Raw genomic sequence first — 72,089 nt, forward strand, 5'->3', positions numbered from 1 at the left:
ATAACCTCTCACACACTCACTCAGACACCCATAGAATCAATCACACACCAACTTACAAATCCATACTACCACCAATAGGCTCACTCACACCACCACAACCACTCATACACCCACTCACACATCCATACAACCACTCACATACCCACTCACATAAGGGCCACACAGTCACATAGCCACTCACATAATATATGTTAGCAGTAGTATCACTCATTAGTAGTACACCTACTATACAAATGTAACTTTTGTAGTAGCTTTGTATATATGTTTAACACTCATAAACATTTAGAAAACACTTTCACTCTCATTTGAGATGTCATCTGTGATGTCATTTGAGATGTCATCAGTGATGTCACTGACAATTTCATGAGTGATGTAACACGTGAGGTCATAAGCAGTGCATCGCGGGGTATGAGTTATAGTTAGCTCAGCTAAGTATAACTTAGTAGTGTGGAGTAGTGTGGCTCACTGGTTAGAGGCGGCAGGCCTGAGAGCAGAAGTCAGCCTGGGACCAGGGTTCAATTCCCGACGCGGCAGGGTCGTGGACCTTGGTCAGCGGACTCGATAATTCTCGCTTCGGTGCTTACTCTAATCAGGGGTTCCACTCGGCAACTCTGGGCATTAGCTTGCCTAATCTCCACAACGGCCCCACCAATTCCGGGGATGCCTGGCTCCACCTTGGGGACTCCCAGCAAGGGACCATCCCACGGGGAAAGCCAGGACGGGTTCCCCAGAGTTATGAAATGAAATGAAAAAGGAACTTAATTAAGCGCACTGTGGCCAAGCGGCTTCCTGGCGCTGGGAGGGGAAAGGGGGAGGGGAGGGAGGAAAGAGGGTAGGGAGGGGGGGGAGAACGGATTCAGCACTGCAGACGATGGGAACTAGCCGGGGAAGGCCTGGAGAAAGAGAAAAGTTTTTAATGCTTTTCGGAAAGCCGGGTAAGTAGGGATTGATCGGATGGAAAATGGGAGACTATTCCAGTACTGAGGGGCCAGAACCGAGAAACGGGTGCCACCAATACGGGCTTTACGGTAGCGGGGAGCTTGGAGAAGAAGTTGAGAGGACGAGCGAAGAGTGCGAGAGGGAGTGTAGGGAGTGATCAAGGAAACAATAAACAGAGGAGCAGAGTGGGTGAAGGCTAAAAAGGCTAGGCAGGCCAATTTGAAGGAAGAACAAAAGCGTACAGGGAGCCAGTGAAGGGACTTGAGAACGGGCGTGATATGGGAAAATTTGGGGAGGTGAAAGATGAGTCGGGCGGACTGATTTTGGATGGCCTGGAGCTGGCACATTTCATAGGCGGGGAAGCCGGAATAAAGGGCATTCCCGTAATCGAGACGGGAGGTGATGAGGGCTGAAATGATGGATTTAAGGGCGTCAGTGGAAAAGAAGCGGGACATTTTTCGGATAAGGCGGAGGAATAAAAAACAAGATGAAATTACAGCGCTAACTTGGGAGTGAATGGAGAGGTCACTGCTGACTTTAAGGCCTAAAGTGCGAACAGTGGGAACTGGGATAGGGGGAGTGCCTAAAGAAAGGGGCCAGTGAGAGGGGGACCAGGGATTAGAGGTACCACCAGTGAGGACAAGCTCCGTCTTGTCGGGGTTTAATTTGAGGTGGTTCGTGATCATCCAGTCCGAAATGAAAACTAAAGTAGAACTAAAGAAGGAAGAAGAGTCAGGAGTGGAAAGATCAAAGATGAGCTAGAGGTCGTCAGCGTAATTATACACGGAGACCCCCAGGTCGCGGAGAGAATAAATTAGAGGATAGATATAAAGATTGAAGAGAAGAGGGGAAAGGGAAGAACCCTGGGGAACCCCACACACGAGAGGGCGGGGAGGGGCGGAGAAGCCGGCAAGCTGGACTGCCTGGGACCTACCCTGAAGGAAGGACTTCAACCAGGAAAGTGCTACCCCCTGATGCCGGCTGCGCTGACACGGTCGAGAAGGATGGCATGATCAACCGTGTCAAACGCAGCCGACAAGTCGAGGAGCACCAGCGCCTGGGGGAGGTTGGAATCGGCCCTTCCCTTGAGCTCGTCCAAGACAGCAGTGACGACCATCTCGGTAGAGTGACCTGGGCGGAAGCCCGCCTGGTGGGAAGCCAAGAGGCCATGCTTCTCAATATGTGAGGACAGGCAGGAGGTGACGTGGCTTTCCACAATCTTCCCCAAGTAGGGAAGAAGGGAAATGGGCCTGAAGTTAGAGGGTGAAGAAGGATCCAGGCCAGGTTTCTTTATTATAGGAAGAACAATAGCGGTTTTGAAAGAAGAGGGAACAGATCCAAGAGCCAGGGATGAGTTAAGAAGTGTTAGAGGGGGTCCAGGAGAGTGAGAGAAAAGGGTTTGAAGGATCCGAGCCGGCGCGCAGTCAACTGGCGATCCTGATTTGACCTTGACCAGCAGAGCAGAGAATTGTGAAGGAGTGATAGGGGGGAAGAGGTCTAACATAAAAGGCGGGGGGGGAGAGGGGGGATAACCAGGGTTTGAGAAACTGCGGGGATATTAGCTTTGATAGCAGAGATTTTGTCGATAAAGTAATTGTTGAGGGAAAGACAAAATGAGAGGGAAGGGGCGACGCTAACGTTAGTACGATCGGATGTGGCAAGTTGTTTTATGAGTGAAAAAATCTCTCGGGATTTGTTGGAAGAGCGGGCAACTTTTTCGGAAAAGTATTCCATTTTTGCCGAAATAATGGCCTTTTTGTAGCTGTTGATTAATGATTTATACTTAATGCGAAGAAGAGGACAGTAGTGATGCCTCCATTGGCGCTCTGATCGCCTAAGATTGAGTTTTAACTCTTTGAGTTCACTAGAGAACCATCTGTGTGCCTCATGGGGCCGGCCAGATTTGATGCTTTTAAGAGGGGCTACGAGGTCACAGGAGGAGGATAGCCAAGCACAGACAGCATCAGCTTGATCTTCCAGAGAGAGGTCGGTCAAGTCAGGAGTGGTGGAGGCCAGAGAGGAAGAAAGAAGGGAGAGATCTGTCTGATTCCAGCAGCGGGCTGTCAAGTTTTTGGGGAGAGGGGCTTTAGGATGATAAGAAACGGGAATATTAAAAGAAATTAGGAAGTGATCTGACCAGAGACAGGGAAGGGTGGAGAGAACAGAGAGGGGGCAACGCAGGGACCAAATTTGGTCCAAGGTATGACCCTTAACGTGAGTGGATGAAAAGACGTGAGGAGTGAAGTTGAAAGAGTGAAGAGTTGCAGAAAAGTCTTTAGAAGTTGGACTTTCTCGAGGATCGTCCGGCCAGTAATTGAAGTCGCCTAGTAGGACAACTGCCGAGTTGTTCACTGATAGGGTGGCCAAGATGTCTTGAAAAAGGGGAACAAATTGAGGCATGGGCAGAGGGGGCTGATAAACGAGGACAAAAGTGAGGGGGTCGATAAGATTGGTGGACCGAGCGACCAGGAAATCCACGTTGGGTATAGGAGAGTGGTCAAGAAGCTGAAACTTCAGCGTGGATCGAATAATCATTGCCACTCCACCGCCGGTTTTACTGGCCGGGCGGTCCGCGCGGAGGGCATAATATGTGTCAGGAAGAATAGCTAAAAGATCGGGGAGTGAATCAGAAGAAAACCATGTCTCCGTGAGAAAAAGATAATCGGGGGAATCTGAGGAGAGAAGGTTGAAGAGTTCAGTTTGATGCTTGACAGCTGACCGGGTGTTTAACAGAAGAGCCGAAGCTGCGGGGGGTGACAGTAGGAGAGAAGGAGTTACCTGATGAGCCGTTGGAGGGGGGATGGAGGGTAAGGAAGGGGGGGTAAAGTTGGACAGGAAGGCGCAGAGACGCCAAGTGAAGCAATACGTAAGGCTAACGAAGGAGGGACAGAGGTGGGAGCCATCAGTGCGGATAATTGAGCGGAGGTGTAGGACACAAAATGGGCAGGATCTGTGGCCCCTGGTCCCGGCCGGTCGCGGCCGGGCGCAGACGGGCTTGCCTTCGGCGCGCCTTTGGCGCGCAAACGGCGCGCCCGCTGCGCCCGTCCGCTGCGCGTACGGTGGAAGCACATGATTTGTAGGGCCAAAAAGGGGCATGGCCAGAGAGAGTGGGCGTGGCCTGGGGGGGCGGCCGCTGAAGGCGGCGAACAGGGAGTCCTGTGTCCGCTGCAGCGTCAAGCTCAGCTGCGCGGGGATGGGTGTGGTAGGGAAAAGTCCCTGAAAGCAAAAGGTGAGTTTTAAAAGTAAAGCGCTAAGCAAGCGCTATGCTAGCAGAGAGTTTAAAAAAATGCTGAGGGCGTAGCTGTTGCTCCCGCGGAAGGCAGGGGAGGAATCCGTGTGTAAAACGAGCTCGTAATCAGCTCTTAAAGGCCCCAGGTGGGCGTGGCCAGAGAGAGTGGGCGTGGCCTGGGGGGACGGCCGCTGAAGGCGGCGAACAGGGAGTCCTGTGTCCGCTGCAGCGTCAAGCTCAGCTGCGCGGGGATGGGTGTGGTAGGGAAAAGTCCCTGAAAGCAAAAGGTGAGTTTTAAAAGTAAAGCGCTAAGCAAGCGCTATGCTAGCAGAGAGTTTAAAAAAATGCTGAGGGCGTAGCTGTTGCTCCCGCGGAAGGCAGGGGAGGAATCCGAGTTATACAGCGCCGGGACGCCCCGTTGCTTGGGCAGCTGTGCGCTTTACAAGTATACTACATTTACATTTACATTTACATTTAACTGTTGAATTTCACTTTTTTTGTAGGAGTTATGTTATGTTATAAATTGTATTAAGTGTTCGATTACCCGCAAGGATGTCTTCGCAATGATTTCACATGGGCACTGTTATGCTAAGTTAGAGAAGCCTAGTGAGGAAAATCAAAAAAAGACAGGTCTTCAGGGATTTCCTGAATTCAAAAAGACTGGGGGAAGCTTTTATGAAAAAGGGAAGTTCATTCTACTTGATAGCAGCGGTTTGCACAAAACTATGTCTGCCCCAAGTAGTGCACTTGAGGCTGGGAACAATAACTGTTTTAGTATTGGAGGATCGTAAAAAGACCTGGTGGGCAGGGTCCAGCTAAAGCTGTTTAAAGGAATAAGGGACCTTGATCATTCAGGGCCTTAAAGACTAGGCACACGGCCTTAAAGGTTGCTCTCTGCCTAATTGGCAGGCCGTGGAGTTTTCTAAAATGTTATGCCACTGAGTGACACTTTGGTAAATTCGACAGGAGCTGAGCGGCCACATTTTGCAGTGTCTGCAGCCTGTTCAGCACATGCTTATGGCCAGCTAGGTACAGGCCATTGCAGTAATGCAGTCATGAGAGAGAAAAAGAAGTAACCAGAATCTTCTGAAGATGGAGAGGAATAAAAAGGAAGGATATTCTTATAGAGTTTTAGAGTGCAGAAAACCTGGAAAGAGTCTGTGCTCACTTGATCTGCTGGGGAGAGTTTGTTGTTGATTATGATACCAAGATTGTGAACTTTGTTAACAGAGAGTGGAAGGATGTCAATATTCTGTGATCACCAGGTGGGCGTCCAAAAGGATTGGCCAGCGCCAAAAAGGCAATTATCGGCCATCCAATAGTTAATGGCCTGCATACACTTGTTAAAGTTGAGCCTAGTTTCTGTCGAGTCATTGGCTGAGGGCACCATGATTTGGGTATCATCGGCGTAGGATGTAAGGCTAAAGCCAAACGATTTGATGGGATGCGCCAGAGGAGTAACATATATGTTAAAAAGTGTAAGGTTAAGTGAGGAGCTCTGCGAAAAACCACAAGTGACTGAGAATGATTGAGATACACATTTTTCCAATCTGGCCGTTTGTTCACAGTTCTGCAGGAACGAGCTAAGACGTTTCCAGGCCCTGTTTGTGACCCTGATTTGTTTCAGATGGTCCAATAATCTGCCATGATGTACAATATCAAAAGCCGCCAGCAGGTCCAGAAGTATCAAGGAGGTCTTGCCGCCATGATATAAAGATTTCCCTATTTCCTTGGTTGCTTAAATTAAAGCTGTCTCCGTGCTATGCCCTGAGCAAAAGCCAAAATGAGTTTCATCCAAAAGGTTATTAACCAGAAAAAATTGCCCTAGCTGACAGTTCATTTATTTCTCAATAAGCTTTGCCGGTAGAGGGAGACACAATATGGGGCAGTAGTTGCTTGGCTCTGTGGGATCGAGAGATGGCTCATTTAGCAGTGGAAGAATCAAAGCTTTCTTCTGGATGGATGGGAAACCAGCAGAATAGAACGTGTGACGGAAAAGTCTGGTCAGGATAGGGGCTAATAACTCAGTGATGGAAGTAGCTATCTTAGGTGCGCAGGGAGCCACTCGAGAACCTAAGCTAGCTGATGTAATCAATGTTTTGATAGTTTCAATGGAAGGAGGAGAAAAGGATTCAAAATTGGGTTCAATGGAAAAAGCTTTGAGACAATTCTCAGAAATACAAGAAATGTATGTAGGGAGGGAGAACGTATTGTAGATGTTGGGAATTTTTAGGAGGAAAAAGTTGGATAAAGAGTTGCAAAAAAGTTGGTCGGTAAGAAAAAGTTCCCTAGAGAAGTTAGCACCTGCTTCAATTTTTTCAAAAAGTATGATTTTTTTGCGGAAAAGATCATTGCCTTATAGGTGTTCCTCTGAGTTGTAGTGGTGGCACCACTCCTTTTCCTGCTTTTTGTATGTTTGTTTGTAAGTTCTCAGCTCTTTGGAGAACCATGGGGGAGGGGCCTTATTTCTTTTAAGTTTATTCAACTTAATGGGGGCTATCGTGTGAGCTTCGGAGTCAACCCAGGCAGTATATTGTGTTGCGGTCATTTCCAAGTCTTCTAAGAATGTAGATTGTGAAATATGTAGAAGATTAAAAAAACTTCTGCATCAATTTTGTGCCAAGCACGAGTGGTTATATTGTGCGGAGTTGATCTAACTGGCAGTGGAAATCCCCTTACTGTAAACAGTAATATGATGGCCAGCTGGTCCGTACAGGTTAACGGTAAAATGCTACTAATTCTAAGAGTGGGATGGTGGGAAAAGATTCCATCAAGGGTGCATCCCACTGAGTGTGTTAGGCCGGTGATTAATTGAGAAAGGCCCAGAGAGGTCATTAACTGAAGAAGAGCTGAAGTGGCCATGTCAGCTAATGCCTCTAAATGGAAGTTGAAATCCTCCAGCACAGTAAAGTTCCTGAGGAGGATATCAGCTTCCATTATTCTGCCAATGCCTTGTATAAAATTAGAGCGCAGGCCCGCTGGTTGATATATCAGTGTCCCCTTGTGGCTTGAGTATTAGGTGAAGAAATGCTGAATGAAAGCGCCTAACAAAAAGGGAATGAAGGCCATCACCGACTGGATGAGGAGAAACCGTCTGAAGCTGAACTCAGACAAGACGGAGGTACTCATCCTCGGACCCACCCCCTCAGCCTGGAACGACTCCTGGTGGACGACCACACTGGGAACAGCACCAACACCCACCGACCATGCACGCAACCTAGGATTCATCCTCGACTCCTCCCTCTCCATGGCTAAGCAGGTCAACGCCGTCTGCTCCTCCTGCTACAACACCCTCCGCACGCTCCGCAGGATCTACAAGCGGATCCCGACCGAAACAAGAAGAACAGTGACACAGGCCCTCGTCAGCAGCAGACTGGACTACGGCAACGTACTCTATGCAGGAATCCCAGCCAAAAACCTACGACGACTACAACGCATCCAAACCGCCTCCGCCGACTGATCGTCAACGTCTCCCGCCGCAGCCGGGAGACACCTCTTCCACTCTCCAGTGGAAGAGGTGTGGCGCCGCGGTCAGGGCGACTGACGCTGGAATCTGGGGATCAGGGTTCGATCCCCGGCTCCGGCGGCAGGTTAGCCCAGCACCATGTGACTCTGGGCAATAGCTTGCTTATTCTTCCCGACGGCCCACAGCGCCTAGAGACCCTTACGGGTGATTGTGCGCTTTACAAATGTGGATTATTATTATTATTATTAGCCACATCGCCCCCCCCCACCTGAGAGACCTACACTGGCTCCCCATCAACAAGAGCATCACCTTCAAGCTCCTCACCCATGCACACAAAGCACTCCACAACGCCGGACCAGCCTACCTTAACCGCAGACTCAGCTTCTACACCCCCACCCGCCAGCTACGCTCCACCAGCCTCGCCCTCGCCGCTGTCCCCCGCATCCAACGAACGACCTCCGGCGGCAGATCCTTCTCCTACCTCGCCGCCAAGACCTGGAACAGCCTCCCTACCCACATACGGCAGACCCAAGACCTGCTCACCTTCAGAAGACTCCTCAAGACCTGGCTCTTCGAGCAGTAGTGGCACACTCCGTCCTCCCCCTCAGTGCCTTGAGACCCCTCACGGGTAAGTAGTGCGCTCTACAAGTACTCTGATTGATTGATTGGCAGAGAAACAGCAATAGGAGATGGATAGAGAAGTTAGGTAAATAATAGCCATGCCACCCTCCCTTATTCATAGATCTGTCTTGGCGATAGATTGAGTGACCTGTGAAAATCCTTCCAGTGGGATCAGGGGCAGATGTAGAGTTGGCCCAGCTTTCCGTGATGAATACCAGAAAGGGTTTATGAGTTTCAATGAAAGAGTACATTTCTGTGTTGTGCTTGATCAGCAATCTAGCGTTGATCAATGCACATTGAAGATGATGGTCTGAGGGGAGAGAATAAATAGAGATTCATGGGTCTTTTTGTGGAACAGAAATAGGAGCAAGTGGGCCTAAGGAGAGATTACAGTGTGGACCAGTAACCAGGCCAGTCAGATATACGTTGGAGATCTCTACACTAATTGGAAATTGGCACCTACAGTTATGGCGTAGAGCTGGAGGTGCTTCACTGGTGTGTATCTGAGTTGGTACAGGACCTGGGAGTGGATTGGTGCAGACGGGCTTGCCTCTGGCACGCTGGCAGTGCACCCGCTGCCCATACACGCTTCTCTGCTGTAGAAATGGATGGGGGTGTATTAAGGGGTGCTGCTTGCTGCTCTCTGCAATGCCAAAATCCGATCAAGAAAGTGGGTCAAATTAAAATCAAACTGTGATCCAGCAACCCCTGGGATCGAGAGCAGGCACCCCTCACCGGCGTTTCCTACTGGTAAAGCAAATGAAGATAAATTATAATGAGAAAGGTTAAAACATACAAAGAAATAAAGGGCCTCAGCCCTTTCCAGTTTGGTGTTTGGTGCACCGAGAGGGGTTGCGGTTGCAAGTGAAATCTGAGTCCAACTCTAATGTCTCTGTAACCTTTGTTTTATTCCGTAAATATATATATATATATTTGAGGTGAGCAGATCTAGAGTGTCGCTGGTGTTGAGAGTGCTCTATACAGGAGCTGATTTAAACCTAAACTTGAGAAATACTCAGAGTTCTCTGCTTCTTTTTTGCATAATTTATGCATCACTCTATGCCTGAAAGGGTATTGTTTTGCTTTATATTTATAAATGTGTGTATATGAATCTATATCAATGGCATTCCTGCCCTCCTTCTCTTTTCTGAAAGCAGGCACCGGCACCATGGGACGATGAAGTATTATTTATTCACAGTAGAAAGTAACACAGGACTTACAGCGTGTTCATGTATATATACACATACACCCACATATATGTAGATAATGTGCTTTTTATAGTAGTAGAGTTTATCTCCAGAGGTGTCAACAGAGCAGAGAGATTACTTTAAGAGGAGGTGATAGAGCAGGGAGTTTATCTGACCTTTATCGGATTGCCTCCTTGATATTGTCAGATCCAGGACCTGTAATTTGACCTTGAGGTGTGTACCAAGCATGCCACCACAGTACAGAGAGCACTACTGTTTGTGTTCTGGCATTAAGTGAAGGTGGCAGCAAACCCGGTTGTTGAATAATAGCGTGACCAGACCTTTTAATCTGTGCTTGTTGTGCGGCCTGGAGACTCTCTTGGGCATACATTGTGCTGTTATGTGCATGCCAGGAACCTTGCACTGCCATGCCCCTGTGTAGTGCTTGTCGCACGTCTACAGGTTTGTGGCTAGATGTGTGAGTGACCCTGAACCCTGAAGCCAGTAGGATCCATTTTGAATGCCCCTGGTTTGACAGCACAAGATGGAGGCTGCAGACTGTTCACTCAGACAGCTGAAGTCAATCAATCATTCAAACATTCATAAAGCACAGCAAATCACCCATGAGGGTCTCAAGGCGCTGGAGATATGTAGTGCCTGCATTCCTGTGGCAGGAGGTAGAAGATCCAAATACTTAAGTGTGGACGATGGAGGCGGTGCAAAGTTTGAAATTCCATGAGGACTTTTGCTGGTGAGGGTGCTGCTGGTTATTTCTTCTTGAGCTCCATCAATTGCTGATGGAAGGGGAGACGGGTGGCATGCAGCTTCTGTTGTGCAAGATGAGGGTGTTTTTAGGTCGGGCCTTTTCTTTTGTTTGTCTCTGACCGCTACTTCAGGGATGCTACATGCATCCGTGTGCAGAAACCTAACACTTCATTTGTTTGTGTTTGGGATGCTCCACTTTGGAGAAAGTTCCATTTGTGCAGCTGTGAGAAGCAGCAGAGTACACAAATGCTGTTTGTGAAGCACAGCTGGAAAGAACACTTGAAGAGAGAGCAACCTAAGTCAAACGGAGACAGGAACTCACCACAGACTGGTTCCAAAACAGAGAATAAGGGCCAGTGCAATTCCCAAGGGTACAAGGGAGAAGAAGAGACAGAAGGGGATCCAAATACCTTCTCTAGAACCCAAACCACCCACCTACAAGACCAGAGAAGATAGTGCTCTGTAGAGTTCTTAAAGGGTTGTTGCATGCCCTCGTCTAGTGTCTGCCTGACAGACAGTCTTCTAAAGGTGAGGAAACATGACGTGAAGTCTGCACTTCCTGCTGCAGGAGCTAAGGGGCCTCCTCAAGGGACCAGAAGCCTGTCTGCTGCTGAGTTCCACCTGGGCCTGCAGGAGGAGAAATACGGCATGTTGCAGTGTCGTCTAGTTTCCGCTCTACGGTAGGAGCTGCGCTTTTGTGGACAGCACAAACGCTGGGATGGCGCCAGACTGATTCCAAGCAAACCCCTCGGGATATGTTGTCCTATAGGCCAGCTTCCTCACAGTGCCAACATAAGCACCCTGAACCTAGGCAGGTAGCAAATGGTTCTGGCAACCACTAAACATGACAACCTTCACCCCCCAGGAATTGTGGTAACAGATCTAGAACCCATTTGCTCAATCACTCGTGCTCTCTTTCTCTCAGAGAAATATACAAGGAATACACCGTGGGGCGTTTTCAATATTTATTGAATCAATACGATTCTTGTATAAAACATGTGTGCTGCAAGGATCAATAGCCATAATAAACAGTTCTACCATTGTGTAAAACAATGTATATAAGCAAGCATACAAGACAATATAGAAATCTGGCGTACTCCCACTATACGTCTCCACACCTAAGAGTCTAGGATGTGTGGGTTCTGCCAAAAATCCCCTTCCTAAGATCCGACTCCCGCTACCTGCAGGGAAAGAATGTAGGACACTGTCATGGTCACAAATCAGACATCCTTTGCCAGGGGATCAGCAAGCAGCTGGGCTGAGTGTGGTCAACGTGTGGTGACCTAGCAATATCAGCAGGCGCTCCTCTGCCTAAACCCAGAAATGTTTGTTTATTTATAACAGAAAGCATCCTTGTCCTGGGCCGAGTTTCTAGTCAGGCCGCCATCGTTTATGTGCTATAGATAGCCGTGTGGCCGCATGGATGAAAACAATCACATTTGCCCAATGTATGTAAAGACCTTGTACATGAAGTTCTAGCTATGGTGATAGTGTTCTTGTGAAGTAGGTTCTGTAAGCAAGTATAGTTTCTTGGAAACCAATCGACACTGTCACAGATGCAAATGTGTGCCAAAAGCCGGTATGTGAAAGAGAAGGCAACTTAGGAAAATCGTATGCGTGCATAAATGGCAGCATTGTTCTCTAGGTCTAACCAGGACACGTGACAGCGGGGCAGTGCGCAATCACGTGGAAGCAGGTGACCTAAGAGAGACCTCTGCTGTCAATGGTCTCCATGAGGCAATGGCTGCTACTGCCATGGGACAACTTTGGCCCCAAGAGGGCTGCAACTAGTTGTTTTGGCCCTGCTGGGGCGTGCACCTGCTGTGCAGTAACATCAGCATGACTTGGACTGCATGGTCATGGTTATGTCAGTCACTAGGAGATGCTCTTTGGGTCCATTTGCTTATGCAGCTGCACCGTTAAGACTGACTCAGGCAGCCATGCACTCAGAGGTAAGGCCATGCCTGGCTTATGCAGTCCCTGGGAATGTGTTTCCAATTGAGGAAAGCAAGTAGAATGAAGAACAGGAAGCTGCTTTCGGACCCAACGTGCTAAATTGTTGTAGATGTCACAAGGAGAGGCATTACAAGAAAAATTGTCAGGTGAAAGACCCTGTACCAGCTGTACGCATAATTCAAATGTATTGACTGTGCTGAAAGGACCAGAGTGGGCCCTCGTGTAAATGTAAATGTATGTAAATGTATTGCGACTTATATAGCGCACGTATCACCCGAAGGTATCAAGGCGCTTGCTTAGGGAACCCGTCCTGGTATTCCCCTGTGAGATACCCCGGCAGGGTATCCACAAGGTGAAAGCCAGGCATCCCGCCGCGAGGGGCCGTAGTAGAGATTAAGCAAGCTATTGCCCAGAGTCGCAGAGTGTGACCCCGTGAGTCGAGTAGGCACCGGAGCGAGAATTGTCGAGTACGTGGAATTCTTTAGCCCGAGACCCGCCGAGGCGGGGAATCGAACCCTGGTCCACGGCCGATCTCAGCATCCGGGTCTGCCGCCTCTAACCACTGAGCCACGCTTCTCGTGCACTCAACCTAGTAGCCATGACATTTGGGTAAAGGGCCAGAGGCCCTTAAGCACATCCATCCAAACACCATAGTGTTTGTGTAAGAAGCTAGTATCAATGGGAGGAAAGGTTCTGCCTCGAGAGATACAGGTGCTTGAAGGACCATGGTTGAAATGAAGTGTCTTAAATCTGAGGTGAGTCTCTCTGGTGGCAATGGGACAGGCTTGCTGGCAAGTCAGGAGGAAATGTTTGCCTGAGTTGAAGTGGAAATCAATGGCAAATGAGCCAAAGTGCATGCAAGGGTGACGGAGATCCCTTAGGCAATGACAATGAACTGCTCGCTGCAGGTCTAGTACCAGAAACAGAATCCTACATAGCTTGCACTATCTCAACTGTGTTCTATTCTATTCTAGTCAGATTTATGAAGCGCATGGGTGCCCCAATAGGGTTTCCTAGTGCTAGCAGATAAAAGAACTGAATGAATCAGAGGCTAGAAGAGCCAGGTCTATCTCATCTTCCTAAACTTTTCATAGGAGTTGCATAAGCAAAGATTTAGTGGGAGGAAATTCCATAATTTCAGACCTAGAAAAGCAAACAACCACCATCCCTGTCTAGCCAATCTTACTTTTGGAATGATTGGCAGATTGTAATTACTGAACTGAATGTTGTAATTTTATTGTTATATCTTAGCATGCCATTCCCCCCTTTTACCTTTCCTTATTAGGTCAACCCCCAGTTTGTAGACAGTTTAGAATCCTTAGGACGAAGGTGACTTAAAAAATGGCGCGGATTAACAATTCAACCAAGGAACTGTTTTGAGGCATCTATTTGATAGAAATAAATCTTCTTCAGATGTCCTAGAGTGGACACTTTACTACAGTTATTTGGCGACGAGGATGGGATGTTGTGTTAGGGGACAGCCTGGTGCCTCCACCCCTATCTCTGCTGGATCTAGTGCTCAGTTTTCTTTGTGACGCTTTTTTGGTTTACAGACCTGTGGAGGTGACTTCTCCTCAGGAAAAACCTTGATTAGGCTGTTTCACCATTTTATCTTCAGAGATTTAGGTGCATATTGACAATGGAAGTGACAGATCGTGGCGTTTGCAACCTTGACTTAACCCTGCGCTCTGCCACTTCTGAAACCCAGGGCTGCACCATATTTACAAATCACCCTGGGTTTGCCCTGCACTGATACCAATTGAGCCGCCTAGTGTCAGTGCAGACATCCGTGCACCATAGTGCAAGGGTGTCTATGCTGCAGGGGAAGATTGTTTATGTACAGGACGTGTCCCTTCATACACATAAACAATCTGAAATGACAGTTTGAAACTTCTATGTGTGCTGCTTAATGCAGCACACATAGAAGTTGCAAAACACAATTTTTTAATGATTGTTTATGTGCAAGAAGGGACACCTTGTTCGCAATGGCAGAAAAAAACACAATGTCACTGTGGTGGCGCTTGGGGCTTGTAAAGATGCCCCTTAGTTTCTATAGGAAACTATAGTGATATTCTGCTTTTGTTCGTGTTATCCTGCACAAGTGGAAGGAGGGGCTGTGTTTTTCTGGAAACCCACTTCCAATCCTGGTGAAAGGAACTTGCAGAAGGCAGTGCCTGTCAGATGTGTGGTGACGAGGGGCTTGAGTTAGATCTCGGGTATCGTAGGATATAATGGGATTTATATTTCAGCAGATGGGATATCTATCACCTCTTTCACCAAGTAACCCGCCCGCCGAGCTCTAAATCAGGCCCTGACTCTGCACCTCTGGTTTTGTGCGGATCATCATTTCAGCCTGGAAGCCTGTTTTCCCGTCATTTACCTGGTCCCATGTGCCTGTAGGCGCCTGACTTCTAAACTCAGAGGTCTTTCTGTGAAGTAAGTCTGCATTCACCCAGCTCCAGACCTGATCTTTGGCTGCTGCCTGTGTGGGGGTTTTGAGGGGTTCTCTCCTGCTGAGTTACAAGTTTCCCTCAATTAACCTTCATGAAGATCGAAGCAGAGAAGGAGAAGAGAAGGATTTCAAGCGCCCTCTATGTTTCACATTCACTGGTACTGTGAAACTCTGTGCTACTCTGACAATCCAGGGGCGTGGTTTATGGTACACGCTTCATTTCCATTCTCTATCTCCCAAAGGCATGGGTTTTCTAGTTTATACCGTGCAAATAGGTAGGGCAAACACCCTATAACCCCTAAATATGTAAAGGAAAGGATCCTCCACAAAACAGTGAGCCAAGGTCCTATGCACACGTCTAACAATTGTTAATGAGAGTTCTTAAAGTCATTTGAGCAAAAGGATCAATAAAGTCCAAGTGGATCAGTTCTTTGTCTTTTATTTCATGTGACATCCGTAAGCAACCAGCCAACACGTGTTTCGTCACAATGAGAAGTATCCCATGACTTCTTCAGGGCTGTACTTCATATGTGATTTTCCTTCTACATTCACTTTGCCTGTGATAATTCCGACCCGGCTGGTCAAATGAGTAAGCGTCTATTTCTCGGGATATGCATTTAATACCTGAAACTGATTATTAGAAAGTAAAGAAGTTATAAAGCACAACACTGACCTGTGCCATTGCTGACCTCTCCTTGTGAACAGGGAACACAATCGAAGCAGCACGCGGGCTCCCCCTCTCTGGCAGCTTTTCTGTACCCGGGAGGGCAACTCTCACTGCAGACAGAGAATGGAACCTGTGGGAAGAGCAAAAATAAACTATTAATGGACGACAGAGCACGGAACATGTAGGAGGAGCAAAAAGATACTATTAATGGACGACAGAGTGCTGGACATGTAGGAGGAGCAAAAAGGAACTATTAATGGACGACAGAGAACGGAACCTGCTGGAAAAGCAAAAAAAACTATTAATGGAAGACAGAGCACAGAACAAGTAGGAGGAGCAAAAAGAAAGTAATTATGGAAGACAGAGCACCGAACATGTAGGAGGAGCAAAAAGAAAGTAATAATATAAGACAGAGTTCTGAACATGTAGGAAGAGCAAAAAGAAACTATTAATGGACGACAGAGCACCGAACATGTAGGAGGAGCAAAAAGAAAGTAATAATGGACGACAGAGCACCGAACATGTAGGAAGAGCAAAAAGAAAGTAGTAAAGGAAGACAAAGAACGGAACCTGCAGGAAAAGCAAAAAAAACTATTAATGGATACAGAGCACGGAACAAGTAGGAGGAGCAAAAAGAAACTATTAATGGACGACAGAGCACGGAACATGTATGAGGAGCATCAAGAAACTATTAATGGACGACAGAGCACGGAACATGTAAGAGGAGCAAAAAGAAAGTAATAATGGAAGACAGAGCACGGAACATGTAGGAGGAGCAAAAAGAAAGTAATAATGGAAGACAGAGCACCGAACATGTAGGAGGAGCAAAAAGAAAGTAATAATGGACGACAGAGCACCGAACATGTAGGAGGAGCAACAAGAAACTATTAATGGACGACAGAGCACCGAACATGTAGGAGGAGCAAAAAGAAAGTAATAATGGAAGACAGAGCACCGAACATGTAGGAGGAGCAACAAGAAACTATTAATGGACGACAGAGCACCGAACATGTAGGAGGAGCAAAAAGAAAGTAATAATGGAAGACAGAGCACGGAACATGTAGGAGGAGCAAAAAGAAAGTAATGATGGAAGACAGAGCACCGAACATGTAGGAGGAGCAAAAAGAAAGTAATAATGGAAGAAAGAGCACCGAACATGTAGGAGGAGCAAAAAGAAAGTAATAATGGAAGACAGAGCACGAACATGTAGGAGGAGCAAAAAGAAAGTAATAATGGAAGACAGAGCACGGAACATGTAGGAGGAGCAAAAAGAAACTATTAATGGAAGACAGAGCACGGAACATGTAGGAGGAGCAAAAAGAAAGTAATAATGGAAGACAGAGCACGAACATGTAGGAGGAGCAAAAAGAAAGTAATAATGGAAGACAGAGCACGGAACATGTAGGAGGAGCAAAAAGAAAGTAATAATGGAAGACAGAGCACGGAACATGTAGGAGGAGCAAAAAGAAAGTAATAATGGAAGACAGAGCACAGAACATGTAGGAGGAGCAAAAAGAAAGTAATAATGGAAGACAGAGCACGAACATGTAGGAGGAGCAAAAAGAAAGTAATAATGGAAGACAGAGCACGAACATGTAGGAGGAGCAAAAAGAAAGTAATAATGGAAGACAGAGCACCGAACATGTAGGAGGAACAAAAAGAAAGTAATAATGGAAGACAGAGCACGAACATGTAGGAGGACCAAAAAGAAAGTAATAATGGAAGACAGAGTGCTGAACATGTAGGTAGAGCAAAAAGAAACTATTAACGGACGACAGAGCACCGAACATGTAGGAGGAGCAAAAAGAAAGTAATAATGGAAGACAGAGCACGGAACATGTAGGAGGAGCAAAAAGAAAGTAATAATAGAAGACAGAGTGCTGAACATGTAGGTAGAGCAAAAATAAACTATTAATGGACGACAGAGCACCGAACATGTAGGAGGAGCAAAAAGAAAGTAATATTGGAAGACAGAGCACGGAACCTGCAGGAAAAGCAAACAAAAACTATTAATGGAAGACAGTGTGTTGAACCTGTAGTGGGGGAAAAGAAAAACTAACAATGGAAGACAGAGTGCAGAACCTGCAGTAGTAAAACTTAACCATTAATGGAGGACCAAGCGCGGGACCTGCAGGAGGCGAAAAAATAAACTAATAATGAAGAAATTGCATGGATCTTGGAGGTGGAGCAAAAATAAACTATTATTAGAAGTCGAAGCATGGAACCTGCACAAGGAGCACAACATGGAACCTGCTGGAGGAGCAGAGTGAATATACGAATGGAAAGAGACCGTATAGAAACTGCAGACAAAGGGCCTGAGTTTGAGTTTGGCGGACAGGTTACTCCGTCACAAATGTGTCCACCGTATTACAAGTGCTTTATGTCTATTGACACTTATAATATGACGCACCAGATATCTGTCACATTTGTGAAGGAGTAACCCATCTGCTGGACTCTAAATCAGGCCCAGAGTGAAGTGAGAATAATGTAAGACAGAGCACTGAACTGCAGGAGGAGCTGAGAGAGAATATTCATGTTAATGGAAAGAAGTGTAGAAACTCCAGGAGCAAAGTCAAAATATGAATGCAAATATAGAATCTGAATCCTGCAGGCGGACCATATTGATCGGAATGACCGATGAGGAGATATGAGTCATGGGGACAGTAGCTGAAAGCTTCTCAGACTACAAACTGCAGGTTCTTGAAGCACAGAAAGAGAAGCAGTGAAAATACAGACTGCATGATCTAGAACTTTAGAGAACATTACAGAATATGACGGAGTAAACAGTGGCACATCTAAGACCAGGAATGCGCGGCTACCGCGCATCCTCTCTCTTCCAGTTTGGGCATGCTACATTAATCAATGAAAGTAAAATTTATCTACAACAAAAATAACAAACAAAATTATGATCACATGCTGTAATTTAGAAAAATTGGAACAGATGTATGAAGCATTTTTGCAGTTGCAAATGGCCAGATTTACAGAATCAGGCATTTGTAAAAAAAACACCAAATTGCGATTTGGTAACCAGTTACCGAATCGCAATTTGGGTTTGGGGCCCAATTCTGATTCTGTATTTGAAAGGGGCGTGTTTAGGGTATCCCTTCAAAATACTGATTTTGAAAGATATGTATTAATGTTTTGCAACTGAAATCCAGTTGCAAAATATTAATATTTACCGACTTCAGAAGAACAGTGGAAATGTATTCACAAACAAAAAGGGGTCCCTAAGGAACCCATTTCCTGTGAGAATGTTAACAAAGTAAACCACTGCCTACACATAAAAAATATAAGTTAAATCTTTTGTTTTCTTTCTTTGAAACAGATCCCATTTTCCTTTAAGGAAAACTGATTACGTTTAAACAAAATGCTTCATTTAAAAGCAGTCCTAGACATGGTGGTGTACTGTCCCCAGCAGGTCACCCTTCCTCTGATGGCTGCGATTCCTAGTGGGCAGCAACTGCACCCTACCTCATTAATATTCATGAAGTAGCAAGTAGGTTGATTTGTGACCCACTTGGAAATGGCAATTTGTGAACCGACCTATTAACGCATAGGTTGGTTCCCAAAATAGCACTCAGGTCGAAAACTGCATGGGGGCAGGTGTACTGACATTAGGAATTGCTTTTTCTAAATTGCAACTCTTACTGAATCCTAATTTGGAAATCCCAATTCTTACTGTACTAAAGAAATACTTTTAAAATAGACATACCTCATGAATATTAATTAGGTAGGTTTCAGTCTGTGACCCACTAGAAATCACAGCAATCACGGGGATGGTGGCTTGCTGGGGTCAACAGACCACCATGTCTGTGATTGTTTTTTAAAATAAGGGAAACTTTTTTAATATGGACCATTTCCTTAAAGTAAAAGGGGATGTGTTTGAAAAAAAGAAATTAAATTTTTTAGAGTAAACAGTGGTCTCTGGGACCCCGCCTGCGATTACATTTTTTTTTTTTTTCTACATTCTTATAGGGGAAGGGGTTCTTTGGGGACCCCTTACCAATTTGCTAACAGGTTATCTCCTCCTTCAAGGTGTCGGGAAAATATTAATGACTTGCGACCAGACTCTTGGGAATGAAGAATAATTCTTACCTGAAGAAGCTTTTGTCTTATTATCATTGGCGACGAGGATGGTGTTGGGCTTGGCCCTTTTTGCAGGGTCATCCCTGAACTTTTTGCCTCCCTCCAATATTTTTTCTGACCTGTTGTTGGCTATTTTATGACTCTGGGTACTTTACCACTGCTGATCAGTGCTAAAGTGCATATGCTCTCCCCACTGTAAATTGATGTATTGATTAGTGGCTCCCTGCTTGGATATCTGGTTTACTTGTCAGACCCTAGTCTAGTGCACTGAGTGTGCCCAGGGCGTGTAATCCAAATGCTGCTAATGGGCTTGAAAATAATAACAGTAATAGTGTTTTTCCGATATTATCCAACTTATTGAATAGACCGATTTTTGTTATTTGTGGTGTTATATTATTGCATTTTTTGAGTACCTAGACCAATCGTCGTTTTTCCAATTCAAAATTTTACTGTAAATTTATAAAATATTGATGGTCTAGATTATGATAAGGTTACGGAAATATGGAACCTTCATTGAATGTATTTGGTTTCAACTGGAATCAGAATTAGGACTAGCTAATAGCCTTGCTCCGAAGAACTGAGTGACAAGTTCTCTTGCTAAAATAAAAACCCACAAAAAATCTTCTTACATCCCTGACTCTCCAATCCTATTCCCAACCCCTCCCCACAATTGTTATTCATGTGTGTCTAACGTTTTGTGTCAATTTATGTTGTCCATCACATTGTGTTATGTCTTTGTGATATTGTTCTCCTAGAGAGAAGAATCTAAATTACCCTCCTCCACTGTTTAATATTCCTTAAATGTACACTGAGCACAATGTTCATCAAGAACTAAATTAAAAATTCAAAAATGCTAAATAAGTTATGAATTTTGAAATAAAAATTTAAAATTTAATAAATTGATATATTTTCACAAGACTCGACTGAAAGAGTGGTCTTTTAGGTGAGCGATTGATAGCTCATTTATGTGAGATAGGTTAATTTGTTGCACAGTACTGGCATCCAGTCTTGTTCACTCTATTCTTGGCGCAGCCTTACTGTGCTTAAAGCCAAAACCCTCGTTGTTATCTTGCAAGATTAGCGGGCGCTGGCTCGCGAGGTTTTTCTCGGAGACAGGAAATTGTGTCTCTTCGTTGTGAATTACGTTTGTGCCCACGTGGTGTGGTCATATACTTGGTCCTTATTCTAAGGATTTTTGTATTTTTGATTTTTTCCTTCTTTTTCACGATTTGTATGGTGTGTGTTTATGAAGTTTGTGAGTAAGTACACAGAGAAAATAATAACAGTAATAGTGTTTTTCCGATATTATCCAACTTATTGAATAGACCGATTTTTGTTATTTGTGGTGTTATATTATTGCATTTTTTGAGTACCTAGACCAATCGTCATTTTTCCAATTCAAAATTTGACCGTAAATTTATAAAATATTGATGGTCTAGATTATGATAAGGTTACGGAAATATGGAACCTTCATTGAATGTATTTGGTTTCAACTGGAATCAGAATTAGGACTAGCTAATAGCCTTGCTCCGAAGAACTGAGTGACAAGTTCTCTTGCTAAAATAAAAACCCACAAAAAATCTTCTTACATCCCTGACTCTCCAATCCTATTCCCAACCCCTCCCCACAATTGTTATTCATGTGTGTCTAACGTTTTGTGTCAATTTATGTTGTCCATCACATTGTGTTATGTCTTTGTGATATTGTTCTCCTAGAGAGAAGAATCTAAATTACCCTCCTCCACTGTTTAATATTCCTTAAATGTACACTGAGCACAATGTTCATCAAGAACTAAATTAAAAATTCAAAAATGCAAAATAAGTTATGAATTTTGAAATAAAAATTTAAAATTTAATAAATTGATATATTTTCACAAGACTCGACTGAAAGAGTGGTCTTTTAGGTGAGCGATTGATAGCTCATTTATGTGAGATAGGTTAATTTGTTGCACAGTACTGGCATCCAGTCTTGTTCACTCTATTCTTGGCGCAGCCTTACTGTGCTTAAAGCCAAAACCCTCGTTGTTATCTTGCTAATGGGCTTGCAGCACTGGTTGTGCCACCCCCAGAATCAGCCTTGTAAAATGTGTCTAAGGTCTGCCATTGCAGAACCTGCGTGCAGTCTGGTACTGTCATGCTGGCTGGGCAAGTGCACCCACTTGCCAGTCCCTAAACCGTCCCTTGTCTTCATATTAGTCACCCCTATCGTAGGCCCAAGGGCAGGGTGCATTGTAAGTATAAGGTAGGACAAGCCCTGATGTGTGTGGCAAGTCATAATAGTGAATTACAGCCATTTTCGTTTTTCACTATTGCAAGGCTACCTGTTCTCCATAGGCCAGTATAGGCTGTTAGAATTGTTACAGTCTATAATCCTACCAGACTCAGAGAACATGGTAGAAATTCGAGTTTAGTATGCGGGGACTCAGAATAATAAAATACATATTTTAGTAAAGTTTATTTTAATATTCTGTGTTTGCAAATACCACATTTAGAAAGTAGGTATTTGCTTGTCTAACCCTTCAAACCTGCCTCTGCTAGGTTGTTTATTCCTATGTCTGGTTTTGTGAGTGACCGGGCGGGGGAATTCCAGGAGACAGGCTGGGTCACCCAGTGGTGAATAGAGAGATCTGCATCTAGATGGGAGGGAGGAGCTGCACCTGATCCTTGAATAGGGATGTGCCTGCCTTCCACAATGCTGGCTCCACCCCCTGGGGAGTGGCTGATGTCTCTGCCCTGCACACTGAAATAAGTGAAGGAGTCCTGTCAACAAAGTGCTCCAGGACTGTTCTTGCCTTCCACATGCTGGCTCCACCTCCTGTGGGGCGTCTGATGTCTGCACTGTGAGAGGAAAGGAGAAGTCTGGTAAACAGAGTGCTTCAGAACTCGTTTGGACTGGGCAAAGGCCCATCTCCCCTCAGAGAACAAAGGATTTTGGGGTATAAGTATTGGGACCCTGATCCCTTGAAGTTAGATCGCTTTGGACTACAAGAAGAAACCTTTACTGAGGAGAGGAACCTGAAGAAACTGAGGAGAGATTATTCCCAAGCTGGAGTGCTGCTTGGGGGATTGGCCTGCAGAGGTTGCCTTACTGCCAAATGACTCAACTGAACTAAGCTTAAATCTACCATCTTAAAGTAATCATAGTGTGTATTTTTGTCGTTTATGGTCTTGTGGTAACTCTATGTGAAGTCTACTTATTTTTTTATATAATACCTGTGTGGTGTCCATTCGTAGTGTCACTGGGCTACTGTACGTGGTCACAACTGCTTAACTTACAACGCCTCTGAAGTAAAGCTTTGATGCTCGTGCCACGCTTCCAAGGGGGGGAGCAGGGGTTATTTTAGGAGTGTACCCCCTTATCCTGACTAGAGGAGAGGGTCCCTATTTGTCATAAGTACCTACCTGTGCCAACTAGAGACCCCCAAATCTACAAAGGAGAAACTGGTTTGCAGCTCATAACAGGTAGAAATTAGGTCTTCAGATCAGAGTTTTGCACAGTATATCTGGAGCAATATAAGTCCAGGTTTTAAGGGCCTTCCTGAATACAGACTCAGAAGCAATCTGGCGGAGCTGAGGTGGCAGTTGATTCCATGCCTTTGATCCCAAAACTGCCAGTGATTTTCCTCCCTTAGTCACCAGTCTAAAAGTTGGAATGGTCAACAGATTTGGGTTGGATGATCTTAGGCTACGGGAGAGAACATATCGCTTAAAGCCAGTTTGAAGATATTGTGGTCCGCGTGCGTGAAAGGTCCTACAAGTAATACTAAGGACCTTAAACAAAACACATTTGTGAACTGGCAGCCAGTGCAAGGTGTCCAATGCAGCAGAGGCAGATTATTTCCTAGGCCGCTTCAATACCAGCCAAGCAGCTGCATGCTGGACCATCTGGACCATCTGAAGCTTATGCATGAATGATTTATTGGTTCCTGCATAAAGACTATTACAGTAGTCCTGTTTAGATTTAATTAGGGGTGGGCATCAAATTCCGTTCCGCTGGCATAAATTGCGATAATTTGACATTTTCGCGTTCTGCGGAGAGCGCGAAAATGCCCAAATTTCCGCGATCCGCAGCGTACCGGAATTTTTTTTCAAGCTTGCGCTGTAAAAATACGTTCTTGCGCACGCGGTTGCCTTACCTGGCTCCACGATATGTTGGTAGCCATTTGCGCTATCTCGATCACGTAATTTTGGACGTGCCATCAACATCCGGCGGAAGTAATGTGAAGCTCGAGAACTCGAACATGTAAAATATCAGCTCTAGCAGCATAAAACCTTCTGCAAATGATGATTTGGATGAAAAAAAACTTCTCAGATTGACATTTGGCTGTCTTTTTTTGTGCAAGGAGTCCTTTTTACGTCTCGTCCTACGCAACTTGCATGCGTTGCATAGGAGGGGGAGCTAATGCCATCGTGTAATCGTAATCGGTAATCGTGTGTGTATTGGGAGGTGGGGGAAACATGACATTCTATGGAGTTATTCTATCAACCTTCAATATTGGGTTTAGTGTATATGCGTGTTTTTTAGTGGAATCTACTGGTAAACACGCAGTTAAACGTACTTGTAAAACTTCCTCTGTGGTTTTAAATCAGCAGCAATGTGAACACAATTTATCTATTTTTCTCACACATGATTCTTCCTGTCTTCATGTTAAAAGGGGTCAGAGGGCAGTGGGGGTGAACAAGGTTAAGGGCTGCTGATGAGAGTAATACACTGGGGAAAAAGGGGGATCTTAGAGAGTGGACATATTGTATGTAGAACCAATCATCTTACCTCTGAACTATACAAAATTCCAGACTTCAACTCACGAAACATGATAGCACAAATGTGTTAAACGTCTTTTGAGACCGAGTTTTTTTTCTGTAGTTAATCACATCCACAAATGCTTACTTAGCCAGTGTATGGTGCACCTGTGCTTGTGGTTGCCATGCAGCTGTAAGAGTGGTGGGGGTGGGGGTTTGGACAGACGACAAGGAGTCAAGGTAAAAATATATTTGAGGAAGGATAAGATGTAAGGTCAAAATAGAACAAGCATTGGCATAGCCAATAGGTCTCACCTTTGGGACCTTATAAGTGTTTAGCTTTGCAACAGTTGTTGTTGCACCAAGTATATTGTGCTACATAACTAAATACTTATATGGTCCCAAACGCGAGACCTATTGCCTATGTCAATGCTTGTTTAAAATGGGGGGAGAGGGAGGATGTGCCACAGAATCTCCAACTTCCTGTTCCTGTCCAGCAGGCTCCTCCCAGTGCTTTGTCCATCTCCTGCTCATTTTGCCTTTGGATTTTGAGCTAGAAAGATCACTCTTTTTGTCTGCTGCATCATTGCAATTGGATTTGAGGATTTTTTAATTGGATATTTTGCAAGTAAGAGGTTGTTGTGTATGTTTGATTGGGGGCATTGCAGTTTATGATTTATTTTTGGTAACTATCATTCCTTTTTTTTAAATGTTGTGGGTAGTAGTAGTCCGTAGTAGGCCTGAGCTAGTCATGGCCTCATGGGTGTGTGCATGATGAAGCAACGGTTCCTTTGGTGTTTTTTTAATGTATTTCATTTTCAAGCATCATTTATGGCATTGGATTGGATTGAGTAGGGAAATGTGTTTTTTTGGGGTGGGCTTTCTGATGTTGGGCCTAGCCATGTGGCTGGTGACCATTTTGAAGCCTAGGCCTGCAATCTTGTCTGGCCTTGTCTGCCAACAGGACTGCTTTTATCCAGTAGGCTTAGAGCAGGTAGCCACAGCTTTATTAATCAAGTGTTTATGTGTGGTCTGTTGAATTTAGACATCATTTAGGGCATGGATGGCATTGGATTGAGTTGGTAAATTAATTTTTTTGGGGTGGGCTTTCTGATGTTGGGCGTCTTAAAGACATGCCTTTGTTCTGTGTGTCTGGTGTGTGTTGGTGTGCAATGCATGCACCCTGCAGACCTTTTTGGGGTCTGTGAACTTTCGTTTTTGCATGTTGTTGCATTAAAAAAGAATAGCAGTGTGGATTAACATTCTTTGCCTGGCTTTTATAGGCCTTTTGTCAGCTCCTGGTGTTTCCCAGGCCCCCTAATTGTTGCTTGTGATTTGTGAGTGTCCATGTGGCTGGTAGCCTTTCTTTTGTGTTGGGAGTTATTAGTGTACTGCTTTTGCCATATAGGCCTGCATGGTATTCCTATTGGCTTACTGCTTCCATCCATCCACACCCTTTGCCAGCAGCAGCTGCATGAATGATGTGATGCTCAAATAATTTAATGGCAAATAAGGTCCACCCCACTACCATTACATTTGAATTTTGGTGGTTCTTATTCTCTTTCCTATCCTTCCTGAGAGTGTAGTGTGTACACAGTAGTATAACACAGCCCTTGTTGACAAAGTCTCAGAAATGGCTAGACTATATCTTTTGTTTGTACTAGTACAGTAGTAACTGAACAAATGCAACATTTCACTGATGGCCTTCTCCTGGCTTATTTGCTTTTTTAGGTGCACAAAAGGCCAGAGGAGGAGGTGTCATCATCATCACCTGTTGTACTGCCAGACAGACGAAAGTCCTGCTGCGCATCACGTCCACGTGTGACCACAACCTTTTGCGCATCTGCGTCCTGCCTGACATCTGAAGAAGATGGCCCCAAAGAAAGGTACCAGGTCCAGCACCAAGAAAGTTGCCAGTGAGAAGAAGGAACAGAAAAAGGAAGTGACATTAACCACGACTTGTGTGCTGGCCAATGTTTTTTTGGGACCAAAAAAATTACACCTGCCGCAGCGTTATCCGGTAACCAAGCTGGGAGCAGCACCTCCGCACCAGCGGTCCAACCCCACCAACCTAGGCCCAAGCCCTTGAGTGTCGCAGAGGTAGCCAGTCTACTAACGAGCAGCGATGTTGAAATGTCATTATCGCAAAGTAGTACACAATCAAGGCAGGCAGAAACTCAGCAGATAAGTGTGCAGCCGCAACAACAACAGCAGCATCCGCAACAACAACAGAAGCAGCCGCAAGAACAGCAGCAGCCGCAAGAACAGCCCACAATAGTAGTTGTTGCTCCTGAAGTAGGGGCATTTCAGGAAATCGAGCTTCCTGCAGACAAAGTGGAGCAAACCACTGTTTCAGAAGATCTATCGTCTTCCAGACCACCAGCAAGGAAAAGGAGGCTTAGTCCATCATCTTCTTCTTCAAGTCCCGCTTCTGATGATCGTGATGCCACTTGGAAGCCACCAGCTCAGTCTGAGAGTGATGCACGCCACAAGTCAATGCTTCTGAAAATGAAGGTTCCAGAAAAACATAGAGTTATGGAGGTAGATGTAGAAGAGGGGGATGATGTTGATGAAGACAAGCCAGTCATCACGCACATTCTCACCCTATCCAGAAAGGCTGCTACTGAGTGGGATGTAGCACGGATACCACCAACACAGGTTACACCACAACGACCTCCAGCTGCCATATTTTCAAAGGCCCGGCAGGGACCTACATCCAGCTCAACGTCTCAGAAGGTAGTAGTAGTAAAAGTCACAGTATAGCTGCACAGAGTCACATTCCAAGCACACCCTCCAGTTCTTCTGGTATTGAAAGTGGCACATCCAGCAGTGCCAGAAAGTTCTCCTCCCTAGTTTGGAACTTCTTTTCTGTTAGCACCAAGGAGGAGAATGTTGCTATATGCTCAATTTTTCGAAAAGCTGTTCGACGGGGTAAGCTTGGTACAAACTATGGTATCGGTGGCCAAGCAAGTCATCTCAGAAAACACCACACTGTTGTGTGGGAGAATCACCTACTTCACTTAAAACAAAGTAAAAAAACTCAACCCATTGAAGTTGGGCATGAAGAATCAGAGGACGATATTATTGTGGTGGAAGGTGAAGAAGAGGGAGGCATTTCTATCCCTGCCCCAGTAGTGTAGTGGTACCGCCCACATCCTCCTCATTAACATCTGAGTGGCACTGCAGTAAGAGCCATACTCAGAGTCAGGCTGAGACACCAAGGTGACCGAGTACTGCAATGAGACAAACTGCGTCGTTGAGCCTAAGTGGGTTAATGAAAACAACAGCACCACAAAGGAAAGTAATCCAGCCTACCATTGAAAGCATGCTTAGGTTGGAGGGGCAGTTCCAATGCATCCACCCAACGGCACGGTTGTACAATGCGCAGCTGGCTAAAATGTTAGCACTGGACCTTCTCCCTTTTTCATTTGTGGAAGGGGTGGGTTTCCTTGAATTTGTGTCACCCATCTGCCCTAAATGGAAGGTTCCCAGCCGGTCCTATTTTGCAAGAATTGCTGTTCCGTCACTACATCATGAGGTGCTGGAATTGGTTCGACAAGCTTTGCAGCAGCGTGCTGTTAACAATCTCGACCTGACAACAGACATGTGGACCAGTTGCCAAGCCACAGATTACATGTGAATCACTGCACACTGGGTCTCTTTGTGGGGGTTAGAGATAAGCTATCTGAACAAGGTGCTGTTGACACAGCTGAGATTTTAAAAGCTATTCGGAAACATGCAACTGTAGCCATGTTCACCATGGAGAAATCTCATACTGCTGTAAACATTTTGGAAGAGTTTTGCAGGCAGGTTTTTGAATGACTGCGCCCAAGAGGGCTTAGCATTGGTTTTGTTGCCACAGATTATGGCAGTAATGTACTTAAGACCAGGCACCTTGGTTCCTATTTCAGGGTACTGTGTTTAGCGCACTGCATAAACATTATAGTCCAAGACTTTCTGAAAAAAGAACGGATAGTCAGCAACTTACTGACCATCTGATGAAGAATATGCACTCATTTCAGCCATTCTTTTAAAGCTCGGAAGCAGCTGAGGATCATTCAACGTGAATATAACATGCTAGTCAAAGCACTCATCCAGAAGGTGGCAACACGTTGGAACTCAACGTATTACATGCTTGACTGTCTGTTTGAGCAGTACAGGCCACTCAATGAATATGTCATGCAAAGACTGGATGCTACTGTGAAAGGCATGACCCTTCAGATGGACTAATGGTGCCTAGTTAAATGCCTGACTGACATGCTTTGTCCTTTTGAGGTCTTCACACGTGAAGTAAGCAAGGAGGACTGTACAATGGACCAAGTTATCCCATTATTGTAAATGCTAGAGCATCAGCTGAAGAAGGTGTCTGAATCATACAAAGGTGTAGAGGAAAAAAAAAGAAGCCTATGACTTGGTGGAGAGCTTAGCCCGTCGCTTAGCTGAAAATACAAGGGTGCAAAATAAGAGTTTGTCACAAGAACATTACATTTCTGCCACGATTCTGGATCCACGGTCAAAATTGGCACTAAAGACATTAATTCCTTTTTCAGAGATGGATGCTGCCCACTACAAAACTTGGCAGCGAGTAAGTTGGAAAATGAACAGATGCGAATTAAAAGCCCGCCAGATCAACCAACAAGAAGTATTCAGCAGGGCATGCGGCATCAAGTGCAATTTCAGGGGCTGAGGGCAGTGCGTTTGTCTCACAACACTCACCATCACTATTGACAGCAGCAACAACAACTGGATCATTAGGCCCAGTAGAATCGTTACACTATTGGTATTTACAGTTAGGCATTGGTATTAAGCACAGTGCTGATGCACAGAAAAAAGAGCCCGAACAAAGGTTAGCAGCACCACCCCTGAACATTGAGCGGATGGTCCAGGCCTATCTGGACGACCCAACAGAGGTGTACATTGATCAAAACCCATTGCAGTATTTGTATAGGAAAAGGGCTGAATGGCCACTGCTCAGCAGGCTGGCGATAAGCTGTCTGGCTTGCCCTTATTTATTTATTTATTATTTATTTATTATAAAGTTTTGTATAGCGCGAACAAGACCCGTGGGTATCAGAGCGCTTAACATGAAATAAGAAAAGGAAACAAAGGTTAACATATGTATAAGCAGTTAACAAGCAACCGCATAGAGGTAGATGACATATATATTCGTAACACATGTGACGTTAGCGTAATTAAATATGCTATGATTAAATTATAACAAAACATGTATATATAACAAATATGAGGTAGCACGGTATAGGTTCATGTATAAGGTAGCACGGTATAGGTCATGAAAGATGCTGTTCAAATCTCCATTCCTATTGGCCTTTGGGTTGTTCTCATATCATAGGATACGTGTTCCATTATAGTATTGCCTGTGCCTCACATTTTAGTGGCGTACATGATCTGTACTAAGGCAGAATTATAGCAGATCCATGATCAGTGATCTTCGCTAAGTAATGTATCTAGTCATCAGCAGGCTCTTCACTTCCCGTTTGAATGTTACCAGATTCTGGATCTTCCTGATGTTTGGAGGGAGTGAGTTCCATACTCTGGGGGCCGCTCCCGAGAACGCTCTGTCATAGGTTTTCTTCTTTCGGAAGAAGGCTGGTCGTAGTAGCAGCTCCCCAGCACTCCTAGATGGTCGGTTGCCACCGGACAACTGAATTTTCTTTGCTAGATATCTTGGGGTGTTGTCGTGTAATGCTTTATGTGTGATACAAGCTATCTTCATTTGGATTCTTGCTTCATATGGTAGCCAGTTTAATGCTTTCAGGTGCGGGGATATATGGTCATATTTCCTAGTTCCAGTGATAAGTCTTGCTGCAGCGTTAAGACAGGCTTTCAATGGTGCTGTGGACATTTTTGGTAATCCAGCCAAGGTGGTGCACCCATATTCAATCCTCGAGATAACTAAGGATTGGATTGCCAATTTGAGGTCTGACTCTGTGATGAATGGTTTCAATTTTCTTAGGTAGTTCAAGTGAAAGCGGGCACTTTTCGCCATTGAGTTAATGTGGGCTTTCATGTCTAGATTCTCATCTAAGATGATTCCTAGAGATTTGGCTGAGTTGACAAGGGTTGGGGTGAAGTTTAGCGCAGTCACGACTTTCATCCATTCCTTTATTTCTGTATTCCTCTTTGGTGGAGAGATTAGTAGGAACTCTGTTTTATGTGCATTCAGCTTCAGGTGGTTTGCCGTTAACCATTGAAGTGCCATTTTTAGTGTCTCATTCATTAATTCCAATTCTTTTATGGATCCGATCTTTACGTAAATTTGCGTGTCGTCAGCATACATGTGATAGGATATTTGAGATTTTTGGAGAATTTCTGTGAGTGGCTCGACGTATAGGTTAAACAGATCTGGGGATAGTGTCGATCCTTGAGGGACTCCAATTGTGTTAGGGCAAGGAAGTGAGAATGATTGGTTAACCAGGAAGCGCTGTGTCCTGTTCTGTAAAAAGGACTCGAACCATTTCAGCACTATTCCCGATATCCCCATCCTGTCCCGTAGCCTGGTCAGTAATGCTTCATGATTTACCGTATCAAATGCCGATGACAAGTCTAGGAGAATCAGTAAACATGCTTGATTTTGGTCAAGGGCCTGTAATGCGTCATCAGTAATGTGGAGAATCGCTGTTTCAGTGCTGTGCCCTGCTCTGAATCCTGATTGGCATTCATCTAGCAAGGAGAATTTATTGATGTGTTGGCTCAGTTGGTTCTGCACACATTTCTCAGTCAACTTGGCCAGTAAAGGGATGTTGGTCACTGGGCGAAAGTTATTTGGATCTGATGTATCTGCTGTGGGTTTTTTGATTATGGGAATGACTTGACCTGTTTTTAGGCAGTCGGGAAGGATCCCTTGTGACAGTGACGCATTTATTATTTCCGTCCATATTGGAATCAGGATGTGATTGATTTCTTTTACGCATTTTGCAGGCAGAGGGTCTTGGTAGTGGTTGTTAGGTTTGATTCCTGAGAGCGTCTTGGCAATCGTGTGTTGGTCGTACAGTTCGAATGTTTCCCAGCTCGCCTTGTTTTTTGCCATAGTGCAATCCGTTGTAGAGTTGACATTGTTAGTAGACCGAGGTTCGTTGGGAAGGTTCAACGCCGAGTTTTTAAGCTCTATTTCGAGAGCTTTGGCCTTTTCCGTGAAAAATGTGGAGAAATCATCACAGCTTAGAGGTGTTTTTGAATTTTCTTGCACTGTTTTGGCTAATTTGTTTGATTGCTCCTTTAGGATTTCAAATAGTTTTCGTGGTCTGTTTTTGGCATTATCCAGTTCTGTTCTTATAAATTCCTTTTTTGAGTTGATGACCTTTTTATTATATTGTTTCCTTGTTTTTCTGAGGGCTTCCAGTTCAGGAGATGATGGGTGTTGCCTCCATTTTCTTTCGGCCATTCTCAATTTGCGTCTATCTTCATTTAGTGCTTCGTTGAACCACGGGTTTTTAGTCTTTTCTGAGATTCGTTTCAATTTTAATGGTATGGTGTTATTAACGATATTTTCGACAGTTGCTATGTAGTGTTCCGTCAGCTCGTTAACTTTTTCCAGGTTGTCGGGTGGCTTTAAGTCTCTTTCACAGCTTTCGACCAGTAGTTCCATATTTGCTTCTTTTGTGTCTCGAGTCCATCTTTTGCTCTTGAAAAGTTGCCTGGTCCTACCTTTTCTCGTTGTGGGTATCATACATGTTATGGCGTGATGATCAGACCAGTCACATGGTGTTATGGAGTGGATTGTTGCCACTTTGTTTCTTGAGATTATCCAGTCTAACGTCCCTCCTTTAGAATGTGTGGGCAGTGTGCACGCTTGAGTGAGGTTTAGTTCAGTGAGGAAACCTTTAAGCATGTTGACCTGCTTGTCATTGCACTTCTCCCAGTGCAGGTTGAAGTCGCCTAGGAATATGTTATTGGCAGCGTCGTTAGAGTTGGCTGTTATGATCTCCATTAACTCTGCTATAAACTTTGAGTTATCTCCTGGTGGGTGGTAGAAAGTATGCAGGTTGCACCGTTGAGTGTTAGTTGATCTTATGTTAAGACCAAGATACTCACAGGATTCAAGTGGGTCGGCCTGAATTTGTTTAACCTCTATGTCAGATCGATGAATACAGGCTATCCCTCCCCCTAGCTTTCCGTGTCTATCCAGTCTCAAAACGTTGAATTGCGGTGGTATCAACAGATCCATGGTTGGGGATGAGGATTCCGTAAGCCAAGTTTCTGTAAGGATTGCCAAGTCAATGTCCTTGTTGAGGATGAGGTCCGCTATGTCCGATGCATGTTTGGTTGCTGATCGGCAGTTGAGTAGTAGACAGGATAGATGTTTTTCTTTTTTAATAGCGTTCGCATTTTCGGCTTCGTTTGGTGTTAGCTGTATGTGCTGTAAATTGTGGGGGTTGGATGTTCTATCGTTTTTTCTCGCTGTTCTGTAAACGTCTAGTGGGACTGTTTGGATTCTCTCTTCTTCCTTGTTGTCCGATAGGTCATATGTTCGGATTAAGGCCAGCGTTTCCTCTTTCGATAATGATTCCGTCCTGTCTGGTCGGTTGTCTCTCTGTTTTAAACGCATGTCCGCCTCGTTGCTCTTTCTGTGTGAGGAATGTACAAGATTTTGGATGTCCGTGACTTTGGCGTGAATGTTCGCTGTCCTCTCTTCGATTTTTTCTATCGCCTGTACGGTATTCATAGTGGCTTGTGCTAGTTCGGAAGAGACACTTGCCCTGTTGCAAGTGTCTCTTCCGAACGTGTTTTCTGTGCTGCTGGTACCAGTGTAACAGTGAGAAGGACCAGTCTCTCGCCCACAAACGTGGAGAGGGTAACAATGATCAAAATGAATCAGCACTTCATACCACAAATTACACAATACATGAAGCAAGGGAGGAAGATGAGGACAGCGGCTCAGGTGACGGAAGTAGTGTGTCACATGTTTACCTACTACTGGCTGAACCCCCAGAGTTTGAGGATGCGCTATACTTCCCTGACAATTAGGCTTGTACTTACTGTCTTCCTCCCTTATTTTCCTTTATTTGTGTGTCTGTCTTTCCGGTTACAAACTTTGAATCACAACAAGTCCATCACCACCGTCTTCTACTCTTCTTATTTCAATATACAAGTTTCAGGTGTCTGCATGTCACAGTACAGTCCTCTGAATCCAGCTCCTCCGCTCCATCCTCCTGAATCTCCCTAAATCCATTGCCCTCAAGACAGTAGTAAAGTTGAGAAAAATCCTAATTTTAAGACTTTCTGTATTCACAGAAGGCATTTAGGAGTCCTAAAGTGAGGAGTTCTAACTTTAACACTACTAATTTTAAGACTTTCGGTATTCACAGAAGGCATTTAGGAGTCCTAAAGTTAGGACTCCAAACTTCTGTGAATACCGAAATGAGTAAGTGCCTTCTGTGAATACCAAAATGAATAAGTGCCTTCTGTGAATACCAAAATGGTAGTAAGTTTAGGATTTTGTCTTAAATTAGTTCTGTGAATCGGGCCCAGTGTGTTCTTCTTGTTTTTGTTATTATCATTAGGTTTGCTCTCTGTTTATGATTCATCCCTACCAATATTTATAAAATGTATTTGCTATCTGTAAAAGTATTAAGCCCCGAACAACTGAACAAGGAGTGTATGTAATCCGGGTCTCCTTATCAATCATCATCACGCATGCATTTCCTTTTTCTCCCTTAACATATTGATATGGATGTGGTAGTCTACAGAGTTTGTTGTTTGGTGTTTGTCCATGCGTACTGTATGTTTTTCATTTTCAAATCTTTCCCCAAACCCCCCCTACCCAACCATTTAACAAACCCTAACCCTCTTCCCCCGGGCGCTGTGTGACTTATTGAGGTGTGACTAAATTAAATGTACACCAATAATTAATCACACGCTTGCTGGGGCAGATGTGGCGAAAGCAACAGTACTTCAATTTCAAGGCAGAGCGATGATCTTCTTCTGCTTGCCCACCCATGAGCAGTATATTTTAGAGGTGATTTTAAATTAACAAAGGAACATATACCTCCGCATTAATTGCCGGCATTGATTGGATTTGTTGACATCCTCATACACAGCACTAACTGTTACGCTGTAGGCCTAGTCAAGTGACTCGACACAACTATATTTTGTAACTCTGTCTCGTAGGCTATCCCCACCACCATTATGTTTTGTTGTAAAATTATTTTGCATATTACTGTTGCTTTGGTAAGTTTTGTACTGTACTTCATTCTACTACTCCTTGAAAAGTCTCTCAAAGGCAACTGACTGTCTCATTTTCTTTTTTTGCAAATGCTGCTGCCCTGCCAGTGTCTACTACTACTATTCACCATCACCACCACAATCATGGCATGTTAGGAAAAGGAACCATCATCAGCATGCAGCCATCACTGTGCCTAAATTAAACATCAAGCAAATGTAAGAGAATTTTGGGGAGGCATAATTAATAATGGACATGTTTTCAATGAATTCACACACCCCTTTGAGTCCAGATAAAGAATGCATAGACTAGAAGAGAGAGATTGACAGTACTAGTAAGTCAACTCAATCAGTGAGGGGTGCTGCATCCATCTGTTTGTGTCTTACACAGTCAGCCAATTATTTAAATCAAACACTGGCTATATGCGGACTTGCACCAGCAAGGAAACAGTGTGATGTAAAACAGTAACCCCACCTACAAAACATTAATAACATTGTGTGTAAAGTAGAAATATAGATTTAATATAACCCTAACAAAAATAAACTATGTTAAAAAAACACAAAACCAGACCCACCCCTCTCCCTAACCCCAACCAATGTCCGTAACGAGAAAGCACAATCAAATGTCCAAAACCCCAACGCCCAATTCCCACCCACCCACAAGAATTAAAAAAGGGGCAATAGACAGGGTCTCCTATGTCCGGCGGGATTGTCTTTGGAGGACACGCACTGCCTCCTCTAGTGGGGCGACGCAGCGATTTAGAGCGTGGCAGTTGCAGCCACAGTGTGGGGGGGACATCAGAGATGGAAATGCGGCAGCGGGCGGCCGCCAGACGGTGGTGCCGAACCACTGGAGGGCGGTGGCTAGGGCCCAAGGCACTGGAGGAGGCATCAGCTGCTGTCCCCTCCTCCTCCTCCTCTTCCAAGACCACCAGCCGCTAATATTCTAGTAGGATTGCCTCCAGCTTGCGGCACCGTGCCTTGGCCGCCAACTCCTCCCGATCTAGCTGTATATGAAAAAGAAAAAACAAGACAATTGTAAAATATACTCTTAGAAAAACAGTGAGACAAGTTAATTATACACATAGTGGCATGGTAGCATTATAATCAATACAAAAAGGGGGGACTGGGGTAGGACGATATTTTACGGGGTCCAGTGTACTGGTCCATAGACTAGTGACACAAAGGGAGTGTACAAAGTTCCCCGGGAAGAGTGATGGAGAGGGGTGTGTGCTAGTGAGTGGGGGATTCCCCAGTTGGAACTAGAACCCTCACACACCAAGCAAGCTAGGTGTCATGCTTCATCATATGGGTTCTGCTCCTCGTCAGACTGGCGCTGCAATGTCTGACGGGCTCCCGAAACCGGGGCTCTTTAACGGAGATCTTTTGTTCCCGCCATATGGTGCATGCGTGTGTGAGGGCGTGGGGAGTGTGGTCATGACGTAAAAGAGAAATTAAAAAAGGTAAGTCAGTCCACAGTTTAGTTTTATTCTCGTGGTAGACTCCCTTGGTTAAAAAACGGGAAGGTGGTGTATGAGGGGAGGAAAAAGTACCCTGAAACTATTAGAGCAAATTTCAACTACTACCCTCAATTATGGTCGACATGTTTCATGCCTGATGGCAATTCTTCAGGACCTTAATAGATAGTACCACACAGTGAAAAAATATATGTTTGTGAAGTGTAAAAAACTTTCAATGTGGTATACAACCTTATTTGGTCAGTAATACCAGGGTACAGGCCGATTGGTCCTGCTGCAGTGTAGTTACCCTAACTGGATCCCTGAGGTACCTCACAGTCTGCTCCCGTGGGACCGGCTGAGAAGGTATGGTACCTTCGGCGGGAGCAGTCCTAGCCGAAGCACCTACCCCACGAGCGGCGTCGGAAACACGACGCGGAGCAGCTGGTTCTAGTTCCAACTGGGGAATCTCCCACTCACTAGCACACACCCCTCTCCATCACTCTTCCCGGGGAACTTTGTACACTCCCTTTGTGTCAATGGTAGCATTATAAAGCACAGTACATAATGTTTGTGGTATGTATCTGTCCTCCCACTTGCTTGGGGTTTTACATTTGCAGGATTTTTTAAGGCATTCAATCAACCATGCATCAGATTCTTTCCTATCAGCCACCTTTGCAATTTGCATGCTTGCATCACAAGTATCCTTCCCTCTGTCAGTCATAAAGATTAAATCTCGCCGTTCCTTCTTCCTTCCACCCGTGGCTCACTTTTTAGTTCAACACCAGGTGATCTGATCTGACTTTTAGTCTTCTCCATGAAACTTTCAAAGTGGAGTTGAAATCACAGATAGATGAGGCCATTGGTTACTCAATACTCCCACTCCTAATGCCTTTACTAATGCCAATTAAAGGGTGTCTTCACTCTTAAAACATTCACAACAACTCTTACTTACTCAGGGCATCATCAGGATGGCGGGCGGACTTTATCCGCCTACCATCCTGAAGCTAAAAGGGACCTCCCACCATAAGGATGGGGGTCCCATGGGGGCAATTAGGATGCACCTGCCACAGTGGCGGGCACTTCCCGTATTTTTAACATTGCTTATGGGGGGTGCTGAAAGCCGCCGGCCCTGCGGGGGCAATCCGCCCGCCATCTTAATGGGGCCCTAAGTCTCAACAGTACAGTATACATACAGTACACCCTTGCAGTGAGTGTAATGTCAATAGTTAAGGATTATGAATCTAACTTACCACCACCCGCCACTGGTGCTGGCTCGTCCCCTTCCGCTCCATTGGCAACTGCCGCATCCTCTCCATCCGCTTCACCTTCGCCGCTGACCCCAGCAATGGTGGTCGGTAGTGCGCCTAGAAAACCTTACACATTTTTTAGGCGTCATATACACCTCCCCCTATTGGTCAGTAGCAAATTGAAAAATGAGTTTATAGTATATAACATACATTCACTAGTACAAATCAGGTAGTCTTAGAGTAGACACTAGTAGTTATATATGGTCCCTAGGGTCATCCTAGCCTTTGCTTAGTTAGCCCGAGCCATGCAACCATTATACCTTTGTGTTTTTTATTTTTGCACATGTGACGTTACCTTGCAGCTTGTTGTGTAAGACACCTTTGAGCGCACATGACCTCATACTGCTACTGTCTATGCGCTGTGTACAAGGTCAACCAAAACATTACCAAGCCACTTATGAAGTTCTGGTGTACTGTTAGTCCATATTGCTTAACCATAAATGCTACACTTTTTGGCACGGCTGAGAAATGCTTGCAATATACTAACGCGCACCATTTTTCTCATTACACACGGAAGATTCCCTTCTACGAACCAGAGCTTTGCAGAGCTTATGATGCAACAACTACCAGTACTAGGTTCTTCTAAGGTGAGGGGTCCCAAGGAATTCACTCAGAGATCTTCATTTATAAATTTATAAAAACTATATTCCTACCTAGGGGATGGTGGTGCTTCCACCACTGTTTAGTTATCATGATTTATTTCCCAACTGTAAGTAAGTGTAACAATGTTTACTGATTTAATGTTATTGATTTTCCTGTTGGTGCTGCATTATAGAACGTACAGAGCTCGTCACTTCAAAATAAAAAATTCGAACTTACATAGAATTGGTGGTATTTGGTGTGGACTTTCACGAGTGAGCGAGCGAAAGGAAGGGTGTGCATGGCTTCCACGACTGAGAGGTTGGGTGTGTTGTGTTCTGCATTGTCTACTTGTTGGGTATCTTGGGGGAGGGTCCAGAGAGCTAATAGTTATGACAAGACACTACTATAACTAGTCAGGCAGGGGATTGTGGTGGGTTCTGAACTTCTGATTGAGGTGTGTGAGGAAGGTCCAACCTCCCATCACCAACATCCTATTTTCTTGTGCAAAGTTCTGTATGTTCAACATCCCTACAACAGTGGTAGTATGTCCTATCCTATCAAAATAATAATAAATCTGGTTGGGCATTTGTTGGTAGGAATTGTCAAAAATCCTCAAGATTAACAAAGACTCAAGATCAATAAGACTAGAAGTAGTACAAGAGGACGACCCAAAGAACTGAACTCAATGGCTAGAGCTACTGGTGAATCTGAGTTTTATTTAAAACCTTTTAAATAAAGAGTGACCATCTGGGCAAGCTTACCTACTACATTACAGACAGACTAATAGTAGTAGTACAGTGGGAAAAATATGGTGCAGTAAAAGTTATGGAATAAGAATTATTATAAAAAACAAGAAGACTTAGGGCCAGCGTTGGTGTCCTCCTGTTGCTGGTGTTCTCCTGCCAACTGCGCTCCTGTCTGCCTGCCCCTGTGTGCTGAACAGGAAAGATATAAGAAAGAGACAAACATTGATGAGTGGTGTCAAACAAATAAAATATTTTTAAAGAACGGTCAAAAAACACTTATGTAAACAATAATTGCAATAACTAAATTGACCAAGCTCATCTGGTCAACAAGTAGTATCGGGGGATTCACGGATCAACTACATCCTATTTATCAACACTAATCCAGTCTTCCATTCTGACTCCAGAATACTAACTAAGCCTAAGTACGACGTACCACCTGACCTAGCCCACCTATTCCAGGCGTGCCAATTGTACATTAAGTATGCATTTCCACTTCTTTTAGTCCTCAACAATGCATATGGTCAAATGGAGGACACATGACTACATTTTTGTATACACCACATTTTGGTTGATTGATTGGTGCTGATGTTCTGCTAGTGCTAAGCCTATTACCACTCATTGAACAAACTAGAAAAGGTTCTAATAAAGACGGGGGTACTAGCAGCACGTGACGTAACACAGGGGGCATCACGCATACCACTAAAAAATTACAAACTCATAGAAAGTAACTAAACCTAAGTATCAATTCGCCCCTATCTCTTAGTGCCAGGACAAAGTAAGGACTAGAGTCACTACAGCATCACGTAACTTAATTTCTCTTAAATAAACTCTTACGTAATCACGCTAAGCGAGCGCAAACGCAAAGTTGCAAACAAGTAAGATTAGTAGCGCAGAAGAGCACCTGTGTCATAACAATCACAGAAGACTTTTAAACGTAATTTACCTGTATTGTAAGCAGCAGCATTCTAGCTGGTTGGGAAAAAAAAGATATTCGCAATATATAACACAGAGCAGAAGAACAGACACAAAGTAGTAATAGTTACATAGTTACTCACCAAGACACGGGACCTCCACTCCTAGCAGGTCCAGCAGGTCCTGCTCCCAGTCCAGGATATCGGACCACCGGTGCGTCAACTGGTTCTGGGTGTGCCGGACGCCAGAGCAGCGAAACACTGCCCGGCGCACCTTCCCCCACCGCTGCCGACCCTCCCGGAGCCCATACCCGGACCCAGGCCTGCCACCTGCTGCCAGGGTTAAGGGGAGGTGGCGCTGCACAAAGAAAACGAGTGCAGCCAACTCCACCTCCCCAAATAAGGCCCGTGCCTGCACCCCTTGTGGGCGCCGCCTTGTGGAAGGCTATCGCGGCTATGGTTTCTGCGGCGAACACTACCCTTGGACATGGTTCAGGGGTAGAGAGTGAGATGGGGCGGGAAAGAAAAGGTAATACAATGTAAAAAGTAAGTAAAAGAAATGAAAATAGCAGGCAATAGAAAAAGAGTAAAAAAGTAGCTAAAAAAACACACAAAAAGTAGACAAAACCAAAAATATAGAAGCAGGAAAATATTCAGAGAGATAATAAATAAAAAAGATTTTAAAAAGTGTCTTGAAACAAAGGATTGGAAAGATAGAGGGAGGATTCAAAAGCAGGCCCCAGAACCATATCAATAGAGTGAAAAACAAGATAGCCGCGCCCATTGCGACCACGTGCGTAAGTTTGCGCAATATTTTCTCCCCGAGCACGCAAAAAGCATAGCAAACACATAAAAGAGTACCTGAACAGGAAATACCTACCGCGAACGGGCGCGAGCATGCATTGCGTGACCCGGAACAGGAAGTGAGCATCGTGAGCGGACGGGAAAAGTGAAAACAAGATGGCTGCGCCCTTGAGCGACCGCGTGGGTAAGTTGGCGAGACATTTTTAACACGAATATCGCGAACAGGCGGGATAAAAACTTCTACGTCTTCACGATTTTTCAGCGTGTTCGTGGAGATTTTTAAAATTTTTGCGATAGTTTGCGAAAGTGAATTTTGCAAATTCCGCCCACCCCTAAATGTAATGAGTGCGACAGCAACAGTTTGCCTAGCTGAGTAGGGGAGCAAGTCAAAGAATTTCTTTAGACTTTTTATGATATGAAAACATGTGCCCGCAACTGCCAAGGATTGTTGTTTGAAGAATAGAGTAGTGTCAAACTTTATTCCTAAGTTTCTAGCTGCATTTATTGTATTAGGAGGAGGGATGGCATTTTCTGGCCACCAAGATTTAGGCACAATGGGGTTTTGGTTGCAAAATGGCAGGATCTCAGTTTTTTCTGAGATATACCTATGACGGTTGTTATTCATCCATTTGAAGGTTGTTGAGAGGCACTTTTTGAGGTTTTCTTCCGCCCCAGTAGTGTCATTATCCAGGACCAGAATAAGCTGTGTATCGCCCGCATATGAGATGGTATTGATCTTGAAGGACGATATTAGCTTGGCCAGGGGGGACATTTATGCATGGAAGAGGGTCGGGCTCAAGCTCGATCCCTGAGGAACCCCTGATATGAGTGCTTTTTCTTCTGAGTTATATTGTCCCAGTGTGATCACTTGGCACCTATCTTGCAGAAAGTTCTTGACTCACTCTTGGACATTCCCAGATATGCCAGATGCTGCAAGATGGTCTACAAGAATGGTATGTGAAACCGAGTCGAAGGCCGCGGACAGTTCCAAGTCCAGGTGTGTGAGAAGTTGTCCTGGTACATGATGTCCACTATTTAAAGTGGGCACCTTGCACCAGTCAAAACAACCCTTATGGTGACTTAGGAGGTCTCAGACAACCTTAGAAAGCTATCCAAGTGGTAGCTGTGGAGAGCAGCCTTCAGGCTTAGTCTAGAAGGATTGCAAACCAGCTTGTTTTACCAGAAGGCAATCTTAGTAAATAGCATAATTCCACAGTGGGCCCCGGGGGGGAACAAACCATATACTAAGAAAGTGGTATAAGAACCACGACTCAGGACAATGTAGAGAGGTTGTAGAATCGCTGGGGACCTAAGGACCTACCCAAGGTAAATAGCGAGGGACCCAGGGAGGATGCTTTGTTCGCCCTAAGTTGGCAGGGTATGCCCAGACGTGGGTCCCTTGCTCACTTTGCCACTGGATTCAAGCTAGCCTGGCTTATGATGGCTGATTAGCCAAAACCGGTCCCTGGATGCTTGTTTCCGGTCCAGGGAAGGCATGGCTTGGCAGTTCGGGCTGGACTTTTCCCATGAGGCACAGGGTCAGACTGATTTGCATATGGCTATGTCTGAACTGGGGTGGTCGAGTGAGCTAAAGAATGATGATTGATTAAACCCAGATCAATTGACTGGGGTGAGTATTTGATTTGCTCCAGCGCTCCGTCCATCATCCCCTTTGGTATCACAGAGTTGCCAACAAGCATTTGCACTTGCAAAAATATGTGGTGCACAGTGGTTCAGGTATTGCAGCCCCCACAAGGGATTCTGGACTCTAACTGAGTGAGAGGGCAGCTCTGGCCTCGAGGGACATAGAAACCCACCTTCTGTGTTGTTGAACCCATCAGAGTTTGTAGGAGCTCGGGATGAGCAGACCGATCAGCAGTGTTGCGGTGCCTATGACTGCAGGGGAGTGACTCCTTCACTCCAAGAGAGATTATCTTTAGGTGTCTTTGATGCTCCGTAGGTCCTATATGGATCCTGTATGGTGCACAGGCACAGACGATGCAGCAGACTGAGAGGGAGACGAAGTCAGGCCCAAACAAAGTCCAGCAAGGTCCAGAGTGCCCAGTCGGTCGAAGTGCAGTGGTTTCAGTTCTGAATCTGGTCCACGACAAATCTGAGGTCCTACATTCAGGTAAGCCCTTAAGTATCCGCGACACAGGGTTAGAAAGATTCAGGGAACCCTCCCAGGGGATGGTCAGGACAGGGGGGAAGTTACTCCCATGTTCTTTGTCCAGTTTTACACCAGAGTGGGAGCCAATGGCTCACAGGACTTTCAGGCACTGGCAAGTGCACCCACCCAGCCCTAATACACTAACCCCTGTCTGGGAGATGGTCACACCTCCCTATGACAAAATGCCTATTGTCCTGCATTCCCCTGCTCGAGCTTGGCTCAGCAGCAGGAGGGGGAAATGTGTCTCTGGTCGGCAGCAACCATTTTGCGCTGTCTCGGACAAGAAGGCTGGTACCGTGACTACTGAGAGCCCACGGAGGCCACTCCGATGGGTGGAATTATACCTCCAACACTGGTTATCGGTGTGGGGGTATGATTCCAACATGTTTGACTCCAAACACGATAGGGTTTGTTAAAGCCGTTTTCGAGATGGTCATTACGCGGTCACGTAATGTCCCTCTATATTAGTCTATGCCTGTTTCAGTGACAACCCAGGAGAATGGACTCTGAAGGCTGCAGGGGTGTCCTGCTCATGCAGGGGCACCCTCTCACTTAGAACCAAGCAAGATTATAAAGGCCTGCTATAGGGGTGGCTTAAAGGTTTTAAGTGCAGTGACCCTTAGATATAGTAAACCTATATCTTTAGTAAGTGGTGCATGCACCACCTTACACAGGTTACAATGGGCAGGCCTGCAACCTTCTCCCAATTTCTATCAAAAATAGTCCATCACTGCTCTCCTTCTGCCATCTAGATCTGAGGCCTGTCGGATCCCGAATCTCTCTGAATCTACCCAGCGCCAAGACGCCCATGGGCAATCGCGCGCTTTATACATTTATAAATCAAATCAAATCAGGCCTGTAGTCCCATTTTGCATGGCCTCTCATGGGTGGCATAATACATGCTTCAGCCCATGGGAAGCCTCTGGGGTACCTATGCCCTGGATACATGGATACCATATACTAGGGACTGACAAGGGTACCCCAGTATGAAATCTAGAGTGTGTCTAAGTACATAACATAACAGTTTTAGGGTGAAAGCTGATAGACTGGGGTCCTGACTAGCAGGGTCCCAGTTAGACTCGTCAAAACACAGTTAGTACCAGGCAAAAAGTGAGGGTATCCGTGCAGAAGGATCCTACATTCCTACAACCTGGACAAAAAGAACTATGCTAAGATCCTTTGTTGGAGACTAGACACTCTCCTCAACTCACTGACCGCTCACAGGTGGGCTTCATGAAGAATAGGTTATCAAATGACAATATCCGACTCCTATGCCACATCATTGAAAGGGCCAAGACGGCTCCTACCGAAACACTAGCAGTTACCCTCTATGTTGAAAACGCTTTCAAAAGGTCCCCCTGGACTTTCCTCCGTGACCATGGGGAATCTTTCGCTAAAATGGTCATGACTCTCTATAGCAGTTTTTTGGCGAAAGTGAGATCTGGGGGCCTACTTTCCTCCGCGTTGAATTTAGATAGAGGTACAAGACAGGGCTGCCCCCTTTCTCCAACCCAATTCATCCTAAGCCTAGATCCCTTACTCCACAAGATCAGATCTAACCCCAACATTTTTGGTGTCTCCTTCAATAACTCTACAGAGAAACTTGCGGACTACATCAACGATATTTTACTAATGACTGAAGGGGCTTCACATTTTTGCCTCACTGCAGACCATAGAAGAGTATACCCGACTTTCAAACCATAAACTTAATAAAGAAAAATCAGAAATTTTTGCTCTGAATAACCTCTGCTCCAGCACCATTTTCACAAATACAGGCTTATCCTGGCAATCAAAGTTTATTACAAATACTTGGGTTTGAAGTTCAACTCGGACGTCTTAGATTCTCTACACCATAACGAGAATCTTGCACTGAGGAAAATAGATTCTCGCCTAGAAAGCTGTAACCACAAATTTCTTACATGGTGAGGTCATATAGAGACTGTAAAAATGATGATCAACCTTATAATCAATTACTTCACGAATATGCTACTGTTAGCATATCAGATGATTTCCACCAAACAATTGATAGATTACGAAACAAATTTATCTAGCAAAACAAACGCCTTAGAACTCTATCCAAACACTCTGCCTACATGTTCGTCTCGGGGTGTTAACTTGGCTGACTTCAAACACTATCAAACCGCTTTCTTCGAAAGACAGGGCTCCCTCTGGTTCTCCCAATCGCAGGATTACACCCCCACTTGGTTAATAATTGAGAGAGAACTACTGGGTGAGCACCACCCTATGTCCCTTCTAAACAGCACTCCAAAGCCCCCTTTCTCTGGAAGATACATTTTTAACACTACCAAAAGAGCCCTTCTGAAATTTGACAGTCTACTTGAGGTACCGATCTCCAAATCTAACACGAACTCCCTATGGAATAATCCTAAAATTAGTATCAAAGTTGCACCTGTCATTTGGCCACACTGGGACTCTAAGGGCATTCATCTTGAAAGATCTTGGATTTCCACAGTCCACACTCTCTTTTAGAGAATTACGAACTCACTTCAGGCTACGGGACTTAAATATATATGACTTCCTTAAACTTAAAGTCTGTCTAGCCAAACTTAATCTCCCACCTAGTGATCCCTCTCTTCCATAATCCATTCCGACCTTTAATAAGTCTGGTCACCAAGCCTCCAAGTTCTATCACCTCTTAAAACTGAAATCTTCTAACTTGTCCTCGAGTGCTCAGATAAAATGGGCCTCCTCTGAGGCTGTCACTCCGAGACCTGGCACCTAAAATGCAAGTCAGTTGTCTCTCATAAAATCTATTCCGGCTGCTGGACAAAACCTTCTGGACTCCGGACCATCTCCACAAGCTCTCCCTCAGGGATAGCCCATCTTGCTGCAATTGTAACAATTTGACAGGTAACCTCCCCCACCTTCTCTTCTACTGCAGTGCGGTGTCTCCATTTTGGGAACCGGTATTCAATTTCATATACACCCTATGCGGGTTCCAGCTAGAAAAGAACTTCCTATCCTTAGTCCAAGGATTCCTTGACCCAAAAAATCAATTCCCCTAGTGATAGCCTCCTGATCGATATCCTCCTAACTGCTGCCTGCAAAACATACTCGCTAACTGGAAAACACAGCAGCTACCTCTTTTCCCTCCTGGTTAAATAGGGTCTCCTTCCTGAGAGGCGCGGACAACACTTCCCTCAAAAGCTCCTCACGGATAGTTCGTGAAACCTCTGTCTGGACATCCCTTGATAAGTACTTTGCTACCACCAAGCCCCCTTGAAGCCCTAATGTGAGAGTCGTCCGGTCTGTACCTTGATGCTCACCGCCTCATGTCTGTAACTGCCCTGAACAAGCAAACTATTCGCTCCTCAATACTGGCTGACACGTATCCCCCGATCTCTGCTCTGTCTAGATGACCTGCAATTAAATATTTTTTGCAATATACCGGGAATCATGTACTTTTTACTCTATCTGATCTGCTCCTCTCTATACACATTACTCACACAACCACCTACTGGTTCTTTTTTTTTCTTTACCTTATCGTTTCTCTACTTTATTATCTGCAAACCTTTAGAGTGCTGTATTTTAAATTGTCCTGATTTGATGCGATCCGCCTTGGGTTTTATATACGTTTATAATTATTCTGCACCAGCCTGGTTCCTCTAAACCAGTTCTAGGCTCTTCAATATGTGCCTTTTGTATTGTTTAATGAATGAATGAAAGTTGATTTGTATTGCGCGAACTTAGCCCAACGGGCATCACGGCGCAGTCCACACATAAACATTTATACTAATACAGAAAAGAATTTAATAATAAGCCTGAGAGAAGAGCCAAGTCTTCAAAAGCTTCCGAAAAGTGGCCAAAAAGGGTTGGTCGGAGAGTTGGGGGGGGGGGGGGGGGAGATTGTTCCACAATTTAGGTGCCAGAGTAGAGAGGTTGTATGACGAACCATCGCGCGCAATCGCATCGCGGCACTTTAGATCGCGGCCACGACATCGCATCCGACGTTACACCGGCCATTATTTCACATCGCGCGACATGACAACGCGATGTGTTAGCCTACAGTTAAAAAAAAAATTTGGCCAATGGGTTTGTGGGGGGGTGGGGGTATATATAGTATTGCCCAACGCTAGCAAGGTGATCCGGTGGCTGTGCAGTCAGTAGCGATCTGACTGAGTAACATACGCCTACCCGGAGGAAGAAAGAGACGGTAAGACCGTGATCTCGGGTCAGCTGTTTATTGTGACACTTCACCCAGTAAATAATGACTCAACATTTAAAAGCCAGTGCAACGAGATCCGCCCCAGGGGGTTCTTCATGACAGAATCTTTATCTTTGTGTGTTTGTAAAACGAACCATCACACATGCATCTTCCGAGAGTGACAGGACTGAAGAGAACTCACAGAGATATCTACACAGGAAGCGCACCAAAGGTGCATATATGGGATCAGTTGTGAATATATCGACTTTTAAAGGGGAAAAGAGGGCAAGCATACAAAAAAAATGAAATACGGACAATGATTTTTACTAAATTATGAAAACAGAGCAGGGGGTGATGATGACATGGGAGTTTGAAATGTGCTGCGGGCAAAAAAAGGCCTTTAAGTGATATCCAGGTTTGTAGAACACAGACCGTATCAATCACTCCACATTTCAACTGATTCTCAAAGAGGCAAGCGGAATATAGCAAATGTTAGAGCGAAGAATCAATAGTTTGTGTAAGGTACTCAGAATTCACGTAAGGAACCAACTACGCGCAGCTGGTCTTCACTCTGAAAGACAAAACAGATCACCCCAGATTCACACTCAGAGGTGGCGTTAGATCATGTCCTTAAACACAGTGACAGCGTCGGAGGAGTTCACCGCAAAGACCAGGAACGCCATTGGTGCCGCGCAGTTCCAGGTTAAAATTTTAACCAGAGGCGCAATTTCACATTTGGACTGGATCTTACTTAGACGACTGACCCCGCTTGCAATCCTAATTATCCCCTCAACTCTAACCTAACACACACAAGCATCTGGAACGCATGAACCAATCTGTGAAGGTTCTCCCATGTCAAGTAAACACTAGCAGGTGTTTTAGAAATATCTATTTATTTTATATTTAAGTATATTTTTGTTAGTTCTAAAATATATGTATGCTCTTGCTATGAGTGGACGGTAGGAGGCTTCAACAAAGTCTGTCTATGTTTCCGTCAGACCACATGTTGTTGCAGTGGTTGACGCTGATGTTTCGCTTACTTTAAATAAACATACTTCCAAATATGCGCTGCTTTGCTTCTTGTGCTCGCATATGTGCTGCTTCACATTTTATGTAAATTGTGCGCTTTAGTAATTGTGCTCGCTGTCAAATAGCTTAAATAAACTTATGAAATTGTGTTAATTGTGCTCTTTCATTTAATTCGATGTCATCAGCAATTGTGCTCGTATACTGAAATTACTTAAATAAACATATGTCATCGTTAATGCGATGCACTTGCATGCGTCCCGTGCTGTAAATTCGATGTCATCGTTAATGATGTAATATTCAATGCGATGCACTTGCATGCGTCCTGATGACATGCGATGTGATGACGGGCACGATGTAATCGCCGCGTTGCAATGTCAGCGCGATGCGATGTATCCGATGTAAGGGGCGCTTCCCAGTAGAGAAGGCTCTTCCACCCCATCTCACCTTTTTAAATCTGGGGACGACAAGCAGATTTCGTGAGGATGAACGAAGGAATCTTTTGGGAGAATAAGGACTGACAAGAGTCTTTATACCTTAGGGGGCAGAGCCAAACACAGCCCTGTGGGCCAAACAAATGAGCTTGAAGGAAATGATGGCATGCATGTGAAGCCAATGGAGATCCTTCCTGGCCTGTGTTGCGGATGTAAGCCTAGGTAGCTTTAGGACCATCCTAGCAGCAGAATTTTGAACCATCTGAAGACGATGGAGGGATTTCTTTTTTATGCCCCCATACAATGCATTACAGTAGTCAAGCCTGGAAGACACCAGGGCGATGTTGCCTGCTTACGGGCGTCAAATGACAGGTAGGGGGCGATATTTCTCAGCATGCGGATGGTATTGCAGCAGGTGGATACTGTTCTGTTGACCTGAAGGTCAAAGGAGAGGGCCGAGTCTATGAGGACACCAAGGTTTCTGGCAAAGTTGAAAGGTTTAGGGCAGTCTCCCAGAGAAGGGGGCCACCAGTCTTCGGACCAGATGTCGTGGTTTCCTCCAAAGACTAGGACCTCCGTCTTCTCCCCATTGAGCTTTAAGTAGTTACGCACCATCCATTGCGAGACTGTCTGCATACAAGTTCGAAATTTGGAGGCAGCCTCTTTGGTCGGTGAGGTGGTGGAAATGATGATCTGGGTATCGTCTGCATAGGACAGTATTTGATACCCAAAAGATCTTATTACCTCTGCAAGTGGGGTTACATAGATGTTAAATAACAAGGGGCTCAGGGAGGAGCCCTGAGGATCCGCACACTGCACGGCCTGGGAGGGGGACAAAAAACTACCAAGCTGGACCCTTTGTTGTCTCTGAGAGAGGAAAGAAGATAGAAGACTCAAGGCAGTTCCCCCTAAACCTATCCCCTTTAGCCGGTCTACCAGGATTGAAGGGGATAGGGTATCAAATGCTGCTGTAAGGTCAAGTAGCACCAATAATGCGGTCTGCCCTCTGTCTACTTCGGAGCAGATGTTGTTAACTACGACAGTGAGGGCAGACTCGGTGCTATGGGCCGCACGAAACCCATGCTGGGAAATGTCAAGAAGACCCATCGTCTCTAAATAGGTAGTAAGATGAGAATTAAGATGGGCCTCGAGTATCTTTGCCGGGGCTGGAAGCAGAGATATTGGCCGGAAGTTTTTAAAACTTCAGGGATTAGGGAAGGTTTCTTTAGAAGGGGCTTGACAACCGCTGATTTCCAGGGGGATGGAAAGGACCCCTCATCTATGGCCATGTTCATAACCTGCAGGACAGGAGGTATAACTGTCTCTCTGCAGGCCTTCATGATCTTTAAAGGACATGGATCAAGAGGCGAACATGATTTGATGGAATCAAGGAGGCGATTTAAATCGTCCTGTGTCAGATGTGGAAATTTAGAGAAATTAGACGAGGGGCCCATTCAGGGATTTCATTGTGTGGAATGGAGAAGGGAGGCGACAGGAGTACCCTTTTGGCATCCAGTTCAATGTTAAGGGATGTTAGAGAAACATAAATGCCAGAGATTTTGGTTAGGAAGAAGCTTGCCATATCGTCGCAAAGCTCCTGGGACTCGTTCACTGATTCGATAGCTTTAGGTGCTGATAGGGTATCAATGACTTTAAAAAGCTCTCTTGCATGATTTCAGTGAGGTGGTGATCTTGCTGAAGTAGTTATTTTTTTCTTCAGCTATGACTTTTTTATATTCTCTCAGGGCTGACTTATGTAGATTTTTCCCTTGAAGGTCAGGACAGGCATACCAGGCTCTCTCCTTCTGTCTACATTTATGCCGTAATGATCTGAGATGTTCCGAGAATCAGGGTGACGAGGGACGTTTAAGAGCCGAGTAATGTTTTTTAGGGGGAGCTAGCAAGTCCACAGCGTTAGAGAGAGCAGCCGACAGGCCTAGGGCAGCTTAATTTACATCAGGCAGAGAGAGAGGGTGAGAGTCAGTCAAGAAGGGGGAGAGTGTAGTGTTGGATATATTATTATAATTTCTTCTGTTCTCCCATCCTTTCCTGTTGGACCAGAGGAAGTCATATTGGGAAAGAAAGGAATTGCCCTATGGTCAGACCAGGACAGAGGGATCGGAGGTCCGATCGTCAGTCTGGTGTCATTTGAAAAGATGCCATCTAAGGTATGTCCAGCAGTGGGAGTGGGGCCTCTGACAAGTTGATTAAGCCCACAAGAGGTAAGTCCCTCGAGAAGAGCTTTGGTGTTATTATCCTCGAGTGATTTTAAATGAAAGTTGAAGTCACCGAGGAGAGTAAGATTAGACCTACTAATAAACGGTTCTAGTAATGTGAGTAGATTGTTTTGTTGTTCCTTCCTTCCTTGCTCATTTTGATATATTCCTGAAGATAGGCTGAGGTAGAAAAGCAGCCTTTCGCCTACATTTCCACAATAAAGTTTCTAGCAGTGTCCTTTTGCCCAGTTTTGTGCATAACAAATGCTAATTAGTTTCTCCGAAACTGCATTCATTTGTTATGCATGAGGGTTCCTACAATCACATCTTAATGCCTTGTACATGAAGTTCATAACAGAATTAACATACAATGTACAAATGTCATCGCTATCTTCATCTAAAGGGGATGAATAATCACAATTATAACATCATTGATCTAGGTAGACATCTCAAGGCTACCTCCTGGTATAAAAGACCCACACCTTTGATAGCTTGGCAGAAGAAGCACTTCTGCTGCTACAGAGGGTCCCTGCATGCTGAGGCTTCACCACACAGCAGTCTGGCATCTCCGTGAGAGGTGTCCAACTCGTGACCAAGATGGGGTCCTTCAATCTCTCCCATTAGGTAATGGGGTGGGCTCTTTCCTAAGGGAATCTTGGCTTTACACCTACATACATGCTAGGTACACTTAGGAAGGGTCTGCATCGTAGGAGTACGCTTGATTACTGTCATGTTTATATGCCTGTATATAATCACTGTTTAGCACCATGATAGAACTCCACCTACTATTTACTCTGTTGGTGCTTATAATCTCTTTCATTTACTTCTGTCTCCTGGTTGTTGCAGTATATATATTTTGTACTAGAATAATGCTGTCTCAATAAATACTTATTGAAAACGTCCCACTGTGTATTCTGTATATCTCTCTGAGAGAAAGTGAGCACGAGTGACTAAACAAAAAGTACTGTATTATTTCCACGATCCTCTGAGGGGTCAGGGTTGTCATGTTCAGTGGTTGCCAGAAATGATTCACTCCCTGGTAAGGTTGGGGGGCTTATGGTGGTACTGTGAGCTAGCTGCTCTATAGGCCAACATATCCTTCAGGGAGGGTCTTGGCACCAAGCCTGTTGTCCAACAAACGTGCAGATTGTTCGTTTTGGTAGGACATTGGCGCCAAACGTTGGTTTGGTTCTTGTTTAAGGGTCAAATCTGAGTTGCTCAGTCGGGCTTTGTCAGCGACCCCTACTCATATTGAACCGGAGACGTCGGTAGATGGAAGGGAAATCCACCTCAGCTGAGTAGGTGTATCATATATATGGGCTGTAGGTCTATTCAAGTTCGAAGGATTAAAATTTCCCATACTGTGTAAATCATATCACAAATTCATTTACAAATCTTTTTCATTCATACCTCTCACAATGTCAGTCAATAGAGTTGGCATTGTGAACACTGATAATGAAGACCAGGATGTTACTCTAAACATTACAGAAAATTGCAGAAACGCAGTTACTATTAAAAATGATTGCAACACGACCTCCCGGCAATGAGTGGTGGTGTAACCTTCATGACTGAGACACACGAGGCATTCAGAACAGAGGTCTTTTATTTCTGGGTTAGATTCCTGCCTGCTGATTCACACACACAATTGTTTCCCTCTTACATTGAAGATGATATACCTGAAGAATATCTTCCATACGTGGACATAGAAGTCCTGTTAACGTACCGTGAGCCTATAAATTGGTTTACAGGTGCCCTCCCACACACAACAGAAAATATCAGACTTGGCCCGCTCAGCAGACAAGGAGCGACCTGGCCGGTCCTAGCTATATACACACTGCATCAGACATTTCAAATTTGACAGCTGAAGAAATACTTACATTTTACAAAGATTTAGTTAAACTTTTCTAGAAATCTTATACAGTTTATAATGCGAACATTAACAGTTCAACCTGCATTGATTGCTCAAGCTGGACAGGCACAATTGCCTACACCTAATATCAGTTTTCCCATACAGGCCAGCAGAAAAAACAGAAAATACTAACAATTTGCTTGCCAATGTGGATGGCTCCGCAACTAGAGGATTGCACTACTTGGGATATAGTCTTTGCAGCTGTTTATACCGGAGCACATGGTACCCTTTCAATAGCAGTTATACCAGAAGTATTGAAACAGATACATAATGAGTAAGGGGCAGAACCTGCCCTAGACCTGGGAATGAAACTGATGGGCAACTTTGCCCAAATATCAGCTATTATGTTAGGTAACATAAAAGGGGAGACAGCAGCTATGCTTCGCTGGGTATAGATAATCTGAGAGCCACACCAGAGAAACCACAGGTTGAGGGTAATTCTGAAAAGGATAACTCTATGACGGCACCTGATTCTTCTAAAAAGAAATGGGATAACAAACAGAATATTAATAAACAAAACATACCACGATCACGGGGTGGGTCTCAAAATGAACCCTCTGAGAAAATATATAATCTTGGAAACCGTAATACTGTTAGGAAGCCTGAGAGGTATTAGGATACTGATAAACGTTCCTCTCGTTCCTTTCAGAGTTCCTCTGAAAAACACTCAGAGAGGAGGACAGTTAGAGGACAGATCAGTGAGCGAGTCAAGCCAGAAAGGGCGACACATCACATTTCAGACTTCAGACTACATTATCAGACTGGAAGATAAAAAAAAGACTACTAAACCTCAATTTAAAAATAAGAAAGTAGCTGGACTTTAAATAAGAAATGCCTACGCTACTGAGGACTCTGCTTCTGAATGGTGAATGGGCTCTGATGAGGCAAGACAGCACAGCAGAAATCCCGATAGCTCGTCGGAACCTGATGGCTTATCTGGTGGCAGTAGCGCTGAGTGAGCATATCACGGTGAAAAAACCTGATACAGGGGTAAACATCCTACATCATTTACATGAAATAATGCTCGAAATGTAAGGGGACAAACACAGGAAATTGAAGGGTAACTTTTGGGAGAACCTGACACATTGATACAACATTCTTTTGGCTGGAAGAGATTGGCCACCTGAGTTTGTAATGGAGTGCACAATGAGAGAAATGGTGATTTTACCAACTTTTCACAACCTTTTTCCAGAGCCTGTAAAATATTTGTATGCGCAGGAGAGGGCGTTAGCGCAGCTCCAACACTTTATCGCAATCATGTGGGGTGGAATGATGAATCTTCTCATCACGAACTCCCATTAAAACCAGGTCCCGCACCCCAGAGGCAGTACCCAATAAAAGATGATGCAAAGAAACAAGTTATGGAGATCCTAGATCAACTTGCGTACCAAGGTGTAAGACATAATTGCACCTCTTCCATGAATAATCCCTTGTTTCCAATAATGAAACCAGACACTTCAAATGGCCTAGTCTTAGACTACAGGCATTTAAACACATGCACATGTACATTTGCAGTACAGAATGTACACTGAGCTGCCCTAATGAATAACATTGTGTGGAAGAAATGTAAAACATCCCTAGATATCCCAAATTGATTTTTTTGCTGAAATATAGAACCTGGAAGCAGATATTTGCCATCATTCTTGGCCCTAGGCTCTCTGTCGTTTGCCCCAAGCGTATAAGAATAGCCCCGGGCTGTTCTCAGAAAGAATAAGAGAGTTACTTCAAAATTTCGATGAGAAGGCATTATTATTTTTAATATGACTAAGTCCTTTATCACTCCAGAAGCCACAGACAGCACCTTTCTCCCTCATCATACCTCTGCACAAGCCTGTCTGTGTTCTTCCAAGAAAAGATTCAGAAACTCTATTCCTTGTTCTATTGAGATGGGGTTCACTGGTTTACCAGGAGCTACTCACCGCTGAATCCCACACTCTCCTTATCTCTCTGGAAGACTCATTGGAGGACCTCCTGAAATGCAAATCTGGCTCACCTAGGGACCCATGTCCTTCTCGCCTTTTTAGAAAGATGGCCTCCTGACTCAATCCCACACTAAACCAGATCTGGAATTCGTCCCTGCAACTGGGTATCGTTCCTAACATCTGGAAAGGAGCATTCTTATGGCCTCTGCTGAAAAAACCTAATGTGGATCTGAGTATGCTGTGAGCAAATTCATAGCGATCTCCCTCCTGCCAGCCCCAACGAAAATCCTCGAAAATGTAGTTCAGAGATGGCTCTCTAATTTTGCAGAAACAAATAACCTCCTCCATGACTCGCAACTGGGTTTCCGAGAAGGATATAGCACGGAAACCGCATGCTGGAAATTTCTGAATCAGTATGAGAGTCTGTAGATTGCGGGGACATGGACATGGTTTTAATTTTGGACCTTTCTGGAGCTCACATCGGATTCTTCTGGAGCACTTACATCATCTGGGCCTGAGGGGAGTGGCACTCTCATGGCTTCGCTCCTACCTGGAAGACCGCTCTCAACAGGTCTTTTTACAACCCTTCTCATCCTCACAAAAGACTTTAGTGTGTGGTGTACGGCTGGGCTCTGCCTTGAGCCCACTACTTTTAAATCTCTACCTGGCCCCCTTAGCCACCATTATCTTATCCTTGGGAGTGAAAGTAGTCTCTTACGCAGACAACATGCAGCTGGTCTTTTCCTTCAAAGAGCACTCCCCTGAGGCATTCAACAAATTTAAAAAAATGCATGAAGTAGATTTCCACGTGGATGTATGACAACTGCTTGCAATTGAATGCAGATAAGACTGAGCTCCTGTTCTTCAATCAGAGCTTACCACCACAAACCAATCTCTGGAGGCCGGAGGAATTGTACCCCCTCCTATGCCTGCTGAGTCTGCGGGAAATCTGGGTTTCAGGTTTGATACTGATCTCTCTTTTGCATCACACATCTGACAAGTTTCGTCCACTTGCTTCTAGAAGTTGCAGTTTTTGAGGAAGGTTTTACGATACCTGCCTGAGGAAAGCTGTAAGATCATTATACATCCCTTGGTTACCTCCCATTTGGACTATGCAAATAGTCTGTACATTTGGCTTCCGGTATATTTGGTTCACAAACTACAGATTGTGCAGAATGCAGCAGAAAGACTTATCTGTAGGGTGCCCTTCAGACATAATATTTCCCCCAATTTGAGACAACTACATTGGCTCCCAATAAGTAAGAGGATTGAATTCAAGGCCTTGACGCTGGCTCTTAAAACCACAAGAGTTGTGGGCCCCTGCTATCTTAAGCAGAGGCTTAGACTGTAGCGCTAGGACCGCTTATTGCGATCTAGCCACTATTATCTGCTTCATGTGCCACGAAACGCCATAGAGTGTCAAGGGGGAAGGTCATTCTTGTTCAGGGCAGCCAAACTCTGGAATGCCTTGCTCCTGATCAATTCAGAACTAGAATTCAGGAAGACCTTAAAGACTCTGCTTTTCTCACAGCTGAAGCTCCTCCCCGCTGATCTTTGCTGTCAGTCTGCACTCGCGCCGGCACCTCCGCTGAGGTAGCTGTTGCGCTCTACAAATGCACTTTGATTGATTTATTCTATGTAGATGATTTTTATCTCATGGACGATTAATTAATATAACACTTGTCCACAGTGAACAACATAATTCTTTGGTTTGCTCGCCTGGGCTACAAATTTAATTTTCAGAAATCAAAGACTGCCCACCTCAATGTCCTGTTGTTGGGATATGAGTTATCAAGTGAAGGAAAAGGCTTGGCAGCCAATTTTTTTTTTAGAAAAACGAGTGCTGCTTAATCCTCCAACAAATCTGAAAAGACTACAATCCATTTTAGGATTTTTACATTTTGGCAGAAAATACATTTTGGATCACCCAGAAACAGTAAAACCATTCTACGACTTAATTTGACATGCTTTTTCAATCAATCACTGGACACACGACCATACAGACATGTGTGGTTCTGTACAAGCTGACATGATAGCTTCCAAACACTGACACACACGTATCAACACCACAAACCTGGTGATCCATGTAGACGCGGGTCAAACAGGGTATATTTATAACACATTCAATGAAGGTGATACGGTACCTATTGCATATAAATCACATTTGTATACAAACGCTGAGATGCGTTTTTCTTCTACTGAAAAAATACTCACAGCAGTACAGACTCCTGTAGTGAGAGAAAGAGCACTGGCACAAGGGAAACGCATAATCATCATGACCCCAGTACCAACCTTAGAGTTTGTTACAAAAGCAAGCGTTCCAAACACAAAAGCATTGCATCTGCGCTGGATACAATGGGCTAATTCTCTCAGTGCAACAGATGTAGACTACAGGTTTGATTCTACGTTAAAAACACATTCATTCCTGCAGTACGAACTAGAATATCCTCTACCGAATGAAATAATGCCTCTAGATCAATATGAATGCATCATTTATACTGATGGATCTGCCCAGCCTGCCATAGGAAGTAAACAGCAATACAGCGCAGCATGCGCGATTGTCAAGGGACATATGTGGGACTGCAAGTTCCGTCCTGGTAATACACAGATGCAGTCTCTAGGGGATTGCACAGCACAGCTGGCAGAATTCAAAGCCACGATACTGGCACTGCAAAATACGGATCGGGAATTCCCCACATTCATTGTGTGTGATTTGTTTTATTGTGTTCAGTCTTATAATGAATATCTTCACTATTGAGGACAAAATAAGTTTTGAGATTCCAAGGGTTGCAGTGAAGCACAAGATGATTTGGGAACAGGTGAAAAAGCTGAAAGAAGGCTTGCCACTGGCTCATCTTATTCACACATTGAGTCATCACCATGTGGACGTTCATGTTGAAGGGAATTCCCTGGCTGATGAAGCCGCCAAGGCAACAGTACGAACTGCTGCCATTGCTGCAATCACTCGTTTCATGCATGACGATAAACAGACCGATAATGAGAGCTGTAAATGCCACACACAACAGCTTCTCCTTGCTAAAAGGATTTCCACTCAAATACTCCTGCAAGTTAGATGCCGTATGCTCAAATTCCAGGAGTAGGGGCTAGAGCAATCCTGAATCTGGAACGCAGATTAGGACTAATACTTGCTGCACACAAGGGTCTGGGTTCAGCACACGCAGGGATCGCTGCTACAGTTTCACTAATAAAGAAGCGCTATTGATGGCCAGGTCTCACTAAACAGACCAATGATATAATATAACATAGCATAACATAGCATAGCATAATATAACATAACATAGCATACCATGACATAACATAACATAGCTTAGCATAGGGTAGGATAACATAACATAACATAACATAACATAACATAACATAACATAACATAGCATGCCATACCATAGCATAGCATAGCATACCATGAGAAAGCACAACATAACATAATGTAACAGCACATAAATGAGATTAATCTTTTCGGGGAGGGGAAGACGATGGGAAACATATCTCAAGAGGCAGCATGTTGCAACAAAGGCCATTTTGATTAGCAATCCTGCTGATAACACAAGATTACAAGAATTGCAAGGAATGGCAATGTCGTCTGACTAAACAGGTCTTATCCAATGGCACTTGGTCTGCATGGGTATGTGGCGTCTCCTCACAGGAAGACTTCTGCCAGCTGCATACATTTTGGAAGGTGGTAACTTGGTCTGTATGGGCATGCAGTGTCTCCTCACAGGAAGACATGTGCCAGGTCCGCACATCTTGGCTGGTGGTAAGTTGGTCTGCAGGGCAAGCGGCATCTCCTCACAGGAAGTCTTGTGCCATGTGCGCACATCTTGGCTCATAGTAAGATGGTCTGCATTGGTTTTCGACGTCTCCTCACAGGAAGGCTTGTGCCAGGTGCGAACATCTTGGCTGGTGGCAAAATTGGTCTGTATGGTCATGCAGTGTCTCCTCATAGGGAGACTTGTTACAGATGTGCGCAACTTGGCAACTGGTAAATTAGTCTGCATTGGCACGCATTGTCTCCTCACAGATCGACTTATGCCAGCTGCACACACCTTGGCTGGTGGTAAGTTGGTCTGTTCTTGCATCAGGGGGGATTTAGAAGTGCCAGCCAGCATCCAAGCAGCAGCAGAACATTTTATTCCAAACCTGAGCATTCCTATCTACCCACAGTTGGGTCAGTCAAATTGTCGTACCAGAAGGAGAGATGGAAAAAAGAGCAAAACCCTCATCAGTCCAAACCAGGGGCTGAACGTCAGCGGGGTGCACCAGCCCTGGCGGGACAAATGTGTCGTCCAGGTAATGGCTACCTGAATAAGTGGGAGGAAGAACACCCTGCAATGAACCAAGATGTGAACAGTTCCCCAATGACATGGACACCAGAACCACAGCTCCCCAGGGCTTATGATCAGCTTAGATTGGAGAAAGATTACCACTAGCCCTTGTGTCAGGCCCCAAGGGTAGGGTTGGTTGTGGGGTCAACGATTGGCTTAGATTCAGAACTGAGGCAAGGTTTGGGCATAGCAATAACTTAGATTTAAGACATTAGTTGTTAGTCAAAGCCCATGTCTCTGGTTACACATACTGTTAGGATTAAGCTTAAACTCAAGTCAGGAGTTAGGTTTATGTTTCACATTAGCCTTTGATTGAGGGTTAGAAGAGCGATAAGCTTTGCATTGGAGTCAAAACTTTATATTTATGTTTTTTGTCTTTTGTATGTGTGTTAGGATAATGATATCAAAATGTTAGTATTAACAATTGCACCATATTTTAAAGGTTTGAACTTTATTTTCAATTATTTTTTTGGGATGCAAAAATGTTATATTAAAGGGTAACAGAAGGTGTGCCCAGCTGCAACTTGCCCACACAGTGTTCCGGACTATCCGAGTATGCCCATGAGGGTGTGCCCAGCTGCCACTCATATACACAGTTTTTCCACCTACCTGAGAGTGCCAAGAAGGTGTGCACAGCTGCCAATTATTTACACAGTGTTTCCGCCTACCTAAGAGTGCCCATGAAGATGTGCACAGCTACCACTCATATGTATGTATGTTTGCGTCTTGTAAAGCGCACTGCTGCCCTGAGGCATCGTGGCGCTGTAGACCGCTAGGGAACCCGTCCTGGCTATCCCTGTGAGATGGTCCCTACTGGGTATCTCCAAGGTGAAACCAGGCATCCCCGGCGAATGTGGGGGGCCGTTGTGGAGATGAGGCAAGCTAATGCCCAGAGTTGCCAGTGTGATCCCTGGTTAGAGTAGGCACCGAGGCGAGAATTATTGAGTCCGCTGACCCTGGTCCACGACCCTGCCGCGTCAGGAATTGAACCCTGGTCCTGGGCCGTTCTCTGCTTCCGGGTCTGCCGCCTCTAACCAGTGAGCCACACCACTACACAGTGTTCCCGCCTATCTGAGAGTGCCCATGAGGGTGTGCCCAGCTGCCACTCACACACACAGTGATCCCACCTACCTGAGAGTGTCCATGAGGGTGTGCCCAGCTGCCACTCACACACACAGTGATCCCACCTACCTGAGAGTGCCCATGAGGGTGTGCCCAGCTGCCACTCACACACACAGTGATCCCACTTACCTGAGAGTGCCCATGAGGGTGTGCCCAGCTGCCACTCACACACACATTGATCCCACCTACCTGAGAGTGCCCATGAGGGTGTACTCAGCTGCCATTCATGCACACAGTGCTCCTGCCTACCTGAGAGTGCCAAGAAGGGTGTACCCAGCTGCCACTCACCCACAGAGTGATCCCACCTACCTGAGAGTGCCCATGAGGGGGTGCCCAGCTGCCACTCACACACACATTGATCCCACCTACCTGCGAGTACCCATCACTCCAGAGGATGGCACCAGCGGTGATGATGATGTCTCTGCCTCTCGGTGCAGCTGAGTCCAGCTTGCCCACTTTTACAAGCTGGAATTCCTCATCCTGGGATATCTGCACATTTAGGATGTTGTAGGTCGCGGGGGCATCTCCATTTGCATCAAAGAATATTTCATCCCCTGTACGAGTCTGAAAGCGGATGTGTTTCAAGTAGTGAAGGATCTGAAATTTGAGAATATAATTATGGACATGGTTTGATGCTTGTAATTAGTTGACAGCAATAACTGTGTGAGCCGAAAGGACACAGAGTCCTCTATTTCCAGCCAATTAACCCTACTTGGGAGGGGAATGCAGAGGAATGACTCTCAACAGCTGTGGTTGGGACATTCCTACAGCCTCGTCAGCTGTCAGTGGCTGCTCTACACACAGGGAGTTTGGTTCCAGCCTTCACCAGGCTGTGTCTTAGAGTTAAAGTTTGTTTATTTATGATTTCGGAACTCAAATGAGATCCACATAAGAAATTTTAACAAGACAAATGCATTTACATACAATCATGGTTAAAATACAAAGAGGAGTACACATATCATACCATCTAATATATTACTAAAAAGCTTTTGAAAAAGTTAAAAATGTTATAACAAAACATTTCATTGGGGGGATTATGGGGGGATTATGGATAGCGTCTAGGAAAGAAGCGGCAGAGAAAATGCTTAATTGAAGACAAATTGGTCTCAGCCACTTACACCTATGTGAGAGTAAGGCCGGGCACACAAAAAGCACATGGATGATATCCTGAGTTGAATTATTACAGAAATTGCACATAGCTGAGGAGCCGTACCATCTGGACAATAGGGTATTCAAAGGAAGTAAGTCCTGCCTAAGTAAAAACAAGAATCGCCGTACTCCATGTGGGAGATTCTAGGTGACATATGATTGGGCTTTTCTCATTAGGCAGGTATGGTCAAAGAGACACCTTTCTTCAGGATACGTGCTTCCCTATCCATCTTAAAGCTTAATTTCCAAGAGGCCAACTTCAAGATATACTTCAGCTGATATGCAGATAAGGAAAAAAGAGTCGATTCATCAAGTTGCAAGAGATCAACTGCCATTCTAAAATTATTTACAATCAAAGAGTGTTCTTCAAAAGTTCCTAACAACTCAGTTTGGATAAGGTGTCTTAGAGAACCCAATTCACCCCCAGCAAGGCTAGAGACCCAGCGCACTATCCCAGCTAGGCCCTGAACCCAACTACTACGCAGGCCGAATTCCAACCTAAAAGCGGCTATCGAACATGCTGTATTAACCGTGGTTAAACAGCGCAAAATTTTGCCTTCCGTAGTGTTTAATAAGCCCCAGTTTTTTATATCAAGTAATTCAATACCATAGAGTAACGATGCTGGGATTTTAGCACGATAAACCTCTAGTGAAATAGCGAAGTGTCTTCTACCTGTAGCCTTGTAGAGGGAGAGAAGACTTTTACCCTGGGTAATTGCTTTCCGGGTGTTATTTGCTATGTGAGCCTTTTCACTTAGATTGCTAACAATAATTTTTCCAAGGAAGACATAAGAACTTACTACTTCCAATCTATGTCCACCTACAGTCCAAGGAAAGCTCGCATATTTCAACTTTTTCCTTCCCGTCATGCACATTACTTTACTTTTTGAGACATTTATCTTCAAGTGATGTGTCTCCGCATAATCATGAAGTACCTGTAGACGATTATTTAATCCTTTTGGTGTTAAATCCAGAATTAAAATATCGTCTGCATACAGCAAACATACAATCGGTGTACCCCCCAGAACAGGAACAATTCCTTCACTTAGGGACAAAACAGGAGGGAGATCAGCTATATAAAGGGAAAATAAAAAAGGGGCCAATAAACAGCCTTGTTTTAACCCATTGGCTGTAGTTATTATTCGAGAGACTCCCCTTTCCCCGCCTAGTAAGACTCTACACCAAGTGTCAGCATGCAATGCTCGGACTAACTCCAAAAGAATAGACGGCATGCCCAGGTCAGATAGTTTCCGCCATAGCAAAGATCGATCATCTTTGTCAAATGCTGTGGAGAAGTCTATGAAAGCTCCATAGACTGACCCTCCTCGGACCTTGATATATTTTTCTGTTATAATTTGCAGTGCCGTCAAGTTGTCCATAGTACCATGCCTTTGCCTAAACCCAGTCTGCTCAAGGGGCAAGATTTCACCCTCGGACACCCAATCATTGATCGACTTAAGCAGACATTTTGTAAAGACTTTGCCTATGGCGTCCAAAAGGGCAATTTGGCGATAGTTGTGTGGAGCATCACGGTGTCCCTTCTTATGTAGGGGGACCAATATGCTCCCCCTCCATGAGGGAAGAACGGTTTTACGAGAAAAACAAAAATAAAAAACTGGGAAGAGAATTTTGCTCCACATCTCACTGTTTTGTCTTATGACCGAAATGGGAAGCTCATCCGGACCCATTGCTCCGGAAGAGCGCAAGCCCTTGATGGCCAATTCAATGTACTTTTCGGTCGGTGGACCATATGGGGAGCTATCCGCATATGTTCTGACATAATCAGACACCGATCCATTGCTAGCATATAAACTCTCAATATACCCAACCCAAGTTTGCTCTTCAATGGGAATTGGCAGTGATCTAGATCTTACTCCACAACCCTCCCCAATTAAGGACCAAAATATTCTAACTTGACCCTTATGTGCCGCTTCCCGTAGTTTAATCCATTAGATATCCTCATTCTCTCTTTTCAATTTAGCCTTCACTCTACTCCTCCTTCTTCTTAAGAGGACTATTCTGTGATATTTTTCGGGAGTATAAGTGAGGTACTGTTCCCTTACTAATTTGTTTATTGCAATATTAAGGTACCGGAGACAGCTAGGAATTATTTTAGGATTTCCTGTGGGATAAGGTTTTTTTGCAATAGAAGTCACCTCATAAAATCAGCAAAGCACATTAATTCAGAGCCATTCCAATGAACCAAATTCTCCACGGCGGCCTCTAGAATACTCGCCAGGCCCTTAATAGCCCTATGTCTTAGAGATGAGGTTTACCTATGTTTGTGAGACTCACACAAGAGACGTTCCACTTTAAGTGTTTGAATGAATCCCTGACCTCCAATCTCATTGTCAGGAATCCGACTCAAAGGGTGCCAGGGCTAACAGGGGGTACTGGGACACAGTTTTAACAACTGTGCTTTCTTGCCACTGATGTCCTCTGACCCCATAATGCAGACTCCCAAACTCTGAACCAAGTGTTGGATTTTATCACTTGGCTTTCATGGAAGCAAGGCAGAGGAGTCCAGGGCTTACTTGGGAGAGGCGGTTTGGGCTCAAGGGCCTCAGATATCAGCCACAAAACTAACAACACTTTCAATCAGGCAGTGCCTTTTTTGATGAATTGGAAAAAGGCGTTATTACACAAGATATTAAATACTAGTCACAAGTTAAAACAACCATACAGAAATAGTAGGGAGAACTACATACGATGACGCCCTCAAAAGGTCATCACAAAAAAAAGAGTACACACTAAAGAAAAATCTCACAGGTCAGGTAAACTGCTAGATACACCCTGTATCTAATGCATTTGAGTCTCCTCTAACATTGTGTGCACCATCTGTTATGTACCTCAACCTAGGCATAAGTAGCAGAACAACCTTTCACCTACGTTTGTCCTACCTTGCTCTGCATACTGGCTCTAGCCCTGACCTTTCACCCAGTCATGTGCTGAATAAATGTCGATTGGTTTCCTTGAAACTAGCCTCATTTATTATGCATGAGGATTAGTAGAAAAGTCCCTGCACATGAGGTAGATAACAGGATTAACATACTCTGTACAAAAGGCAGGTCATCGTCATCCTAGGGCGACAGAACTAATTTGAATAATTGCAGGTACTGATTTAAGCTCATTTACATAATTGTACTCACAACATATTGATTGTGGTAAGAACCCTGAGGCTATCTTTATGGTATAAAAGAACCATAGACAGGGGAGAAGCTTCCACACTGACACTGAGGTCCCTGCACGCAGATGCTCCGACACGCAGCTGTCTGACATCCCATGCGGGGTGTCCAACTTGAGACCAAGATGGGGTCCTTCAATCTCTTAGGATTATGGTGGTGCACTGCCTCTTAAATTTGTCCAAATATTACATCTTTACCGTGCTCCTAGGTATCGCTTCCCGCCTGGAGCGTAATCAATTATTGTTGAGTAGCAGTTACACACACTAGTGTAACTGTCACCTGGGGCACAGGTGTATTGCTGACCAAGAAATTCAGCCCTTTCAAATAATATAATTGTGTTTTGTTGATTATTCACATTCAATTTTATTTCATTGAATTGGTAAGTCTTTACGTATTCACATTGGTGTTATTCAAATTTAATCCAAGGGAAATTATATATATCCAATGCATTTCGGTGGATAACCACCTTCATCAGGGATCCATCTACAAATAACAAACATTACATTTTGAGCATACTGTTATACATTATTCTCAGTTTTATATAGGCAATTTTAACACTTCGTACATTAACCCGGCTATGTTCTCAATCACTTCACTATACCACAAGTTATGTGGCCAAGCCTAAAAATGCTAATACATTTCATGATTAAAAATTAAGTTTCCACACTGTTATAGTCAATGCAACTTTCGCTAGTGTTTTGTGCTCAATGCTACCAACGTGCCGTGATACAGAATACCATTCTATCAAATGTGCCACTCACTTCCACCGCGTTCCTTACACTGAAGTTATACGCGCCTAATGGGTATGCATTGTGGTTAACCGTGAGCTTTGTTCTAATCGCTAATTAAAACTTCTGAATAACCCATAGTGGGTTTTCGTTATTAGATATTCAAGCGTTCTAGCGGTGTATATCCGGTTGTTACCTGCTTACTCTTCTCTCGCGTCTCTACGAAACGGCTACAGGTTTACGCTGCTAGCATTTCCGGGATGTTAATAGTATGGGCATGTAGTGCGCATGCGTGTGACGTAAGAACGTTACGCGCTGATCGTGTTTCTTAAAGAGGTACACTAGCTATGATGCTTTATGAACTAACGTGTTGATAAACGAGGAAAGTCAATATATAAGATTATTAGGTATGGCAATGTCTAACTATGCCGCTCTAGCAGAAGTGTGTATAACCCATTACCGCTGCATGGATTGACCATGGATCTATACGCCAAAAAGGCTGTTATAAATCTCATGTTGTGATTTAAGATCCTGTATAATTGAAAATAGATGTTGATAACCCATTACAAGTAACAGTTCCGTGTTTAAACTGTAATAATTGTAATAACATGATCAAGGGCAACATCATCACCCACCCTATGAAAGGGAATAACATCCACCTCAAAGTGAACGGAACATGTGACTCAGCTAACATAATATACATGTTGAAGTGCCCTTGCGGGCGGATATATGTGGGTCACACAGGAAGGAAATTTAAAATAAGGTTGAATGAGCACAAGAGCAACATACGAACAGGGTCACAGAAATCCACAGTGGCTACACATTTTCAGTAAGAAAAACATCACATAAGCCAACTGAAGGCTTGCATCTTGGAACAGGTTGACAGAAGAGAAGGTCTGACAAATAAGAACAATTTACTTAAGAGGGAAAACCATTGGATTTTCCATTTGAACAGTTTGAAACCTAATGGGTTGAATGAAAGGACTGAATTTCAGTGTTACTTGTAATGGGTTATCAACATCTATTTTCAATTATACAGGATCTTAAATCACAACATCATATTTATAACAGCCTTTTTGGCGTATAGATCCATGGTCAATCCATGCAGCGGTAATGGGTTATACACACTTCTGCTAGAGCGGCATAGTTAGACATTGCCATACCTAATAATCTTATATATTGACTTTCCTCGTTTATTAACACGTTAGTTCATAAAGCATCATAGCTAGTGTACCTCTTTAAGAAACGCGATCAGCGCGTAACGTTCTTACGTCACACGCATGCGCACTACATGCCCATACTATTAACATCCCGGAAATGCTAGCAGCGTAAACCCGTAGCCGTTTCGTAGAGACGCGAGAGAAGAGTAAGCAGGTAACAACCGGAGATACACCGTTATAACGCTTGAATATCTAATAACGAAAACCCCCTATGGGTTACTTAGAAGTTTTAATTGGCGATTAGAACAAAGCTCACGGTTAACCACAATGCATACCCATTAGGCGCGTATAACTTCAGTGTAAGGAACGCGGTGGAAGTGAGTGGCACATTTGATAGAATGGTATTCTGTCTCACGGCACGTTGGTAGCATTGAGCACAAAACACTAGCGAAAGTTGCATTTACTATAACAGTGTGGAAACTTACTTTTTAATCATGAAATATATTAGCATTTTTAGGCTTGGCCACATAACTTGTGGTATAGTGAAGTGATTGAGAACATAGCCGGGTTAATGTACGAAGTGTTAAAATTGCCTATATAAAACTGAGAATAATGTATAACAGTATGCTCAAAATGTAATGTTTGTTATTTGTAGATGGATCCCTGATGAAGGTGGTTATCCACCGAAATGCATTGGATATATATCATTTCCCTTGGAAGAAATTTGAATAACACCAATGTTCATACGTAAAGACTTACCAATTCAATGAAATAAAATTGAATGTGAATAATCAACAAAACGAAATTATATTATTTGAAAGGGCTGAATTTCTTGGTCAGCAATACACCTGTGCCCCAGGTGACAGTTACACTAGTGTGTGTAACTGCTACTCAACAATAATTGGTCCTTCAATCTCTCCCATTAGGTAATGGGGTGGGCTCTTTCCTAAGGGATTTTTGGCTTTACATCTACATACATGCTGGGTACACTTAGGTAGTGTCTGCATCGTAGGAGTACGCTTGATTACCGGCATATTTATATGCCTGCATGTATTCACTGTTTAGCACCATGGTATTTATTTTAAAGGTTTTATATAGCCCTGGCTGGACCCGGAGGTATCAGAGCGCTTTACAAGAGCAAGAGCAAGCCAAGTATCAATGGAACAAAGTATACACAAAATACGATCAAGGATAAGAGAATGTCCAACATTGAATCAGGAGAAACATACAACATTTACAGAAATGCAGTTAGAACACAGAATGCATGGGAGACCATGGAGAGCTAGGCAGGTGTAAGTAAGATGGAGAAAACAAAGAAAACGAAAGACCAGCAGCTTAGCAGAGAGATGACCTGAAATAGAAGTCACAAGATATCAGGTTATGATGGTAGAAATTACCTACTATTTACTCTTTTGGTGCTTATAATATCTTTCATTTGCTTCTGGGTCCTCATTGTGGCAGCACATATATTTTATACTAGAATGACGCTGTCTCAATAAATACTTATTAAAAACGTGCCACCGTGTATTCTGTATATCTCTCTAAGAGATGCTGAGGACGAGTGACATCGAAAAGTACTGTATTGTTTCATGATCCCTGAGGGGTCAGGGTTGTCATGTCCAGTGGGTGCTAGAAACTATTCACATCCTGGTAAGGTTAGGGGGGCTTATGGCGGCACTGTGAGCTAGCTGCCCTATACACCGACATATCCTGCGGGGGGTCTTGGCACCAAGCCTGTTGGTCAACAAATGTGCAGATTCTACGTAATGGTAGGAGTTACATGACATTGGCACCCAATGTTGGTTTGGTTCTTATTTAACGGTCAAATCTGAGTAGCTCAGTTGGACTGTCTCAATGACCCCTACTCATATTAAACTGGAGACCCGTAGTGAGAAGGGAAATCCACCTCAGTTGGGTAGGTATACCATATGTATTGGCTGTAGGTTTATTCAAGGTTGAAGGATAAAAATTTCCCATATAGTGTAAACCTTTCGCAAATTAATTTGCAAATATGTTTCTTTCATACCTCTCACAATGTCAGTCAATAGAGTTGGTGTTGCGAACACTGATAATGAGAAGCAGGATGTTACTCGAAACATTACAGAAAATTGCAGAAAGGCACTTACTATCAGATTGTTGCAACACGGCCTCCCTGCAACGGGTGGTGGCGTAACCATCATGATTGAGGCACGCAAGACATTCAGGGCGGAGGATTTTTTTTTTTTTTTTTAAAACATGCCCAGTACACAACGGCCTACTTGTAAGTGGCATTCCTGGCGTTTATTGTATTCGGCCAGTCCTCTCGGTTTGTCAGCAGCCCCGAATACGCCCCTTCACCCCTCCAGATGGGTAGGGGGCTGGGGTTAATTTGCTTTCTCAGGAGTCATGCATCACCCAGCTCGGTGACACTTTAGCGGGGGACGGGGGTCTCCTGGAGGGGTCGGGCTCCTCACAGCTGTTCAAACCCGCCAGACAGAGCTCAGTGTTGGGAGTGGAGGAAAGAAGGGGGGCTTTAAACCCGAACACGTAATAAGAAGCCTTTATTTGGATATGAAATTATCCTTAAAAGTACCCATCAAAACTACCAGTGATACTACAAGTATAAAAAAACGAGAGATAAGAACAATGAATTAACAAGAAAGAAAAAAAAAAGGAAAAAATCCAGATTCTTAGTAGAAGACTTCAGCAGCATACATATGTTAACAAGCATTTACAATGCAATGGTTTCGCCTTTGGAAAAGTTTGAGCTATCTGCATTGTAAATGACAAAATTTGTATTTATGTGTTGGTTTTGAAAACAGATAAATACATGGTATTGTTATTTACATTGCCATTAGCTTTATCTCTCGCAAATGTGACACCGATTGTACCCTACGGATGAGCTCAGCAGACAGCAATTACTACCACACACACACACCCAGAGCCACACACACACCCAGAGCCACACACCCAGAGCCACACACACACACACCCAGAGCCACACACACACACACCCAGAGCCACACACACACACACACCCAGAGCCCCCCACACACACAACAACACAGAGCCCCCCCACACACCCACACAGAGCCCCCCCACACACCCACACAGAGCCCCCCCACACACCCACACAGAGGCCCCCCCACTCACCCACACAGAGCCCCCCCACACACCCACACAGAGGCCCCCCCACACACCCACACAGAGCCCCCCTCACACTGCGAGCCCCCCACACACCCACACAGAGCCCCCCACAAACATTGCGAGCCCCCCACACACTGCGAGCCCCACAAAGCACATATTACAGTAAACCATTTGAGGAGATAATAGGTGCAGTAACAGCAATATGCACAGCATGATTACAAATGTGCTTCCCTCATGAGTTTGTAGGCATGGGCCCATGGAAATGAGAACTCTCGGGCACTGGTGCAATGATTGTGAGCCAAAGAGAGCTGGCCAGTGCACTCCCGAGGGCTTTGAAGGATGCAAGGAGTTCCCAAGGACCCTCAGTCGTGTGCACGCACTGACTCACTGACAATACCTGCTTGCCGTGGGAATCACTGCCCCCTCTTTCAAACTCAGGATGGCAGTGAAAGGCTGACCAGAGCCACCAAGGGGCTAGTACCCCAGTCACTAATACGCTCGTCAGTCGTGCAGGAAGAGAGGGAGGGGTAAGGATGTGCCTGGACTGTAGAAGGGAGTACTGTCCCAGTGGCACCTAGCACACCCAGTTTAGGGAGACTGCAGTGTGAGACAGGGCATCTAATGCATTATACAGGCTCAAGTATGTAACACGAGGGCAGCGGTGTTGAATACGCTTTCCACTATAAACATGGAAAGTAGCATAATATGTATAGTAAAATGATCTAGGCTTATGCTTCTGTGGGTGTGCTTTGCACGCCTCTTTTTTAGCTGGTTAAGCAGGGAACTCCCTGTAGAGTGCTTCATGCGTAATGATTTGGAGTACGTTAATCTTCCTCCCCTGTAATGGAAGCCAATAGTTTTCAATGAAGATGGGCATGAAAACCCTACACTTTCTTTTTACTTCAGACACCGGTCTGGTAGAATTGACTACAAAAGTGTTCAAAGAGCCTTTTGTGCATTTTTTTTAGTTAAGCCTTTTGTACTTTTGGTCGCCTAGCTAGATCCATGTTACATCTACTCAACCATTAAGTCGATGATCATGTGGAGCAGAGCGGAGAAATGTTTAATTTTCCTACCAGGAATGATGTGCTTGCAATGGCAATGTTGCTTTTCTCATAATTGTCATTGTTCAGTCTCTCTCTTCTGTCTGTGATTCCCATCTGAGTTACAGAGTACCTGCCATTCAGTCTTTGGGGGCGCGGGGTACTTGAGTGAAAGGAGTCATTCATAATTTGCGTCTTCTTACCACATAATTTCGGCAACTCTACTATATAAGTTGTTCCTTCTCTGCGGCATAATTCCAGTGGCACTGGCTATGTGGAACTTTTAAAGAAATCTAAGCTAAAGTTTTGTACAGTTTTCAACTCTTCCATCCGTATATAAACTCCCTATTAGTTTTGAGGTTGTATCTCAGGGCCCAGAACTCTCAACCATGTTATGTGCAACTTCTAGGCAAAAAAATGACGTATCACAATCTGGCAAACATCAGTATCTTGAGGATACTCAGATTGGCACACAAGTGATATTTTACCTATGCTTGAAAAGCTTCAAGACTTGCCTTGGGACACAAAATTATGCAGCACAATGTAGCATATTTTCTGTCAGTATTACCTCATTATTCAGGAAATGTAACACGTTAACTCTATCTGGGCAAAGGTTTCACCTCATTAGCACCACTTTAACCACTTGGATGCTAAGCATATTTGTTGTTGTCCATTGAATTTCCATTGAAATCAATGGAAACTCCATGACGAGTTACCCTTGTCATTAGCACTGAAGGGGTTAACAGCCAAATACAGAAACGAGCAACAGAAAGGTGAGCAGTAAACCTGTGCGAAAGGCTTGACACTATGGAAACACATGTTGCATTTTCAGGAACTTTTGGTGTGTCTGAGCTAGAAACAACATTTGTTGTGGTACTCTGCTGAAATATGCAGCAGACAATGGATTATGTGGCAAAAGCGGCAATCAATAATTATGTGGGAAATGCCTATGCCACAAAATTGCATAACTGCAGGGGCCAGGTCCGTAGCTGATTTTGTAAGAGGCTACATAGATAGTGAAACACTGGAAGTCAGACATCAGTCGGCCCCTGAACAGACAGCAGGGTGCCATTAATGTCTAAGTAATATTATTATTGCAGTGATACAGAGAAGGCTTGATCCTCACTCCACTGCACATGCTGACTCTCGCCGTTGCTTGCATGTTAGAATGAAATAATTCAGGGGTATCCAGTGTATGGTCAGGAGGGGTTGCAGGCTAAATTAGTTAATTTAGATTAATTGTATGTATATTTATTTTATGGGGGAAAGTTGAAAATCTGGATTGGGTCTGGTCCTCCTGAACCTATACTGGGCACTTCTTTTCAAGCTCATACTCTGTGCACACGTAGGTCAGTTACATAGCCCATGACTACTAAAGAGAGCTCCAGAATAACACTGCTGTGGCCATGCAAACATCCTCTAAATATAAACTGCCCGCTTGAACACTTTTGTACAGTCAGTTTCAGAGCCTTGTGCTTTTTATGCATATACTTATAATTTTACATCTTTATTGATAACAACACAAGCCTGGTTGTTGGTACGGTTTGTGCATACACATAAGGGGGTCCGCCTTTGGATGCGCTTTGCCTCATTTCTTTCTATTGGTCAGCACTGACCTGCAAGGAAAGGCAGCCGTTTTAGCAGCTGGAGCTTGAACCCCCCTGAAAAATCCCCAACGCGTGCTCTAGGATGCTATCCGTGCATGCGGAGGTGAGCTTGACCGGATGTTTTTGCGCACTAGAAATGCCATGCCTGGGCTTGAAGTTAGCGAGGGCTTCCAAGTGCAGCTACTGGGCGCGACAGTCCATTCTGTGGGAACTAAAAATGTACATCTCCCCCGCGTTGGTTCCCCTCAGGTCATTTGTGCCTAATGCGTGTCAGTGGACTCCACAGCGCTGCCGTGCCCCCGACTTTAACTCGCCAGGTAGGTTCGAGGCACAGGATCCAAGCACACACACTGCACATGCAAGGGAAGGGGGGGGGGGAGAGGCGGTGAAGGCACGGAAAGCGGGAGGGGGGGGGCGGGAAAGGCACGGACAGCGGGCCCCCACAGCCCCCGATACTACTGGAGCTGTCACCATGGCGCTGGTACTGCTGTAGGCATCTAATAATCAGGCTCCTCCTTTCAGGCAGTTTCTGTACAGCTGGTAGGCAGGAAACCGGAGTCAAGGAGTGAGAAAGGAAACCGAAACTATCACACGAGTCAGCTGCCGAGGGAGTTGGAGCCCGTCCGTAGTTCACTACTGAGTGGCTTTTCATTGATCCCTGTAATTAGTGAATCCCTAGTGAGTAAAT

Source organism: Lissotriton helveticus, chromosome 8 (assembly GCF_964261635.1).
Source record: "Lissotriton helveticus chromosome 8, aLisHel1.1, whole genome shotgun sequence".
NCBI lineage: Eukaryota > Metazoa > Chordata > Amphibia > Caudata > Salamandridae > Lissotriton > Lissotriton helveticus.